Here is a 72,089-nt window from a genome sequence, read left to right on the forward strand (position 1 = left end):
TAGGAATTGAGAGAACACATGCCAAAGTATATAGTAACGACATAGTAGCTCAATATTTACCTTGGTAAAGCCATGGATGAACACTGAAGTTTCTTAGTCCCTATTGGAATGTATTGTTTTTGTTTCTTTTTCGGTTTCGGTTTTGAAGGCTCAAACATGCTTGCATGGGTCGGCCTTGGTCACCATGGCACTATATTCAGAATTCACCTGCGCAGCCAGGGCTGTATTAAGCAGTCACACTCGGAACAGCCCAGGCTGTATAGACCAGTTAACGGGTTAATTTTCACTGGTTAGCTGGGAAAACAAAGCCGACTCAGGCAGCCAATCATAACTCGGCACCCTCGTCGGTAAAAACTAAGGACAACAGTTCCCACTCTCTCCAAAACGAGATATTTGAAGTATGCCACACTGTGGTCCATCGGAATGCGTTGAACTTTTTAATTATACTTAACATTACCTTTCTTAATTTTTTATGCAGATTTCTTTATATTTTCCTGTAAATCTGTCGATATCCTTAGAATTTCCATAGAATTTAAAATTCCTTAAAACTTTTCCTGTAAGGATCAAATTTCCTTAAACTAACATTTCCTTGAATGTGGAAACACTGACTGAGCTGCATTAAAATTACAGAAGTTCCACGGGCAAACACAAATTTCCAAGGGGAGGCAACTGCCCCCTCTTGCCCCCCCCTCCGGACGCCACTGAATAACCATCGCATTTTTTTTTTTTTTAACTTTACTATTTGCATTTTTTTTACTTTACTATTTGCATTCCTTTGGATGTGAGGTATGTTCATACCAGCAGCTGTATGAGTGAAGGTAAAAGTATTAACGAACAGTCTATTATACACAACTCCGGCTCAAGAAAATTCATAATATTCCCAGGATCTCTACCGGAAGATCCTTTTTGTGTGTGTGTGTGTGTGTGTGTGTGTGTGTGTGTGTGTGTGTGTGTGTGTGTGTGTGCATTCTTGCTCCTTCCATTTTATTCAGTATACCTCTAGTATTGAAGGAGTTAAGTTTGAGTAAGTCCTTCTGTTCGACGAGCCTGTCCTCAGATGAATAAATCGTCAGAAAATGGCAAGACTAAATTGTAAAATACGTAATTTGAAAATCAGTTAACATTCTTCAGTCAAGAATGCATGACATTACACAGTGGTAAGGAGACGACTTCTTTTTGTTCAACTGTGAGATATATGCAATGAGTTTCTGGTACAGTAAACTACACTGCAGGCTGTTAGCTGAGTCAGTCACTTTGCAGGACCAAACTTTAATGAGATTTATGAAAGTCCACTAGACTTGGACCTCCCTTCACTTGGCTAAACAACTTCACTGTATTACAGCAACTGTGAGAATTTCGATTACATTAATACACGTATTCACCAACTACTGTTTGAAGACCGTATACCCTATAAGTAATTCCGCAAAGTAAACACATATTGCTAGGTGTTTTATTTTTATTATAGTTTATCTTCAAGTGCATAATGGTTTTAGATTGCAGACACTAAATTTGCTATTGCATCCAGGATGTCTGATCAAAGGCAAGCATTGCAGCATATCAGGGAGGGGTATGAACTCATTCAGATTGTCAGTTTTGAGTTCACCATATGATCTGTTCAGCTATGTTAATACAGTACCATGTATCTTGGATGAACATCGGTAAAGCACTTACAAAAAGGTCAGGAATGATCTTACATTCTATTGCTGGAGATTTCATTTTAGCTTTTTTTTTTTTTTTCACTTAATTCGACATATAAAAGGTCTCGAACTTTCCACAGTAAAGAAGTTTAGTGTCAGTGATATGCAAATCTCAAAAAGTATTGCAGGGCTGAAGGAACATACAAAAAGGCAAATTTATGCTTGAATGAGTAAGATATTATAATACAGAAAGTACCAGCATGTCTTGGGTGCTATGCAGACCTCTTCGTAAAACTGTATAAAAGAGCTTTATAACTTCTAAAGTAAAATGCAGTAGTAATGATAGACTTCATTAAAACATTCATCATACTACCAACCTACCATTAAACCTAACCAACCTAACCAAATCAGCCTAGCTAAATAATCTAGGTTATTGCTATACCTAACCTAACCAAATCAACCTAGCTAAATAATCTAGAGTATTACTGTACCTAACCTAACCAAATCAACCTAGCTAAATAATTTAGAGTATTGCTGTACCTAACCTAACCAAATCAACCTAGCTAAATAATCTCGAGTACTGCTGTACCTAACCTAACCAAATCAACCTAGCTAAATAATCTCGAGTACTGCTGTACCTAACCAAATCAACCTAGCTACTGTATATAATCTAGACCATTGTTGTACCTAACCTAACCAAATCTAACTTTGACCTAGTACAGACAGCCACAAAACCTACCCATATAAAATTCTGACCTGATCTTACTGTAGCTTTGTCTGCAAACAAAACCCAGTGGAACCTACACAGCCTGAAGTAATAGTAAATGAGCCACAAGCTGGCTGCTGAGCATATTATACAACAGTGTGACGGTGAAAATACTATAGTGGCAAAAAATAAAACCAGGTTGTGAAGTTGGAAAAATAATTAGTATTACAGTATTTGCTAGACTGACGAGTACTTAGGTTATTCTTTCAAATTTATATTGTTCTACTTCGCTAATTCTAGTGTACTTTCTGTGACACTAAACCAAAGTCACTTCTTATCATATTTCTTTTATTCTTATAATGTTACTTGATCTATACAATATTTCCGGAGGAAAAAAAAAGACAAAAATTACAAGTTAGCTTACAGGGTGTGCAACTTAATGTACATTGTTAAACTACTTCCTTCACTCCAACGACCTGAATATTTCCTTCTTTATTCCTTCGATATCACTGCTCATCTAATGATGCATTACATTTGCCGACTTAAGATTTGCAAGTCAGAAAAATATAACATCGCTGCATAAAGACGCTTTATTTCTCAGAGCAGTGGTAAATAAAACAGTACCATAAAATAACGAAAACAATAATAAGAAAAAATTTGCAGCTAAACCTGATACATTCGACATACCCAAGTTTTGTAGACCTTCTTTGGTGCTAGTTTTAACGTTACCTAATATTACACCATTATCATAGGGGTAGGTCGATGTATTTATAGTCGTTTTCGCACTTATATACTGATTTCTTTCCCCCAAGAAGAAAGAACCAAAGGCAATACTGGAGAAGCTGCAATGTCGGATGCATGTTTAGAACCAGCAGATCGTTGCCATGGTAACGTCATCACTTTGGCTTAATATTTTTATGATCTACGATTACGAGTGAGGGCGGTGCTCTCGCGAGTCTCTCGTCAAGTAATGGCATTTTCTCATATATGAGAAATTCAAAACGGAGGACTCCCCCTTTTGGACTTTATTAACTCGGAATTCTCGTTGTTCACATCCATTTAGAGGTAATTTTTTACTCGTACCAGCAAGAAATAGAAATCTAGTGGTATTATGGGGATTTCCCAAAGTTTTAGGAATATTATACATTTACACTTTTATGATCATGATTATCTGAGGATCAAAATTCTTACTTCACTGTTACAAAGCCTAAATTATGTGTGAAAATGCATTTAACCATAAAATATATCAAATCTTTAAGCAACAAGAAGAGGTGCCATGGCACAGCAAACCCGTCCCCGGCAGTCATTTTAATGCTGACGTATAAATACAACAGAATATCTAAAGATGTCACATACAAATATGGAGCAAGTCGAGTGAAAATTGATGATTTGATGCCCAATTGAAATTTTAGGCCCGACCCACCTGACACTGACCATATACTGCTAACTGTGGGGCGACCCCCCTGATGTAATGAGACATGTTATAGGACGCAGATTTGAAACGTGCACCTTTGGGTTTTGGTTTCATGCCAATATGACGAATTTGAAAGGAATCATGGCGAAGAAACTATTTTTTTGTCTTTACTTTTTTTCGGTGGGGGGCCTACAGACTATTCCTTGACCCAACTTGGCCCAAAATTTAATCAGGTGATCTGGTCATTCTCCATCTTCCCCGGAATTGTTGTCAAAATTGAACCAGTAGGTCTCCCGTATTGTTGTTAACACAGACAAACCGAGTGAAAACAATACCCTTTCCTAAGCCCCTCCAGGGCGGGGACGGGTAACAAGTTATGTAAAAAGCAATTTGGGCCATTGTGACCTCATCGGTTTATTTCCACCCTAAACTCTGTTTCCCTCAGGGGGGCAAAATCTGCTAACTCTGAAACATTCAAGCAACGTAAGGTTTGCTGTTAAACTGACTCAAACTTGGAACACTCCATGTGAATTTGATTACTCTTTTCTCCCAACACAAGGTATGATTTGAATGTTATGGTCGTATGCTTAGACAAAAATTGTGGAATAGGCACGCTGGGCATGTGGATTCCACAATTTGTCCGTAGGCTTAGTCACAGTTGCAGTATAGGGTGAGATTAACATGTCTGACGGCATAAGAATACTGGTTTTACGAGCATTGTGTATTCATTATTACATGTATATGCATCTGAGAACGACTGTTAAAATCTTTCTTACGCTTAACACTTTTCCTAGTATTTCTGGCATTTTATGCCCGCACAAATGCTGCATCCCAGGAGTCTGCATTCCACGATTTGTTTCGGCATACCTGTTAGCGCCGAGTGTGACTCAACGGCACCAACATTTTTGTCATAGCGTATAACCATTGCTTATGGTAACGGCATCTCAAAAATGTAATTTCCACAGTTTGTTTAAGAATATCAGTTAGCATTGAGTGAGATTCATGACCCCCACGTTCTTAAGAACACAACCATTAATGTCCAGTGCGACTCAGCCTCCAAATCCTTGTTTAAGCATAAGACCAAATCCTTTGTTTATCCAACTAACAGAGGGTCATCGAGGTAAAGGAGGCTCGGAAAGACCAGTGAGCAAAAAACAGCAAAGAAGTTGAGAAACCTTGTTAAGATTTTTTTTTTTTTGCTTTACCTTCTTGTTGTTGTTGTTAAAAAAAAAAAAAAACTACAACGTGCAAATGTCGAATTTACAATCCAGTTACCTGTTCCACTTCAAGGCGTATACATTACCTATAGCGGCTAAGACGGACACCCGGCAATTGATTCTCGTTACAAGTCCATGCATCGAACACGGGACCTCCTCGCTGCAGCCGCTCCACCAACGTAGCAACAAGTGTCTATTTACCAGCCCATACCGAATGTTGTATGTAGCGACGAACTCCACTCACGTCTTGACACTGGCATAATAGAAGATTGAGGCTCCCCTTTTCTGGTTTCCTCATTACGAACACATCATGTGAACAACGAAACTCAAAACATTATTCTTTTTCAACCCCAGTTCTAACTGCATTGGTCCGGCTGGCAATACGATTCAATCATAACTAGAAAGAAAAAGCCATAGATACTGATACTGCAACACAATTAGCTATATATACAAGTCGGAAAATATGGAAATCCGTTGGAACTTGGGTTATTTTTGTGAGGGGGGGAGGGGGGCAGCGGGAGACAACCTAACCCCTGTCACCCCAACGCTGTTAAGTCAAAATTTTGTTTGTCCAGGAATGGCTACGCTAGATTATGTGCGGCATATGCAAGGTCTTGGTTGACAAGGTTAGGTTAGGTTGTGTGCCCTGTTCCTATTAAAAATCCTCGTATGAAAATACGCGGTATTTTAAGGTGTAATATGATGGTTTCTTTAAATGACTCGCGTCTTTTGGAACATGGGACATCCTCAAGAACGTAATTCTATTCCTCTGGCCTATTATATGAAACAAATGAGAGATATGGTAACAGTGCATCCCCCTCACATCTGCGCGTCCCCACAGAGGCAGTCACACATATTAGTGTGAACAGTTGTGGTAATATGAAGTTGTAAATAATATTTACATACATAAAAGTATAACTGTAGAGACGTAAGGTAAGAAAAATTTTACGCACACATACACACCGCTCGCTGGCTCAGTGGTAGCGTTCTGGTTTGCCATCTGGTAGACGGGAGTTCGCGCCTCGCTCAGGTTGCGAAAAGTTTCACTGACGAAGTGGGTGGTTACTGTCCCCCTTGAGCAAGGGGACGGGTGTGTGCGTGTGTGAAGGTCACAGCCTTGCCCTTACATAGGACTATATGAGCTCTTAGCTCCCTTCCGGGAGGGTAAAAGCTGACGATCACGACCATCAAGTAATCCTGACCGACCCGGTGAATTACATATACAGTATATTAGTGTGTACTGTTCAAAGTGCACCATGAAGTGAGTAGTGTACAATCAAAGACAACTATCTACCTAAGTTTGACGAATATATTATAGGGGGAAATCGAATCATTTGAAACAGGCACTAGATAGGATTTTCATTGTATTTCGCCAGGTGTAAATTTTTTTCATACAGAACTGGAAAGATAGTTATGTCTCAGATTGTCCATAATGTCAAAATAATATATTCAAGTCAGCTGTTACGAGAACAGAAAACGCGACACTGCCAAGGCCTTCTGATACTGCAGAAGGCCTTGACACTGCCCGCCTGCTCTCAGCCGCCAGCTACTGAGAGTGAGTACTGAGTAGTTATTTTCTAAAGTAGCAAGGAGTGAAAAAATAAAAATAAAAAATCTGATTAGATACGTCGTGAATTTTCAAAATTCGCCTATGAATGTGCATGAAGTTAATGCCTACACAACTTAGTTTCGTGAAGCACAAACAACATTTCCATCAAAATCCATCCATCCATCCATTGCCAGACGCCATGTATCCCAGACAGGGTGGCCAAGGGCTTAGAGTTAATTGTTTTACAGGGAGGGGCACTAAACCTCTACCAACCCCACTTGACGTAGGGATGCCAACACTTACCTGAAAAATATAACTGTTTCCTGGCTCCCGAAGACTTACACTATCCCTAGCCGAGTCGGCGCTGATCAGTATCTATAACGTGTCACACACTCGCTAATGCACTTACCTTGTAACTCAGGGTTGCCAACAACGCACCAATCCGCGGCAAAAAAGCATCATGCGTTAAAATCTGCCCTTTGATCTCCTTTCTGACTGTTTAGATGCACCGGAATATCTGTTATAATTTAAGATCTATCGATTCCCTTAGGCAATTCATCAGTATATCTTCACAACAATAAACATTTTAGTCAGTGTCGAGTCCAAACCTGGAAATAAAAATGGCAGTAAAATTTGAAAGATCAGTTTTTACTTTCATAAAAAATAAAAATTGCATGCTTCATGTATGAATGAAAATTATAAAACTGAAATCAGAACACCTTTATTCAGTCACTATAAACAAACTTTGTTAATCGTCTCCAAGCCAGTTAATAACCATCGCGATTTTTCCTTTTATTCACTTTACAATTAGCGTTCCGTCGGATGTGAGGTGGGTTCATACCAGTAGTTGTATGAGTGAAGGTAAAAGTATTAACGAGCAGTCTATTATACACAATTCCGGCTCAAGAAAATTCATGAATATTCCCAGGATGTCTACCGGAATATCCTTGTGTGTGTGTGTGTGTGTGTGTGTGTGTGTGTGTGTGTGTGTGTGTGTGTGTTGCTGCTGCTACCATTTTATTCAGTATACCTCTAGTATTGAAGGAGTTAAGTTTGATCTAGGTCCTTCTGTTCGACGAGCCTGTTCTCAGATGAATAAATCGTCAGGAGATGGCAAGACTAAATTGTAAAATACGTACACTGAAAATCAGTTCACATTCTTCAGTCAAGAATGCATTACACAGTTGTAAGGGGACGACTTCTTTTTGTTCAACTGTGAGATATTTGCAATGGGTTTCTGGTACAGTAAATTACACTACAGGCTGTTAGCTGAGTCAGTCACTTTACAGCACCAACCTTTAATAAGATTTATGAAAGTCCGCAAGACTTGGACCTCCCTTCACTTGGCTAAATAACTTCACTATTACAGCAACTGTGAGAATATCGATTACATTAATGCACGTCTTCACCAACTCCTCTTTGAAGACATAATACCCTATAAGTAATTCCTCAAACTAAACACTTGCTTTTTTCTTTTTTTTAGTTTATCTTGAAGTGTAGAATGGTTTTAGATTGCAGACACTGACTTTGCTATTGCATCCAGGATATCTCATCAATGGCAAGTATTCCAGCATATCGGGGAGGGGTATGAACTCATTCAGATTGTCAGTTTTGAGTTCACCATATGATTTATTCGGCTATCCTGGATGAATGCATGAACATCCGGTAAAGCACTTACAAAAAGGTCAAGAATGCTGTTACATTCTATTGCTGGAGATTTCATTTTAGCTTTTTTTTTTCCCCCACTTATTTCGACAGATAAAGGGTCTCGAACTTTCCACAGTAAAGAAGTTTGGTGTCAGTGAAATGAAAATGTCAAAAAGAATTGCAGGGCTGAAGAAACATACAAAAAGGCAAATTTATGCATGAATGAGTAAGATATTGTAATACAGAAAGCACCGGAATGTCTTGGGTGGTATGCAGACCTCTTCGTAAAACTGTATAAAAGAGCTTTATAACTTCTAAAGTAAAATGCAATAGTAATGATAGACTTTATTAAAACATTCACCATACTAGCAGCCTACCACTAACCTAACCTGCCTAACCAAATCAACCTAGCTAAATAATTTAGAGTATTGCTGTACTTAACCTAAACAAATCTAATTTTGACCTAATACAGACAGCCACTAATCCTAACAATATAAAATTTTGACCCGACCTTACTATAGCTTTGTCTGCAAACAAAACCCAGTGGAACTTACACCGCCTGAAGTAACAGTAAATAAGCCTTAAGCTGGCTACTGAGCATACAGGGTATTATTCAGTAGTGTGACGGGGAAAATACTGTACTGACAAAAAATAAAACCAGATTCAGAAGTTGGAAAGATAATTGGTACTACAGTATCCGCTAGACTGATAAGAGTTATTGTTTAACTTAGGTTTTTCTTTCAAATTTATACTGTTCTGAATTCTAGTGTGCTTTCTGTGACACAGAACCAAAGCAGGGCTCTCACTTTTGCCTGTAGGGATTACCTTAAAACCACTCTGTTATTACCTTAAATCAATAATGATTATCTTAAATCATAACTACAATATATATATATATATATATATATATATATATATATATATATATATATATATATATATATATATATATATATATATATATATATATATACAGTGCGTGTTGGACTTAAAGACATTTTACAAGGCATCAATCAAAGTTTACTGTATATTTTACCATATCATCCTGAACTCCACTAACATACAAAATGAATGTTTATATACTCTTTCTGAGTATCAAAATTATGCTTCATTGAAAGTCACAGTTCAGCAGTATTTTTAATCTAAAACTAAATTCCAAAGAGAGATTTTTACAAGGTACTTGTATATGTGCATAAAAACTTCATGATTGTTTACCTGATGCCATGAAGGTATAATATAGTGGAGGGGGCATGAGGGTGTTTCTGTGAAGCCAGTGTGAGTTTGGTTTAGCAGGGGATTGGTACACTCAGAAAATTGGAGTGACATTTTATTGCATTCTGGTGCTCACCACGCACGCAAATTTGAAGAAATTATACTTGATATGCAAATTATATTTAATGAAGTTTGTTGTGAATGTAGTAAATCTCCGAAAAACCCACCAATTACCACACATTACCAAGAATGTTTTGGGTGTACCTCCCCCCACTCACACTGGCTTCACGCCCTCCCATAAAGACCCTCATGCCCCCTCCAGTACATTATACCTCCATGCCTGACAGAGAAAATAAAATATGCCTGCTATGACATGTGATTATAAAGCAGATTATTTTTATTTTTCCAATAAGATTTGCTTACACTCCTCATCAGTAGCATTAGATACTATTTTTTCCATATCTTTTTTAAGCTTCTCATCCAATTTTAGTTTATCACTAGATACTCCCTTTGCTTTAAACCCATACTTGGTGTGCAGAAGACTGTCCAGGCTCTCTTCTTTTAGTGAATTTTTTAGATCAGTTTTGATACGCCTTAAGTGACTGAAAGTCCTCTCCACTGATGCATTGGAGTGTGACAAGGACAGTGAACAACCCACTACCTTAGAGAGGTTTGGATATTACCTCTCTTCATTGACGTTTACTTGCTGAAAGTTTTTTTTTATTTTTTATTTTTTGCAAAAGTTCTATTGGATGTTTGACATCTTTAACATTACCTTCTAAAGCTAACTGCCGCCACTCTATATCTGCTATTTCTTTGTTACATAAACCATCCAGAAAGGGCATTTCTTTGAAAACTTTTGCAAGGCTGCCTGGCTGTCTGTTCAGGACATTCTGAGGATTTAGGGATTCTAGGAAATCTGTGACAGAATTCACAAGAGCTATACTAGCAAAATCAGTATTACCATCTGCCAGTTGACTCCAGTCTTTAGAAAATGCTATCAAAACAAACTCTTCGAAACATTCGTTTTAGGGATTATAGGCAGGCTTTCCATTCGTACCTTAATAGTCTCAGAATTACCTTGCACTTTTCTTCATATTACCTCAAAATTACCTTTAAAATTCTCGTACCTTGAAAACTACCACCCTCGATTACTTGATTTTCCCTGATAGTGAGAGCCCTGGACCAAAGTCACTTCTTATCATATTTCTTTTATTCTTATATTGTACCTTGATCTATACAATGTTTGAGGAGGAAAAAAGAAGACAAAAATTACAAGTTAGTTTACAGGGTGAGCAGCTTAATGTGCTTTGTTAAACTACTTCCTTCGCTCCAGCAACCTAAATATTTCATTCTTTATCTGACATCACTTCTCATCTGTTAAATGATACAGTACATTTGCTGACTTTGCAAGTCAGAAAAATAAAACGGCTACTTAACCCGACCCATCCCGACCACTTTTCCACCACTGACTTCCCCCAATCCCGACCATTTTTGGATTTTTTTTTTTTTTTTGGCTCAAACCTCCGCTTTTGTGAGAAACATCGAAAAATCATAGAGAAATCGCTCACCTGAGGTTTAAAGTACTCGATACAGGTAGCAGTACCTCCTCACCTTACTGTGTTTTCTATCAGGCTGGCTCCAAAGAAAACGAGTTCTATGGAAGTGTAACCATTCCACACCACTCATAAACGGTATTTATTTATTTATTTGGTACGAATTTATATGTAGTACCGTTATGAGAGAATATTGGTTTTCACACAGTAATGTAGGCAATATAAGCATTGTTTCACTCATGAAACACATCAACATACCTTACCTTTTTTGGTGACATTACCTGATCATCAATTCTGACTGTTTCATCCTCTAATGCTATGTAAAGTTTATCCTCCACATTGTCATCAATTGGGGAATCACTCTGGCCCTGAATTTCGTACCGTGGCATGACATGGCTTTTCTGGCCAGGTCACTGGTAACAGGTGAATTGCTGAGACAATGGCATGCAGGGGGGGGGAGGTCATGCTGGGTAAGGCATTGTCCCTGCCTGGCATCTTGTAGAGGAAGGTGTCCCGTGTATACGTATAAAAAATCAATTGCGAAAATTGAAAATTGTGCAAATTAGGGACCTTGCAATTGATTCGCGTTTATTTACATCAACGGGATTGGCTGTGACAAAACGTGTGGACGTTAATTCACATCGACGGGACGCCGTAGGTTAAAGACGCTTTATTTCTCAGAGCAGTAGTAATTTAACATTACCATAAAGTAACGAATACAATATTCAGAAAAAATTTGTAGCTTAACCTGATACATTCGAGATACCCAAGTGCTGTAGACCTTCTTTGGTGCTAGCCTTAACATTACCTAATATTACCCCATTAGAATAGAAGCAGGTTGACATATTGGTTTTTGCACTTGTATGCTGATTTCCTTCCTCCCAGAAGAAAGAAGTAAAAGACAATACTGGATAAGCTGCAATGTCGGATACATGTTTAGAACCAGCAGATCGTTGCCATGGTAACGTCATTGCTTTGGCTTTACAATTTTATGATTTATGATTATGAGCGAGGGCAGTGCCCTCTCGAGTCTGGCCTGATTCACACGACCCATTTTGGTTCCGACAGGCAGTCCGCCAGTTTGACGCTGTCAAAATGTTGTGTACTCACATGACGCATTCCCAGTCTATCCAGCACCTTCTTTCAGTGTGTACTCATTGTTGTGTGAGGATCATGGCTGGTCGGTCTCTAAGGAATTTGGCGGCAATTGCTCTACTATTAGAAGAAGAGGAGGAAGAAAAAGTTCATGGAAAGAGGAAAAGGTATGGGTACACCAGTCACTGAAAAACAGAAGGTTCGAGGGAGAATTCTGGACCCTGTATGAAGAACGGGCAGATGATGATGTAAAATTTTTCAGTAGTCCTGCTGGAACAGTACCTTGGGAGTGATATAGCATATCCTGTATTAAGGCAAGAAAAACTTTGAATTTTACTTTCAAAAATTATGAGTTATAATTTCATGTATAGTAAACTATTGACACACTCACCTGGTCTGTTTACTTCCTCGCCAATTGCTTTCCATAACTTACCTTTATGCAGATTATCACTGTACTTCTTGTTAGTCACATCATATAACTCTTCATAAGAATGCACAAGTCCGTTCAGCCTTTCATCCCTGATGCCAACTAATGAGCTGTATGTGTTATCTGCATGGACAAGGCATTAACAGTGAGTTGTGGAATGAATGGGTACACAAGTGTCTTCATTCACACGAGCCATCACAAACCCGTCAGGCTGGCGTCTAGTCACCAGCTAGCCAGCCAGGATTTCTCAAAAAGATATCCGTGACATGTAGTTCGGCTGACGGACGGCTGCCGCCATCAGCTTGACGGGTCACGTGAACAGTTACAATAGAATGCATATAAGAAATCTCGATGGCATCTAGCTGCTGGACTGCCTGTCGGAACCAAAACGGGTCATGTGAATCAGCCTTCTTTTGTCAGGTAAAGGCATTTTCTCACATATGAGCTGCCCAACCCAGCTCGCCCTTAAAGCCCTGTCACACATACGCGACTCAAGGGCCGGCCGCGGCTCAACTCAAGGTCATGTCCTAGTTGGCTCCCACGCCTCCCGGCTGGCCCTGAATGTGCTCTGCTCGTGACTGCATAACAACCGCATCAGGATAGCCTCACGACCGGTCGTGTCGTCCTCAAGAATGTGACAAGATCACGAGGCGACCACGAGGCGATGGAGCTACAAGTCTTCAAATTTGAATTTTATCGAATTTTTGTCAGCCACGACTGTGACACGACCACCCACGAACGCAAGACGACTGCGTGACGCGTTTGGGAAAGGCACCCTGACCCCCCCAGGATACCCCCATGACCCCCCCACGACCGACCCATGGGGTGGGGCATCGCACCTGAACCACCAGTGACACCCAGTGTGGGACAGGGCATCACACCTAGACCACCAATGACACCCAGTGTGGGGCAGGGCATCAGACCTGGACCACTAATGACACCCAGTGCATCACCATGGACCTCTCCTGTGTCTAGTCAGTTGATGAGGGACATGCAGTCATAATATTTTTTTTTGTCGGCAACAGCATCACAACACGCAACGACCACATCACGATGCATCCAATTGAGCAAAGACTGCTTCACGACCGACGTACGACACTCCCGACTGCAATGCAACTGTGACACGACTTTTGGCAAGTTGTGAGGCCCGACGAGTCGTCCAAGCGGCTCACTAGCGCCCTAAAGAGTCTGGGCTTTGTCGGCAAATCAAGGGGCGATCGATGAAAAAATGCTTTACGACCTTGAGTCGCACCGCGGTCGGCCCTTGAGTCGTTTGTGTGTGACAGAGGCTTAGCGCTTTTGAGAAGCCTATGTCTCAGCAACCACAGAGCCGATCACCACGTGGATTGCACCATATGATAGCCCAATTCTTTACGATTTCTTTTTGACAGGTTTCATCACACCCAGGCAGTGCATGTGGCACGTGACACGCGCCAAGTGCAGCATGTTGAAAATCTTTTAAACAAGGGCCACAGCCAAGACAGTTAGCCGTAAAGGTATGAAACTTGGTAGGTAGATAGCCATCAATATACTCTAGGCATCCTCTGCGTGTAAGGCGACATTTCATTGCTTTCGAATTTAAATGGTCTCACTGGTACCTCGCCGACAAGCAATGTACTGGTCGTAGACTCGCTACTCGAATTTCTGCCCTTCACGATTTCTCCTTCCATAAATATTATTCTATGTGGCATATTGGACATTGTAGCCGATCACATATGCTGAGGCCTGCTTATTATTCATCAGTCCTTGTATTATCTGAAATTTAACACTTTGTAATTTTAAGCCTTTAACATATCCCAAAAAGGCTCACTCATGCGCAGTACGAGGACAGTCCCGAATGTGGAAAAAAAAAAAAAAAAAGTTAACCAAAGCACACTATTACTTCAGTGCGAGAGCCGAGCTTGCTCCGTCTGCCTTTAGTTAATATTTGAAAGTAAAAACCATGCTGAGGAGGTTGAATGAGATAAATGAAACTCAGAGGCAGTCGAATCAATTCAAGAACTGCTTATTAACCTTTGCTATCCATGTCTTTTCCTGGTAACATCAGTAAATACAAAGTCGCCACCTTTCCTCATTTTTTTCTGTCTGTGATATAGCTTTTTATTTAATAATTATAATTTCTTAAGCTTTATCTTTCATCTATCAGTTGATGTTCAAGAGAAATTAATGGTATGCACAGTAATAAACGGGGAGCGCTTAAAAATAATGTTCCTCGCAACTTTTATTACAACTGCTATAACCTTACCATTACCCTTTGATATTTTTGTATTTATTATGAAACCGCATGACTTGGCCAAAGCATAACGGTATAATGCTATGAATTTGGTGGATATCTTTAAAAATGTCGCCACCTAAACGTTTAGAGAGAGAGAGAGAGACAGAGAGAGAGAGAGAGACAGAGAGACAGAGAGAGAGACAGAGATAAAGATACAAAATGTATTTATATCGTTACAATATCGACAGTCTTCATCATTTAACGTACAAGAATACAGTAATGTGTAACAGAAAAAAGTTAAACCAAGTCTCAGGTGCAATTTAGGGTCCGAGGGTCCTATCATGTATATTCTTTCCTTCACTGTATGGAAGATACAGTATAGTATAATAAATCGCGCATCATGTAACGTAATTATGAAGATTAGGTAAGATTCTATTTCGCCTCTTTGAGAAAGTGATGATGAGTGAGAGTGATGTCGAGTTTAACCCTTTCAGTCCGATGATATCTCGTTTTATTCTTGCTACGACCAGATGATTTTATTTACAGCACGTTCTTATTGAAGGGGGTTAATGAAGGTTTTATCATCATCCAGGTAAGTCTCCCCAGAGGTGAACAAAATCGTGGGGCTAAAGAATGAAATATTACGTCGTTGCAGTGAAGGAAGTAGTTTAACAAAGTACATTAAGCTGCACACCCTGAAGGCTAACTTGTAATTTTTGTCTTCTTTTTCCCCCTCAAACATTGTATACATCAAGGTACATTATAAGAATCAAAGAAATATTGCACTTCAACAACTTGATCACTTATGCAATATCTTCGCAATGAACCGTGCACATCCCCCTGCCCCGAGAGCTGATGAAAAGTGAGCTATGTATTATCCCAGGCCCAGCTTGGGGTCGGGGACAGTCGTCCATGAAGTATGGGAACATGTCGGCGGTATTTGGTAAATATTAAATTTCTGACAACCAACGTAATGACAAGCTTCAGTCAGGCCCTACTCAGAAATACGATCAATCAATCAATCAATCAATCAATCAATCATTTCCTGTGGCACCTCACGGGATGCATAGGGCCTCGATGAACTCTCTCCACCAATATTTGTGTCTTGCCATCTCCTTCAGGTCCCACCAACACTCCTCTCCTGCTTCTCTTTTCATTGTCCTCATCCAGGTTTCTCTCGGCCTACCTCTACCTCTTCTTCCTTTAGCAGTCCACTCTGGCACATCCTGTATTAAACTACCTTCTTTTCTGTATATGTGCCCCAGCCACTTCCAGCGAGACAGTCTCACATATTCATCAACTGGTTCCACTCTCGTAATATCCCTTACTCTTTCATTTGTAACTCTGTCTTGCCACTTTACCCCAAGAATCTTTCTCAGTATTTTATTCTCAAATCCTAATACGTTCTGATCTGTTGTAATTGTACTGTACCCTGACTCACGCCCATAAATTAAAATTGGTCTAACCGTGGACTTGTAAATTTTCACTTTCGTATGTACCGAAAACATTATTATTCCAAACAGATTTCAACATTCCAACAGCTCGCCAAGCCTGTCTAATCCTCTCCTCAATTTCATTGTTTAATGATCCATTAGATGATACAATCGTTCCCAGATATTTAAAGTTTTCTACATTCTTCACCACATTATTCCCAATTACACAATCGATTTGGTTCTCCACGTTCATATTAATAATTTCAGTCTTTCCGCGATTTATTACGATACTAATGTATATATGAAAACCAGCCCCACTGAGCTCATTAGTAATATAATTAATTGCCTGTGTGCAAGGATTGGCGGATAGAAGACTAATTTACGCAAATGCAAAATAACCGGTCAGAAGTATTCATTCATGTGTGTGAATTTTGAAATGAACGAATATTTTAGTGACCTGAATGATCTGTGCTCTTGTCCAGTCTCTTAAGTTTACCCAGACATTTAGAACAGTCACGATAGTTACGTTACTGCTTCGGGCCCAGGACCGAGGCAGACTCGCCAGCTAGGTTGTAGGTGACCATCTGAAAGTCCCCCACTGGAAGTAACACATGAGCCTGAGAGCGTTAATACTGCCATAATTGACCCTCATGACGGGAACGTCACATCTTACATTTGATAGATAACGCTAAACTACAACACTGAAATAAGAGTAAAAGCCTGAGAGCGTTTGTACCGTCACTATTAACCCTCGTGACCGGAACAGTTCTTGGTATTTTAAGGCAAGTCATAAGAGCCTGAGAGTGCTAATAATCACCATTAATACTCCTGATCAGAACAAGTATTTTGTTTCAGATAACCTGCTACGAATTTGCGTAGCTAAGTCACAGGTGACTGAGACTGTTTTACCTTTGACTTTTCATGATCAACAAATCTGGCAATTATTTCAGCTAACAATGAACGATCTTATTCAGTTAAGAGTGAGTTTGGGAACCCGAGTGTTTAACTGTTGTGGTCGGGAGAAATTTTACTCCAGCTAACGCCAGGGGAATTTATTCCCCTTTCTGTCACAGGAACCTGAGAATGTTTATATAATACTGATATCTTAAACCCTCTTATGACCATGACAGCTCTAGTATTATGCTCCAGCTACTGCCAGACCATCTGATTCATGTGAGTACAAGGGCCTGAGAACACTAATGAACTGAAGAAGCAGTCCCGGGGCTAGGGTAATTTGATTCTGCAGGAAGAGATTATATTTATTCTAGCTACTACTGGACGATTTTATTATATCTAGAAAAGCCCTTTCACGTCGAAGGGGTTATTTTAGGCTCTGTCCATCCCTGCAGTTCGAAAAGTTTCGCCTGAGGTGAATAAATTCGTTGGATGATAGTGGGAATACAACGAAATAGAGTAATACGCAATTGGTGGTGCCCAATGCTCGTCTTCTCGTTCATTGACGGGACTTGCAGCTTCTTAATCTTTCCCTCCTTTGACGTATTTTTCATTTTCTTGTTACTGCCAGACGGTTTTATTCAGCTTCAGATGCATGTTGCTCGCTTAAATTTATCATTGTAAACGATTTATACAGATGTAGGCTATTTGTTCCAAGATGACAAATATTTTCATATGTACTGAAGTTGTAGACATTTATCAGCTTTACAGTGACAAAAAACGCTGAAACTGAATAATGAGAATTTTTTCCCAAAATAAAGTTTCAAGAAAATACTGGTCAAAGATAGTGACCAAGTTCACAGGTACAGGTTTGGTGATACCCCTTTGCCGGCTTTGATAGTGGAAGGTGTTGCATGACCTACTTTTGTGATAAAACTATGAAGCACATGACAAAAGCGCATAAGAAGGAACTCTCGTCTGGGGTGGAATGCGAAATATGGAAGGCACGAAGGCACGACAAAGTGTTGGCAGAGGAGTGTCTGGGATCTTTTGCTCAAGACTGTACTTACTGGTTTCATTGACAATGACCTACCCCCCCCAAAAAAAAAAAAAAAAAAAAAAAAGGTAATATTGGGGTACCCTAATAATTGATTTTGAGCATTAAATATGTGATTTCTATAGCTCTTAATGCCGGTAACTGTTGCAAAAAGTTTACGTCTTCAATGGTCCAAGAACCTCTCTGCCACTGCATTAACGAAGTAATGTTTATTAACATTGTAGGCTGCTTACTAAAAAATGTATACTTCCTGATTCTCTACAACAGTCACTTCATTGCTGGTGATGTAAGGTAGAACATGGCTGGGCTGAGAGAATCGACTGAATGTTGGTTGCATATATACGTACTTATCAGTATGAAATTCATACAACACTGATGTTAAAATAGTTACAGCTACGCGATGTTTCAAACTTGGGGTAGATGTTGCCACTGTCATATATATATATATATATATATATATATATATATATATATATATATATATATATATATATATATATATATATATATATATATATATATATATATATATACTGAAGATAGATAGATATGTGTGTACGTATGTATGTATGTATGTATGAATGTATGTTTACAGTATTCTGGGCATCGTATGCCCCGATCCCCACCTTCAGAACTCGCACCATGTTTGGTCCCAATTGAATTAAACCTGACTGAGTTACCGGATCAACATATAAAATTGGCCTGTGACTCTGTCAGTCGAATTATTGTTCCATCGCATCCCTTCATCCTTGCTGCACTCTCAATCACCCACAAAGTATGGTTTCAATCTGATAAAAATTATAAGCTGATCTGATCTTGCCACTTGCCCTTGACCTTTTACTTATTTTTTTTCTCAATGACAATAGGTAAATTCCTGGGCTGACCCTCACCACTCTCACCGAATTTGGTGCTGATCGGACAAAAAAAAAAAAAAAAAGTTCTAGTTGTGTTGTTCACACTGACACACATGGACCATACTCATTCCATGCCTTGCGGTCTTGACCACTGCCTGATTGTTTTTAAATCTGAATCCCTTCGTTCTTGTCTGACCTTGCCATGCGACCTTTGACCTTTTCCTGTAATTTTGACCTTTGACTTCTCAGATTCAAATTTCTTTATTCTTACCTTACCCTTCATCCTCCCACAAAGTTTGGTCTACATTTGTTTGGAACTACACAAGTTGATTTTGCCATATGACTTTGATCTATTGTTCAAGAAAAAGAAGTCGGTCAGTCGCATCACTGACTCTCAACCCTACAACCAAGTTTGATGTAGATCCAAAATAATATTAAAACTCTTCACACAGAGACACATGTATCGAACTTTGACTTCACCTTGTGACCCTGACCTTTGACTCTTTGTTCTCCAAATCGAATCCAGTCGTCACTGTCTCACTCCACCATGTTTCATCTACGTCGGATACAGACTGTTTAAGCCAACCTTGCAAGTTCCCACTATCACCTAGCCCTATAGCCTGTATCTAATGGTCTAAAAAAAAAAAAAAAAAAAATCAACGGCTCCATTGACCACCAAGCCTTCCACTAAGTTTGGATGAAATGGATAAAACTGAGTTATATCATTTTTATTGTATTTTTACGATCACTTTCCAGAAAATTATTCAGCAAAGGAAGGATCTGAATTAGCACGAAATTTCACACCCCGAGTGAATAAAAGTATGATCCCCATGAGGTGACTGAAGACTGTTGGGTCATTTAATGCCACCAGGGGAAGCTGGCGGAACATCGATCCTTAATGTACTGGACTATGGTAGCCTAACCTGGGGCCCCGACACCTGGAAGGGGGTAACGTGGGATTGGCTGTTACCTTTATCTGATGTTTGACGGTCACTTATGAAGCACTTATAATTGTTAGATGTGATCAGCCTGCATTCCACATTGCAGAGCATAGTCAACAACGATAAAGATAAGTTAGGCATTCTCTCAGTAACATGGCGCTGACGAGGAGACCACACGTGCTAGCTCTGTGCATCGTGAATGGAGTAGCTGCGGCAACCACCCGGGAGCTAGTTCTCCTCATATTTCCCTGCACCTCGCCATGGGAAGAACCCTGGCTTGACCCATCGACCCAGGTAAGGCGCTGTCTACCACAAATGGACACTGATCACTGCATGGTGTGTGTACTGTACTGTACCTCTACGAAGGCCTCACAGAAGCAGTTGCCTACCTGTGGTCGACAGGTCTGCACGGCTAGACAGGCCTGGGTTAAGTAACAACCAATAACATGCTTGAGATATTTTTGTCAAATAATCGGGGGTGCCTCACGACTCCGTGCTGCCAGTTTTAACCTTTGAGCCTCGGGTGGATGATCTTGTTTATATGTGGTTTACCTATTATTTTATTCAGATCAGGAAGGACGTGTAGTACTTGAGGGGCTAGTGTAGGCTACATCCAACACCTCCACTTCAACACAAGACTATGCTAAGATGAACATAACCGTCTGGAGAAAGAAATAAAAAATAAATAAATAAAAAATCAGGTTGAAAGTGTATCACAGGTTCACCAAAAGTATCTGGAAATACCAAGTTTAAAAAGAAGTCACTGAACTGAAAGGCTTAGTAATACGGCCCCAACAATTGCCAAAGTAAGACGCGCTAAAATGCCGATTGATAAACATAAACAACAGTCGACAGAAAAATTGATAAATGCTACAGCGCTATAGTCCCGGCGCACGACTCTGAGGTTGTCATTATCATACCCTGGCAACCTACCATTCAAAAGTGCGTCCGATTTCGTATCATATACACGAATCATATTATTATGCACGAATATATTATACACGAATATTATTATACACGAACATATTATACACGAATCACATGCTTCTCATATTATACACGAAATCACTAAATCAGACGCACTTTTGAATGGTAGGTTGCCAGGACACGATAATAACAACCTCAGAGTCGCGCGCCTTGACTACAGAAGCTGCTGTCATCTTTGCAGTATCAGTAAGCTTTCGGTGATTCCAGACTCAATACCACTGGCCATTATCCCCTCTCCTCCTCCTCCCCCTTCTTGTTTCTGAACCCTTTTGACCTACTCCTTCCCCTTCCCCCACCCTCTTCCACCTCTCTCTCTCTCTCTCTGGTCAAGAAGATACAGAAAGTCAAACAATATCACGTCTTCCTAACCTTCCTCCCCACTTCCCATTCCTGTTCCTACTTTCCCTCCTCCCTCTCCCCTTCCTCCCCATTCCTCTCCCTCTCCCCCACCCTCTGTCCCTGACCCACACTGACCTTCCCCACTCCCACCCTGACCCTTGACCTCGGGAGTGCCAAGTCAGGGAAGGAGGGTGGAAGGGAAGGCTGCTCTCACTCACCCCTTAAGAATTTGTATTTGTCCTTCATTGTACTTCATTATGTATTTATTCATTATGTATTTTAGGGGAAATCTTTTAGTGGAGAGGTCAGGGATTTCTGTATTTCTCCCCTGAACTAATGATTATCGCCTGGAGACTGTATTAGTAGTAGTAGTTGTTGTAGTAATAGTGGTGGTGGTAGTAGTAGTAGTTGTAGTAGTAGAGTAGTAGTAGTAATAGTAATAGTAGTAGTAGTAGTAGTTGTTGTAGTAGTAGTAGTAGCAGTAGTAGTTGTTGTTGTTGTAGTAATGGTAGTAGTAATAGTTGTAGTAGGAGTAGTAGTAGTTGTTGTTGTTGTTGTTGCTGTTGTAGCAGCAACAGCGACAACAGTATTGGTAATAGTGGTGGTTGCAGCAGTAGCAATAGTAGTAGTAGTAATAGTAGTAGTAGTAGTAGTAGTAATGGTAGTGGTGGCAGTAGTAGTAGTAGTAGTGGTAGTGGTAGTAGAAGTTGTAGTAGTAGTAGTAGTAATAGTAGTAGCAATAGTAGTGGTGGTGGTGGCGGTAGTAGCAGTAGTAGTAGTTGCTGTAGTAGTGGTAGTAGTAGCAGTCCTTGGACTGAATAACGTACAGCTGGGATGGGGAAGGAGTATGAAACCTCAGTTTCTCAGTCATCACTGCAACGGCAATATGTGGTTTTGTACAAGCAGTTGTAGTGGTAGTTGTAGTAGTTTTGTTGTTGTAATAGTAGTAGTAGTAGTAGTAGCAGCAGCAGCAGCTGCTGCTGCTGCTGCTGCTCCAAGGGTAGTGGTGATTGTAGTAGTAGTATTGGTGGTAATAGTAGCAGCAGTAGTAGAAGTAGTGGTAGTAGTGGTGGTAGTAGTAGTAGCAGCAGCAGCAGCAACAGCAGTGGTAGTAGTGATAGTAGTAGTAATGGTAGTAGTAGTAGTAGTAGTAGTAGTAGTAGTAGTAGTAGTTGTTGTTGTTGTTGTTGCTGTTGTTGTTGTAGAAGTAGTAGTAGTAGTAGTGCAGCAGCAACAGCAGCAATAACAGTAATGGTAGTAGTAGCGTTTGTAGTAGTAGTTGTTGCTGCCGTTGTTGTTGTTGTTGTTGTTGTTGTTGTTGTTCCAGGTTCATCTGAAATTAAAACCCGGTGGACTGCAGGCTGGAGTTGCCCCTCTCCTGCAGCTCACCATCCTCTTTTCGAAGGATAGGGAGGGGTTTGGGGGAAGTTTGTACAACCAGTCGGTGAAGCTGGCTGGTTATATCGGTGCCACCACGTGAAGGCGTCCCTGAGGCGGCAAGAAACAGCAAACACGTCCTCAGACTGCCAGGGCTGCATCCTAGAGCCAGGCATGTGAATACCATTAGAGCTGACACTGAAAGCACTACACTGGCAACATCGGACGGGTTAGACGTGGGGAGTGAGTGGGTGGTATTCTAATTGACTGAGACTCTGTAACTCCATACTTTTGGCGATTAATTCTGAACATTGTACTGAATACCCTCTTTTAGGTTACTGTTCCAAACTAAGTCGATATGAATATTATATAAACGGCACACTAGAAGATACAGAGGTGCAGTAGGGAAAATAATTCCTTAAAAAACAGGTGATACGAAGCTTCCTTGACCACCTAGAGTACGGTCCTGCCACCAACGCTTAGGAACCTGTTGCCTCTCCTGACCATGAAGGAACCCTGCTTTTCGTTCTAAGGATACTCTCGAGAATGTATATGTGAGAAGTGTTGTGTTTCATAGCAGTGAGAGTTGGCCTGCATGGGAATAGGGCATATGCAGGCTGGAACGTACTATCGCGAACAAAAGTTCGTTCCCCCAACCAGCTACAGTGTGAATCCGAAACAAAGCATATGAAAGAAGTGCCATTTTCACTCAACAGGTGGCGCACAGTACTGTTTATGAGGGGGGCAGGGAGGTAGGGACAGGGAGGTGCGGCGAAAGGAAGTTTGTATCTGGGTGCAGATTACGTAGCTTAATCACCGGATGTTGATATGGTTACGATTGTGATAGATGGATTACAGTAACAATAAATAATGTTCGGTAACAATATTTGTATGCGTGGTGGATGTTGTAGCAGCAACAGTGGTTAATATTATGATTACTAGCATTATACTGAAATCACACGTTTTAAATGTTTAAGCAGGGGCATATGATACTTTCTGCTAATATACAGTATGACATTATTTTCAGTGTCGACAAACGGCAAGCATTCAGATAACCTATTATACCAAACAATATTTAATTTTGCTCAGTATAAAATATTATATTGTATTCCATCCATTACCAACAGTAAATATCTCGCAGATAAGTAAACACATCGCAAAAGTATTATGTGTATATCATCAACAAATGTTGCCTCCTCCACCAAGTATTTTATTGCAGGAAATAGTGGCTGAAATTCACCTACATTTACTCCTGGCAGGCACTGACGGACTATTATGAGCAAAAATAGCTCTACATATTTTTTTCTCAGTAAACTAGCACATATTACGTTGACTATAGCTATTGTTAACCCGTACCTTAGTTGAGCCAAACCTGTCATCGTAACCTAAGCCTTATCCTGACTCGACTGGTGCGAGTGGAATAGATAGTCCATACATGGTGCAGACACTATCAGCTTCCTAAGACTCGTTAAATAGGTCTAGTAACCATGCAGTTACATACGTTGTTCACGCCGTTATCATAACTATGCAAAAATAAAAACGATGTCTACAACTTATGCAATAATACAAATACCTTGCTAGAAGTATACTGTGGGTATTTAATTGTCTATGATACGCGCAACTGGTTATTACATTTCAGGACCACCCATAAAAAGGTGGTTAACTATCTAGGAGTGATGGTCTTCACGTCTCTCATCGGTGTCCTTTGTGTCTTGTAGAAATGTTTGCTTCTGTATTTAAGGTCGGGGAGGTTGAGAGAGGCCTATGTTACTATTGTAAATTTGTATGGGGATGGAGATTATGTAGCTTAATCACCAGACTTTGAGCTAACAAAACGATTGCCATAGTGATGGTGAAATACCAAGTTCTCAGAAAAAAAGGAAAAGATGCAGGACATGATACGTTTTTATACATGTTGGCGGGATGTCTAAAACATATAGGTCATTCTTAGGAAGAATTGTTCACTACCGTCCAGACGATGAACTGGTTGCACGGGCCTCACACGGTGCCTGGGAGAGGCCCATACAGCAATACGCTTTGCAATACGAAATATATGAGCAATCGACTTGCACAAATATACATGCAAACATGTTTTGCAAGGCATAGCCACACAGAGTAGGTAGAAAAACCAAGGAGGTTAATGAGTGACAGGGAGACCAGCGCTCTCGGACGGTCCACCACCTGTCAAAGGGTGGTCTTGACATTTGATAACCAGTCACGTGCGTCACAAACAGATTAAGACCCATAACAGACTTTGACTAAGCAATTTGTGTTATTGCATAATTTGTGGACCTCAGGTTTTTATTTTACTTTACATAGTAATCTTACGGAGTGAATAACTTTTGTAATTGCATTATTATCACATTGGTTGTGTCTGCCCGATGTATGGTCTGGCTAACCCACCAGCACTAAAGCTGAGCTTACACTGGCAGGTTTCCCTCAACCAAGGAATGGGCTGGCTAGACCGTCGGTATTCATATTTTCATTGTTTTACAATATACCCCACTGAAGGTGCTTCTTTACTGAGGGGGTATAACAACAATAGTAATTTCCAGTCATGTAACCCGTCAGTGGGGTAATTTAAAAAAAAAAAAGTGTACTCGTTACTTTTATACTGACTTGTGGTTGACGGAAACCTGCCAGTGTGACCACATGTTCACTTAAGGCACCATTTCCCGCAGTACACACTCACTACGGGTGAGGAAGGGCTGCGTGTCACATTTGTTCGCAGTACTCACATAATAGTGTAAAGTTAATCCCATTACAAGAAGCGATGCCAAGGCACAACAAACCCGTCTCCGGCAGTCATTTTAGTGTTGACGTATAAGCACAACAGGGTATCTAGTCAAAGATGTCACATATTAAATTTCGAGTAAATCGGGTGAAAATTGACGATTTTATGCTCATTTGAAATTTTAGGCCCGGCCCACCTGACATTGACCCCCCTACCGCTAACTAGGGGATGATCCCCCTGATGTAACGAGGCATGTTATAGGATGCAAATTTAAAAGATGCTCATTTAGGTTTTGCTTTCATGTCGATATGACGAATTGAAAGGAATTATGGCAAAAAAAGATTTTCACCCGTCCCCGTTTTTATACATTTTGGCCCTACAGCCTGGGCTTTGGCCCAATTTGGTCCAAAATTTTATCAGATGAGAAGGTCTTAGCCCATCATCCTTGTAATTTGAGTCAAAATCGCACCAGTACTTATCGCGTAAAGTTGTTAACGGACAGACAGACAAACAAACAAACAGACTAACCGAGTGAACGCAATACCCGTTCCCATGTATTATTGCATTTGTAGACATCGTTTTTATTTTTGCATAGTTATAATAACGGCGTGAACAACGTATGTAACTGCATGGTTACTAGACCTATTTAACGAGTCTTAGGAAGCTGATAGTGTCTGCACCATGTATGGACTGTCCATTCCACTCGCACCAGTCGAGTCAGGATAATGCTTAGGTTACGATGACAGATTTGCCTCAGCTAAGGTCCGGGTTAACAATAGCTATAGTCAACGTAATATGTGCTAGTTTACCGAGAAAAAAAATGTAGAACTATTTTTGCTCATAATAGTCCGTCAGTGCCTGCCAGGAGTAAATGTAGGTGAATTTCAGCCACTATTTCCTGCAATAAAATACTTGGTGGAGGAGGCAACATTTGTTGATGATATACACATAATACTTTTGCGATGTGTTTACTTATCTGCGAGATATTTACTGTTGGTAATGGGTGGAATACAATATAATATTTTATACTGGACAGAATTAAATATTGTTTGGTATAACAGGTTATCTGAATGCTTGCCGTTTATCGACACTGAAAATAATGTCATACTGTATATTAGCAGAAAGTATCATATGCCCTTGCTTCAACACTTAAAACATTTAAAACGTGTGATTTCAGTATAATGCTAGTAATCATAATATTAACCACTGTTGCTGCTACAACATCCACCACGCATACAAATATTGTTACCGAACATTATTTATTGTTACTGTAATCCATCTATCACAATCGTAACCATATCAACATCCGGTGATTAAGCTACGTAATCTGCACCCAGATACAAACTTCCTTTCGTCGCACCTCCCTGTCCCTACCTCCCTGCCCCCCTCATAAACATGCGCCACATGTTAGGTGAAAATGGCACTTCTTTCATATGCTTTCTTTTTTTTCTTTTTCTTTTTTTTTTTTATCTTCAGGTGTTTCGGATTCACATTGTAGCTGGTTGGGGGAACGAACTTTTGTTCGCGATAGTACATTTCAGTGATGGAATGGATGGCTAGTTTCTCTCGGTGACAAAAATGAGAATAGTGTGCCGCTAGAGAGATTATAGATTGTCATGTGAGACAGTACTGCACACCGACAGGTTGAGATGCTTTGGACTTGTCGAGAGGAGGGAAGTGGGTGGCTGGCTGAGAACGATCGCAAGTGTGGAGTGAAGAGTGTCTCAAAAATGTTGGGTGAGATTTTACGTATACCACAAAGAAGCGTTTTATCGCCTACTTTATACATTGTCTACACAAGAAATATCTTCCACCCCCCAACCCCGACTGCCTCGACATTATGTTTGCCCAGGACGTCACCCAAATTGCCACCTATCATGTGGGGGTCGAAGGTAATGATGACCGAGAAAACCTCTCGCCAGATCGTGCGAATTAAAAAAAAAAAAAAAATCGAGCGATGGAAAGTCCACACCTACCCCATAAAATTCAAAGTCATTCCCCATTCCCCCCAAAGAACAGGGGATATTATTGTGAATGCAGAATTATTAATACCTACCGGCAGGAAAGGTCACTACTCTGTTGCTCCCAAACCAGCAGTGATATAGTGAAGCACATTAGGAATAATCAGTAAAGGGAAAACTATCAACTGATATCGCTTCCCATAAGAATTAAGAACCATCTGATTAACGCACATCTCTTACTTGTGCTAGTTTATCAACCGGTCTCCTTCCACGCCATATCTAACACTTATATGATAACCTTGTAACGAGTACTGAACGAAGCACTCCGGCCTGTATAGTTACGAGTATGATTACCCTTTCCACTATAGCCGTGAGTAAATGCACACCAAGAGCAGAGTTCAGCCCTTAATTATTGGTGGAAGGTGGTGGTGAGCACCACCTGCTTACCACCTTCCACTTGTTACCCAGTGTAGAGTCATCCTGAGGTGACTCTACACTGGGTAACAAGTTCAGTGGTTTCCTGTAACCAAGAAACTCATTCAAAACGCTGGGAGGTATAGATATAATAAAAAAAGAGGGTGATGTGGAGCCTACAATGATGCCCCTGTAACTGGGTGCTGAGACACAAATGCGGAGTCCATCCAGGGACCAAACCTCCACACTCGTCCCTGTGCCTCGCTCTGGGAAGATGCTGTCTACTGCAGTGCAAAGGAACGTTGGTTCACTGCACGGGATGGCCCTGCAGGGACCATTGCTTGTTTGCAGTCGATGGGTATGCTCGATCAGATAGACCGAGATTACTTTACTATTATTACTGCAACTACTACTTCTACGACTACTGCTACATATCAGAACCTAAAGTAACATCGCAAAAAATGAAGGCAATTGGTGAGGAGCCATGATGCAATGTTTGAACAACTTGCTCAGTTTAAATACGTAGGGGGGAAAGCATCAATGGTTCCCCAGCTGTAGAAGACAAACTGGTGACACACTAGTGCTACCTCCTCAGCCACGAGGCAATGCCACACACGCAGTCCCTCTTGTCCCCCGCCCCCACTCCCCGCCTCTCCAGCAGAAGGAAGGCTCGGGAGTCACTCACTCGCTAGCAATGCGTTGTAGCAAGTAGTCTCCCCCAGGGCAGCCGTCCCCGTCGCTTACATCTTGAGCGCCTACTAGCCAAGAGTCCTTAAGGACAAGGAACAGGAGACTGTTAAAATACTGGGGTGAGGGGCGTCAAACATGGTAATTGCGGATGTGTGACGACGCAGGTTCGAAGTATACACAGTACAGGTATATACCCAGGGTAACGCAAGCATTCCTCGGCAAGCTACGCAAACCATTCACCAATCAGCCATCCCAAGTGCGACACGTCATACCCCTCTCCATTCCCGCATAACTTCCCCTTCCCGTTTCCACTTACACGCTCGCCTCCCCACCCGACGCAGACACCGCCACTCAATCTGCTTGCCTTGATCTACGTGTGTGTTGTAGTAAAGGCTTTAATGAAGACTATATACTAACCTTCCAGTTTTAAAAATCTCTCATGTTGAATAAACTACTATGAAAGTAGCCTGACTAAAGTGAAAAATACGTCACCAAACTGAAGTGGTTAATGTGATGTTTGCCTGTGCGGTAGTCACTCAGTTTGCATGCCTTCATCTTGAAGTAGAAAACAAGAACAGTGTTCGCTGTATGAGCCAGGCTCTTCAAAAGGCACTAAACTACACAGAAATATTTATTTCATATAGTTGTTTCGCCCATCATCCACTCACTCGATGTAGTGCTGTTCTTAGTTGACTCTGTACACTGCGTGGCCACCTTAATGGTTCTTGTAACCGAAGAAGCAATTTACAACGATGGATCGTAACCATATAACCAAATTATGGGGTGATATTAATGGATGGAGAGGCACAAATGCAGCATCAGTTCAAGAGCCAAACGTCCACACCCTTTCCCGCGCCTCTCTATGGCGAGGCATTGTCTGCTGCAAGGGAACATTAGTTCACTGCATGGGACGATCCCGCAGGGACGACTGCTTGCCTGTTGTTGATGGGTCTGCTCAGTCAGACAGATTTTGACTGCTCTACTACTACTACTAGTTATATGTCATTAAATACGTATGGTTGAGAGAGAGAGAGAGAGAGAGAGAGAGAGAGAGAGAGAGAGAGAGGGAGAGAGTGATGCGGTGCCTGCTGTGGAATGCCAGAAGTCTACAAGCTGAAAGTGTTTTCGTATTTGTTTGTGTTCATTTACTTGTCATTTTAGCCGTATTTTTTGTTACCTGTTTACACTGTACCTATATACTTCACATACGAGTATCTGGAAACTCTATACACGATGGTCACGTAAAGATCTAGCATTACAGTATAATTTTGTAAACTGCATCGGCGGTGCGACACGGCGCCAGTGGCAGCAAGTTAAACCAAGTGACACAATTCATATAATTTGAGAGACTCAGTGATGGACCCGTTCCTTGGCCGGCCCCTAGGCAGGGTCCAGCAATTATAGCCTGGTCTTGAAGATAGCCTAATCGTAAGGAAAAATACGTCATTGAATTCAGGGTGTCAAATTACAGCTGTCTGGTGGCTTGCTTAGTGACCCCTACTGATGCCATGGTCATAAACAGGTTTGATCCCCCAGTGGTGACTGGAGGCTTGTCGGTCAAGTAATGCCAGTGAGGGAAGCAGACTGGTAATATGCCCTTAAAAATACTGGGCTACGGAAACCTCACCTTAGCTTCAGTCTACACTCTGAAGAAGGTAAATGGGACAGCTGTATAGCCTATTTATTTTATTTTTTATCCTCTGTCAGGCATTGGTAACTTTCTTTAGCCGGCGGGCCGAACTGACCACTTGTGAGTTTTGAGCTTCAAGGGAGTTAAAAATGTCAACACTGGTAATTTTCACAGTATCGGCATAAATTACGTTTGAAATACAGTAGATAAATATTGCATAAAAATAGCTTTGACATATCATGCACCTGCTCAACAATGCCATTCTTCGAGTTAGCAGTTTTTCTGTTTTAAACGTGACATGTGCAATATGATAATCATCAACGTCGGTATTTTCAACTTCTCTTTACCCCCAAACACGCAAGTTTTCACATTTTAGTAATGATCCAGGGGCCACTCTTGATTCTAAAGATATTTTTAATACCTACTAGATTCATGCTAATATAAATTAATTGTCATATTAGTAACTATTTCAATCACACAATAAAATTAATTACCAATTATAGTTTTTTGTGTTTCCGACTCTAGGTATGATAGACTTAGGTTGAGTAAGATAAGGCAGATTAATCTGGGTTGAGTTGGGTTAAGATTGGTTAGGTTAGGTTAGAGGATTAGGTTAAGTTAGGTTAGGTTACCGTAGGCCAGGTAGAGTCAGGTTACGGTGGCTTAGAGCACTGATTGTAAAAGTAGGGTTCACGGACCCCCAGGCGTCCGTGGCAATTAAGCAGGGGTCTGCAAACACTTTTTTATTCATTCTAGCAGCTACTTCAAAAAGTAAAGTTTGTGGTCTCTTATTGTTTGCATCTTGTTATTTCATATAATAAAATATATTTTTCAAGAGTGTAACACAATATAATTATATTTATCACAATGGGCACGTACTACAGCAACGCGCGAAAGAATCACCATGTTATGCTGCCTTTCACGACGTTGAATGCGGGTCCTGAATTGAAGCACCGACGTGTTCCCGCAACTCACAAAGTTTCTGGACACAAGCACACTATCCATTGAGTTGATGAGAAATCCGATCCGTTGTCACCTCACCGCAGTGAATGAACATTTCAGTTCATACTTCACTGATGTTGACACCGATGCCTGGCACTGGGTTCGGGATCCATTTGTTGCCGGTTCGTCACCACTTGGTTTCAGTGTAAAGGCAGAGGAAGAGCTGTTAGCTGTCATGCGATGGGACGCGGAGGATCCGGTTTCGTAAAGGTACGCTTGTAGACTTTTGGCCTGTTCAAGATGAGTATCCTGAACTCATTGCTACTGTTACCTCTGCAAGGCATCTTTCTCGGCTCCGACAGTCATGAAGACCAAGTACAGCGCTCGGATGCATGTGGAGAATGACTTGCGAGAGTGCCGCTCGTCTATCCCTCCAGTGATAGAGATTTTGTGCACTGAGGGGCAGGTCCACCTCTCGCATTAATAATGATAAAACTACAGCTGATACTGATATTGGTGTGTGTGTGTGTGTGTGTGTATGTGTGTGTGTGTGTGAGACAGAGAGAGAGAGAGAGTTTGATGAGCAAGGGTAAGCTAGGCTACGGTAGGACAGAACAGGCTAGGGTAGGGTAGGGCAGGGTAGGGTAGTGTTGTGGGGGCGTAGAGTTGGGGCGGGGAAGAGGAACTGACGAAATATTATGGTAAAGGTCACAGTCTGAGACGGAACTTGAGGGAATATTCGTATCTGAGGTTGATGCGCGACAATCGACAAATAACCTCTCTTGGTCGGAATAGCATTAGTGTATTCATACAGCTATCGTCAAGTGAGTTAATTCAGTTTCAAATGAGTCACATGAGTCTGCCTGAGGGTGTTAAGCAAGGCCGTGTACGAGTATGTGTATGTATCTACTTGGTTTTGTAATTGTCATCACTGTCTCTCATCACCATCAGCGGTCATCATCATCACCGTTTGCCATCACCACTTGTTAACCTCACCACTGTGTAAACTGAAATGAAACTTAACAAATTAATCACAGTCCTGGCCGAGATTCGATCTTGGGCCATCGCGCTTGATACACGTGCACGTTGAGAGGATCCCCCACATTGCCTCTAGGCAACGCGGGGTTTTATACACCCCATTACACCCCTCTTTTCTTCCCTTGGTGATTAATTTGGTAAGTTTCGAACACACAAGGTAGCGTAAGCATCGGAGGCCACCATGGGGAGGCCGCGGACCACACCGAAACAGCCCGTCCCCGGGATGAGGGCAGGGAAGCTGTCAGTTAACCAAAGACCAACATCAAATTGCCAACCAATCCCCGCCCCATATCGCACACCACTGCCAATCAATGTAACAACTGAAATGAAACTTAACAAATTAATCACAGTCCTGGCCGAGATTCGATCCCGGGCTCTCGCGATTGATACGCGCGCACGTTACCACTGAGCCAAAGAGTGGACCCTCACTTTGCCCCTAGGCAACGCGGGCTTTTATACACCCCATTACAACTGTCCCCATCATCGTCACCATATCATCACCACCACTGTCACTACCATCGCCACCATCAGCATCACCATCATAAACACTATTAATAGCATTGCTATCAGTGCCAGCATTATCACCACCACCACCATTTACCCCGCTGAAAGGACGTTAGAAAAAAATTTATGTACTGTACTTTTCTTTGCATTACAAGTAACGTATATTATTTTATGTGAGGAAGAAGGAACCAGAGGCTAGAAGCCTGCAAATTGTCACCTCCAAGAAAAAATAAAAACATGATAACAGACTACCAAATTCAAAACCTGTCCATTTCGAAATGCCTGGACACGCTGCGTTTAAAAGACTGGAGGATATAGCTAGTAGGAAATATAGACAGAGAAAGACAGTTCCAGAGATGACCTGTTGCATACATGAAGGACTGGGAGTAACGGTTAACTCATGCATTAGAGAGCTGACCAGAAAAGGAATGAGAATTTGCTGCTAGACGGGTGTTATGCGCTCGCCGTAATGGTGAAGGGATGCAAGCAGACAGTTCAGAGGAGCAGTGACAACTGAACCAGCGATAGCAACGAGAAAAAAAAAAATGCAACAATGCGGCGAAGAGATAGAGGTTGAAGGGAGCCAGTAAGAGTAAATAAGACGAAAAGCCTTTGACTGGCACTGCATCTTGTTGAGAAGAGCTGTATGTGGACAGCCTCCCTCACATGAGAGTTGTAGTCCACAAAAGGGCGAGTAAAACCTGTGCATAATGTCAGCAGCTATGTAGGGGTAAAGAAGACACGAAGTCGGCTTACTACACCTAATCTTTCGGGAGCAGATTTTACAGGAGAGGTAATACGATCTTCCAAGATATATACCGAGAGAATGAAACCCTAAGTGTGTTCACAGATAATACAGGACTGAGTTGGCTATTGTTATAAATGTGAGGATATTCCTGGGGAAGATTTTGACAGATCGAAATGTAAGTACTGAATGTTTTATGCATTAAAAACAAGATTGATGTTATATTCTTCAGAAATCGTTAAATTCATTAACCAAGTGGTATATGAATATGATCCCTTAGACGTTCTCGTACTAGCACTAGCATTATTCTTTATTATTATGACTCGTATTATTATTATTATTATTATTATTATTATTATAGTACAAGCCCAACACTTCTGGGAGCGTTTTACTTAAGGCCAAGGACGAGTGGGGACATGAGAGCAAAGGTATACACTGTACACATGGGAAAAGTTATCGAAGTGATTTCAGCAACGACCACAGCAAGGTGACACGACACTGAATAGGAAGTGACAATGATATACATGAATGTCACCCTAGAAATTTCAGTTTTCTATAAAGCCACAGTAGGCTATGTTTCATAGAAAACCAGTTACTACAAACTGTGACCTAAGATAAGACACACTCAACAAAAGAGGAAATTCTCTCGCTTCAGTCAATGCTTGACTTAACAAATCATTTTTTTTTTTTTTTCTGTGATTCGTTCGATTATCCGTTCATTTCCGTCCGACAGTAATAGGCATTAATCTAAGTTGACCGTACTTAACCTAACCTAAACCTAGAGCAATTGGGTCCTAAAAAAAAAATGCTATAATCATAAGCCTAACATTCCTGGAAAACAAGAGCTTGATTGTGAGAGCGCCTACTTGCCACACAGGCCATGAAAAAACTCAGTTGCCAGCGCCAGGCAGAGTAAACTACGTGACTCGTCCTGGTCGCCTACTGATGGGGGTGAGTCCAACGAATTAACAAATCGGTAGTCATTTACCGAACTGGCGCTTTTAATTTTAAAATACAATAAGTTCTATCACTGTGTAGGTTCGTACACACCTAATTATTTGAAATACGGTAAAAATATTGCGTTCAATTTAACGATTCACACACACACACACACACACACACACACACACACACACACACACACACACAAATCAGGATTCGGAGCGAAAACAAGTTAAAGTTAACGGAGGAGTTTTGCCTTTTTGATCGCCAGCTTGCATTGACAGACTTTGAAACATTTATTGTTGTAAAAGTATACCGAGTACGTATACAACAAAAGAAGGTGGTGGGTCTTGCCACACACCTTCTTCAGCATTTATAGTTATATACAGTCAGTGGTTATAATTCGTGGGTGTAGCCACACGCCCTTTGGCGTGATAAGGTACATCACATACAGGAAAGGGAAGTAGCACCAAAGCTGTGTAGAAACAGCATAGCAGCACTTGCCACAGCCTAAGATGATGGCATCGCACCGCCTTATCAGCGGGTTGTATGGGGTCTGCGAGTGATGGTCAAAACAAGCGATTCGTAAAGCCAAAAGAGGTCTGTTGGAGTGATTGACTGTTGATACAATAGCTCTCCAGTTGTCTCATTTCCTCGTGCTAATTTTGTTGTAAATTACGTCGTTAAACTGCTGGAACCTTGTGATGGTGTCGTGGATGTGCGGGAGAGGAGAGTTTGTTTGAGTGAGCCGCATTGTTTTATGAAGCAAGCAGTCGCTTGGCGTAGAGTTTGGATTGTAATGTCTTCTGTTGCCTCGTCGAATATAGTGTTTATCTGCGTTAAGTTTGGTGTTAAATTTCGTATGTGCCTGTCAGTATTAGTGCTGGATGTGGTGTTTGGTGTGCTGAGGGCTGTCCCTTTTTTCAGACTACTTTCGTGTACTTCATGTAAGTGATGACGTGTGATTGCTTTGGTCTGTTTTCTTGTGATTATGATGATAAGGAAGTAATCTGAAGGGAGTTTGGGTTCCGTCAGCCAAGTGCTGGCAAACCGATGGTGATGTCAGGGGAGGACGAAGGAGTGACGTGCTTGGTTGTGGGATGTTGGAGTATTGCTAGGTGTTGTTGGGCATATTAGTGTTAAAATCCCCAGCACTGATAGAATCAGGTGTCTATATTAGGGAGAGGAGCTGAGGGTTGTATTGAAATGGTACGGGGTGGGAGGTCTCAGGGGGCATGTAAATATTAAAAATGGTTGATTTCCTGTTTGTGGCCAGAGCTAACACTGAACAATTGTATTTCTAATGTGGTGTCATTTTTGGAAAGCGGTTGTGTAGTAGGTTTTGCGTCTTTGAAATGGATGGATGTGTGAAAGTATTCGTAAGTCATGAACCCTCCTTCATGACCTCCAGTTCTGCCTGTTTGGATATGTGAGTGTTATCTGCTGTGTGGAGTGTTGTTTATGAGTGTGAGCTTTGTTTCTTCCAGGAGTGCATTGTGTATGTTGTGTCTGTGATGAAAGTCTTCCATTTCTGGACATTTAATTTTAATACAAGTATGTTCATGTTGTGTGTTCGAGACGATGTGCCTAACGAGTGGATCTGTCTTGTAGATTATGCTTTTGCGCTCCGGGACTGAGTTGTTGTGAGAATGGTTGTATTAGCAGGGATGTTGTTGGAGGGGATAGGGGAGATTATGTTTGATGTGACTGGAGGAATGCTTGTTGAGGTGTTACACCCGTCACATAACCATGTGGTGTAATGTTGTCTGATGTTTGTAAGTGCAATGTATGTGGTGTGGATCCATTCTCTGCAAGAATTTTATTGAACAGATCCTCGAGTTTGTTTAGTGCCTGTGATGTGTAGAGGGAAATCGGGCAGATGTATAGTAACTGGAGCTTTTGTGACGAACCAGGAGTTACTTGGTTCAGAAATTCCTAAATAATAACTGCACATGCGCAGCTGATAACGTCATGGAAATCCATCTATTTCTGCTGTTCGCAAATACTCTTGATTAGATTAGATTAAGAACGTGGGGTGAGGGGAAAATCATATTCATCTAACCTAATGTAGCTTTTCCAAACATCCTACACAGGGCAAAGAGGGCGGTGCGTCCATGTGACCTCATTAGATGCACATGCACAATTGTCATTTAGGAACTGGTCTGGGGGGAGCTACTGGTCTACCACACCAGGATCGCTCTAAGTATCTCAGGCAAGTGTGAGGAGGAGGGAACCGACTGTTGGCAAGTCACTTACATTTGTGTAAAAAACGACAGAGTTCCATAGTCCAATCAGTCCTTCTTACAGGACTATAGGAAGGCAGCGGAGGTTTTGTTTCCAGGCCGAAGTCGTAGCTGCTTCTCCTCATCTTGGGTGAACAGCACCAACACAGGTAGGCTTCCCTCCAGTGCCAGATTTGTGAGTAATTATAACAAGTCATTAAAAACCTAATAAACATTGCTGGGAAGTTACAGTGACAGCTAACAAAACATGTGAAATTGTAGGCAGCTCACTCAATTTTAAATCGTAGAATAGTTTCTTCATCTTATAAAATTCCTAGTGTTTCTACAATTAAATTATTGTGTTCAGTTTTGGTCACCATAATACAAAAAAGATATGAAGAATCAGAGAGCACAGTGGAAAGTAAAAAAGATAATACCCAGATAAAAGGACAAACCATTTAAGGCGTGTTAGAGAGAAATTAAAGATACTACTGTACATAGCATTTCAAAACGTAGACTATGAGGCTTGGATTCGAGTATCTAGATTTATTACAGGATATTACAATACAGTAGTTGATATATATTTCACATAAGGCAGGTTGAATTACAGTACATAAAATTATTGGCAATTGATTTCAGTCCAATGAATCGTAATAATATTTCTGTCATGGGGGGATGTGAAATTATGAATTAAGAATTGCTGATGTTACTTAAAAATAGAGACAAGGAATTGACTTGTGAAAATCAAGCAGTAAGTTTTACTTTATGCCGACTTACTTCGCCGATTCTCTAAAGATGAAAATTTATAAACTTTCTCAATAATACACAGCAGAGACTAATTACTCACGAGTGTTGTTTGTAGTACTGTTAGCCTCTCAAGAAAGTGACTCCACCCCTGACAATCAATAACTAATACTAATAATAATAAACAGGTTCTTGCCGGTGCTTATCTCCTGGCTGGCACAACGGATTTAACCTGAGATGTCCCGTCGACGTAAGGGTACATTGCAACATTATGTAACTGTCAGTCCCATTGACGTACTGGTACATCGAGCAATTGCAAGGTTCATAATTTGCACAACTTTCAATTTTTGCACGTGATTTTTGGTACGTATACACGGGACACTATCCTCTATTCCTCTACAAGATGCCAAGCAGGGAGAATGCCTTACATCGCATAACCTTCTCCCCCCCCCCACACGCCATTGTCTCGGCAATTCATCTGTTACCAGTGACCTGGCCAGTGAAGACATTCAGGGCCAGAATGATTCCCCAATCAATGACAATGTAGAGGCCAAAGTTTACACAGCATTAGAGGAAGAAACAGTCAGAAATGATGATCAGGTAATGTCGCCAAAAAAGGTCAGGTATGTTGATGAGTTAGTGAGTGAAACAATGCTTATATGCCTATATAACTGTTTGAAAACCAATATAATCTCATCTATCTATCTATTGCCAGACGCCTCAGTCCCGTTTGGGGTGGCCACAAACAAATCGCCTCCAAGTCGCCCTGTCCCCCGCCATTTCACTCCCCTGCTCCCAACTCACACCCCCCTCTCTCATATACCTCTCCACCCCATCCCTCCATCTCATCCTCGGCCTCCCCCTCCCTCTTTCCCCCTCCACCTCACTCACATACACTCTCTTCGTCAGTCTTTCACCCTCCATTCTCTCCACATGGCCAAACCACCTCAGTGTGTTCCTCATAACGCTTCCTATCACATCCACATCAACACCACAACGCTCCTTTATATCCTCATTCGTCAGCCTGTCTCTCCATGTGACTCCACAGGCTCCTCTTAAATAACTCATTTCCACTGCTCTCACTCTTGACTTGTGTCCTTCCAATAATCTCATACTACATATAAATTCGTACCAAATAAATAAATAAATACCGTTTATGAGTGGGGTGGAATAGTTACCCTCCCATAGAACTCGTTTTCTTCGGAGCCAGCCTGATAGAAAACCCAGTAAGGTAAGGAGGTACTGCTACCTGTATCGAGTATTTTAAACCTCAGGTGAGCAATTTCTCTATGAATTTTCGATGTTTCTCACCAAAAGCGGAGGTTTTAGCCAAAAAATTTTTTTTCCAAAATAGCTCAGGATTGGGGTATTGGAGGTGCGAAAGCTGTTGGGACGTGATGGGTTAAATGATACAAAAGAACTGGCCTAAGTACCAGTTATGAATATTGTATTGCTTGTGCAAACTAGGAGCGGCAACTAAAATAAGCTTAATGTGGAGAAATAAAACAAAGGTCTAATTATATTAAGCTCAGAGAAAAGAACTGTAAACTTATTGATTACAATGAAATAAATTTATGTTATATGAATCTCAAAAATGAATTCAAAATAACAGGGAGAATACACTCACTCGCTCGTTCAAAAGCTAAACACACTTAAGCCTAGAAAAATGAACAGAAATACTGGTCAGTGGAGGGGAGCCAAACAAGTAGTCTGGGTGCTTGTGATGAACATCAAAACGCTGCTATTCGCTAAGCCCGCTTCACCAATTCACCGTCTAGGTGGAGATTCAGGAACTCGCTGTACAATGGAGGCGCTGCTCTATTGTAGGCACAAACTGTCCTACCCTCGAGGTGACTCAAAGCTGACTAAAGTCAAACTATGAAAAGGGGCGAGAGATGGCCGTCTTCGCCGGAAGTAGGGCGTGGCCTAACTTCAATGGTCAATGGAAAGAAGGTGAACAATACAGGCTCACAACAAATCACTCAGTGAAAGCATTAATGTCGTGGATAAGAATGATCACTTGTGAAACAGTGACAAATGTTCTGAAAACCATCCCGATCGAAGTGAATACAAGGACGGTTGAACTGAGTGATGCCCAGTGGTAATTCCACTAGAGTTTGTGGTTTTCTCATCAGAGTACAATGTCACGAAATTATATAAATACGTTTGCGTGAATTTGTGACATTGTGTGCCATCAAAATCAAATTTTTCTTCAGAAAAATTTTGTGATATACATACATATAAATCATAACTCAGTCACATAAGATTCACACTGTGGTGTGTGTACTATCCTGCTGCAGGAGAAAATCAGTCGCCCAAGAGCATAAAAACCTCGTATCTACATTAATAGAAGCAAGCTTGAGGAAAAAACTCTGTGACGACGGTGAAAAATCTTGTACTCAGGTCAAACTGAGCGAAAAGTTCGCTACATTTACATTAACAACTAATTGTTATGTGGCGTGATGTATGTAATACACGGTGTAGGTGTGAGAGTTGTGGTGTAACTGTGCCTACGTGTAAAATTATATAATACAAATCAATAGTAAACAGAGGCGACAAGGCAGAAGAGAAGGGGCAGCAGCATGTGGCAGAGACGATTAGCTGATCTGCATGACAAAATTGTTACACCAGCCAGCTGCACCTGCGAAAGCAATCAAGGTGGAGCATCAAAAGTGTCAGTGCGACAAACAGTTTTTATTAAATTGCAATTTCTCTCTCTGCCTAGCAGTCAGTATATGTACTACAAAGAGTACGCCATTATCTTCTTAATGGATACATTATTAACCAGGAAACGTGGTCCCAGGACAGAATCTCAAAGGACCTTTATAGTTTACTGGTTAAGCCCTAAACCAACATTATTATTAACCAGGAAACATGGTCCCAGGACAGAATCTCAAAGGACCCTTATAGTTTACTAGTTAAACCCAACTCTACACTTACGATTAACATTGGCAAGCTGAGAATCCCTACGCAATCTCGGGCAGGTCATATTTTAACACCCAACGTGTGTGTGAACACTCATGTGGATAATGTGCATTCTCTGGGAATCCTCAGAGAGGCCCACAGCTCGAGATACTCCACAAGGTAATTCAAACAGCCCCGGATTATCCTTGTGGGGTTCTCAAACTTCCCCTTTAACCTATGGTATACATGTATGTACAGGCCCTGGACATAATGTGCCTTGTGGGGCCAACGGGCGAGACATCAGGTCTGCACCCACATCACCACTGCCCTTTCTTTCAACTGACTCAAAGATTATGGGTGTGGATTCAAACGGCACAGGAAGGACATGTCCCTGATTGGTGGTACGTTGACACACATTACAGGAACGCACAAAGCTATCTATTTCTTGTCCCATTCCTGGCCAGAAAAAGTCAGCATGGATACGGCCCTGGGATTTCCTTTCACCCATGTGACCTCCTGACGCTGAACAATGACCCCATTCTAACACTGCTTGGCGATATTTGGCGGGAATGACAAACTGCAGTTGAACCTCGCCCTGGGGTGTTAGTGACTCACGATACAGCCGTCCTTGTTTACGAAGAAACTTGGCTTGACCTCCCTGTGAATACTTAATCACTCTACCCTTTTGTTTCTTCCGCACGGCAGCAAGTGTCGGGTTAGACTGTTGTTCTTGGACAACTTCTTGGCTACAAATCAGATCTTGGGGCGATGCAATGGTCACAGGGGTGACACAGTTTGGAGCCTCAGCCATGGTTCATGTTACTGCAGCCGAAGTTTGAGTAGCGTCATCTATGGTGCAACTATACTCGGCACCTGGAATATTGCCTATAATAAGGTCAAAGAAGGGTTCTGGCATAGCAACTGCAAGTGTCATACCAGTGTAAAATGAAGATGCCACCTGGATACATGCCTAAGGGAACAATCTCAATGATCCATCAATAAGCTGAGCTTGGATCTGTCGACCTGTGTACTCCTCAGGCCAAACTAGACTGCCTGACAGAGCAACCTGAGGAACCAATGTCTCTCAGAACCTTCACAGGAATGCCTCCCACAAACCCTGGCTGAACAAGGAAGGTACTGTTGCCTGTGGGATGACCTGTGGAAGAAGCAGCCAGCCACTGATAAGGCTGCTGAATGAATGATGCAGCAAACATGGTGCCCTGAGACTTAGATACCTGAGGGGTCATACTCACTGTCTGGGGAAATGAGCATTGACCACCTGTGGTGGAGTGTTCACTGTCGCTGGGGGACTAGTGAATTGTGGGGAAGTACCCGTACTGCTAGGGATGACACCACCGTGCTGCTATTGAGGAATGAAGTCTGCGTTTGCCTCCTGCCTCTGATACACTGGGGCTGGTGCTGAAAAGGATTGTCCTGATGGTCGATTGCGTGGCTGATACTGCTGCTGGTTAGGGTACTTGTTATACCCTTTCCACTCAGGTTTCTGGGTATTTTGCCCCTGGTCCTTCTTCTGCGGTTTGTTTGGACCTTGGCCATTATTCTGAGAATGGCCTTGTTGCTGGGGTTCAGTCTGAGATGGTTTCCCAGATTTGTCAGCTTTCCTGTTCCAGGTGTGTTGCTATCGAGTTTGATACCTGTATGCAGTGAAGAATGCATCAGCCTTCTCCACAAATTTGGCTGGCATCCCTTACCTGGCAGATCTTAAGCTGAGCCATAAGCTCAGCAGGCCACGACTTTTCTAGCTGCATGCGCAGCATAAGGTCAATTATCCCCTCTCACGTGGGAGGAGTTTCATCCTTCTCCATCCACTCATTTAAGTAAGCAGTAAGCAGATCAAGAAACTGAACAGCAGTCTCCTTTTCTTGTAAATACGCCCTCATAAACTGACTCCTGGCGTCGTCAACTGTGAGACTGTGCACTTTGATGAGTGCGGTCTTCATCATCTCATACGTGAGATTGTCTCCACGAATTCTGTGGAAAATATCAAGGGTAGGACCTTCAAACAAGCTAAGAAACTGGAGCCACTCAGCTGCCTCATCCAGCTGGTACAGCTGAGCCATGTCTTCGAACCGAGCCATGAATGGCTCGATTCGCTCGCCTTCCTTGTATGGGGGAAGCTTGATGTGTGGGGTCGCCAGAACATGTGTAGGGAGAGCACTCGTGGAGCTTGGGTTAGCTGCACCAGATGTGTCTGAAGCCAAGGAGTCTTGCTTGAGTTTCAGCATCTCGAGTTCATGTTTCTCATGTGCCTCGTGCTCGGCACGTTCGTGTTCTCGTTGTTCTCGTTCGTATTCGCGTTCTCTTTCGCGTTGTTCTCACTCGTGTTCACATTGTTTTTGCTCATGTTCACGTTGTTCTCGCTCGTGTTCATGTTCTCTCTCACGTTCCTCACGCTGAATTCGACGCTCCTCACGAGCATCATTCTCATGTTGCTGCTTTTAACTAAACCGTGAGAGCACGTACTCCTTTATTTGTTCGGAGTCAGTAAGCCCCATATCTTTGGCTTCCTGTACATATATATTAGTAGCCATAATGCTAACTTAACTAAGGCTGAGTAGACTAAAGACTGAGTACTGACTGCTATTTTGCAGAGAAATGCCAATAATCAAAAGTAAAGAATATAGGCACAGGTTGGTGGTGACCAGTTTTATCTGGTTAAACTGGTAAAGAAAGAAAATTGAAAAAATGCAACTGACTGGGAAAACTATTACGTAAAATTAATAGAAATGAATCAATAACCACCAGTAAGATAGTGCCCATAGACTTTATTGATAAATACCTAGGTGTGAGTGAATGAGTATTATCTCGTTAATAACTTCAGAGCTAGGAGTTAATATCCTGGAATGAGGTCGCCAGATGTCACGAGGGGATGTGAAATTATGAATTAAAAATGCTCGATATTACTTAAAAATAGAGACAAGGAACTGACCTGTGAAAATCAAGAAGTAAGTTTTACTTTATGCCGGCTTACTTCGCCGATTCTCTAAAGACGAGATTTTATAAACTTTCTCAACAGTACACAGCAGAGACTAATTACTCACGAGTGCTGTTTGTAGTACTGTTAGCCTCTCGAGAAAAAGACTCCACCCTTGACAATCAATAACTAATGCTAATAATAATAAACAGGTTCTTGCCAGTGCTTAATTCCTGGCTGGCACAACGAATTTAAATGATACAAAGGAACTGGCCTAAGTAGCAGTTATGAATTTTGTAAAGAGTTTGTGCAAACTAGGAGTGGCAACTAAAATAAGCTTAATGTGGAGAAATAAAACACGGGTCTAATTATATTAAGCTCAGAGAAAAGAACTGTAAATTTATTGATTACAGTGAAATAAATTTACGTTATATGAAACTCAAAAATGAATTCAAAATAACAAGGAGAATACACTCACCTGCTCATTCAAAAGCTAAACACACTTAAGCCTAGAGAAACGAACAGAAATACTGGTAAGTGGAGAGGAGCTGAACGAGTAGTCTGGGCGCCTGTGATGAACATCAAAACACTGCTATTCGCTAAGCCCACTTCGCCAATTCACCGTCTTGGTTGAGATTCAGGAACTCTCTGTAAAACGGAGGCGCTGCTCTACACTGGGCACAAACGGTCCTACCCTTGAGGCGACTCAAAGCTGACTAAATTCAAACTGTGAAAAGGGGTGAGAGATAGCCGTGTTCGCCGGAAGCAGGGCGTGGCGTAACTTCAACGGTCAACGGAAAGAAGGTGAACAATACAGGCTCACAACAAATCACTCAGTGAAAGCGCTAATGTCATGGATAATAATGTTTACTTGTGAAACAGTGACAAATGTTCTGAAAACCATCCCGATCGAAGTGAATACGAGGACGGTTGAACTGAGTGATGCCCAGTGGGAATTCCACTAGAGTTCGTGGTTTTCTCATCAGAGTACAATGTCACGAAATTATATTAATACGGTCGCGCGAATTCGTGACAATTTTCTTCAACTGGGTTTAAGTATAAGGAACGTATTGCCTAGAAATGTGGTAGAATTCAGTGTAGTATTAATGTTCATAAGCTGCTTACATGAGTGTCTAGATATGATCATCAACCTAAACATATTCATAGTTAAATAAGAACAAAATATGGATAACTGTTTTCCTTTCACTCTGATCACGCAAAACATCTCTACAGGACAATGTTGTATTGAAGTTTTTTTTTTTTTTTCCTTACAGATGAACAGTGTAGAATGTAGTTTTTTCTTTCAATCTTTCCCATGAAATTTCCGTGAGAGTTTTTCCTATGCTACATAGTGATTCTTCTCGGATTTTCCTACTGGCCTCGGTTGGAGGGTTCGGTGGTGGGGTGGAGAGCCTACTTGTTTTCCTTCTAATAAATTCAAAGAAGTAGATATCAAATTTATAGAGTTTTGTTGCAAACGTTCTCGAGAGGAAGAATAAGTTTGTTGCCATGTGCTTTTCTTTGAACTCCTATGTGCACCTACTTGCCAACCCTACCTCTGCGTCTCCCACCATTCCCCAAGCATCTTCCTCCCCCAGTAATACTGTGGTGTGCCGAGGGTTTGGAAGTTGATATACAAACTCAGTGAGGATGAACACCTGATGAGTAATACTAATACTTCCTTCTTGTGTTAGACTGAATTCATTTACTCATCTCGCATTATACTTTCTCAATGTTTCGGAAATTTCCCCCAGCGAATAATTTCCATACTATTACCCCCTGTATGTATATCTGGAAAATTGATAGCAACATTTTAAGACGTTATGCATTATTTTCCATCATTTGGTAACCCATACTGTCATTGGTTGTTTGGGAAATATCGCACATGTATCCCAGTTTCAGTTTCATACGCTTCCACTCTACCAGTCTCCTCCACGCCACTTTTTTTTTTTTTTTTTTTTTTTTTTTCCCACAGGTCTCCCTCTTCCACAGTACACCACTCAGGTCATCTCACTGTCTGCAGCCTTTATTTTCTTCCTTCTTTTTAACACTGATTGATTTACCAGGTATAAGCAGACCAGACATGGAGGCAGGTAGTGGATGAACAATTATTTTTGCCCATTCCAGCCACCGTCTGTAACAGCGTTAACTCGGAAACACGGCTATGTGTATTTGGGGTTGTGGAGGAAGGGAAATTACAGATGCATGGTGAGTTAGGGTATGAACGGGAGAAACAGATTTGTGGATGGCATTTTTTTAATACTCGTGTCATCCTCTGTTTGCACGCCTTGAAACTGTTTTATGCTTGTACTCATTCGCTGGGAGGCAGTGGCCTGAAGTCCCAGTGGACCCAAGTTCGAATGACAGCTGGGGGTAAGGAACAGTTTAAGGATATGAATTTTGCTGAAGCAGACTTTACTCATCTAATAGAAGACTCGCCGACATGTAAAAACATACCCACTAATACCAGTGCACCAGTCCTGTACACTTATGAGGCAACCCTAGCATGCACTTAAAATGAACAGTAGGTGTTACCGCCGAGGTGGTGCAATGTCTATCTGTCTATCTATAGCCCGACGCCCTATTCCCGCAAAGGGTGGCCGCAGACAAAACGCCTTCAAGTCGCTCTGTCACCCACCATTTGACTACCCTCCCCCCAACTCACCCCCCCCCTCCCTCATATACCTCTCAACTCCATCTCTCCACCTCATCCTCGGTCTACCTCTCCCTCTCCCTCCCTCCACCTCACCTACATACACCCTCTTAGTCAGTCTTTCATTCTCCATTCTCTTCACATGTCCAAACCACCTCAGTGTATTTCTCCTAATCTTCTCAACCACATCCACATCCACCCCACAGCGTTCCTTCACTTCATCATTCGTCAACCTGTCCCTCCACGTCACTCCACATGCTTCTTTCAAGTAACTCATTTCCACTGCTTTCACTCTTGACTTGTTCCCCTCTTGCAAGGTCCATGCCTCGCTTCCATACGTCAGGGTAGGGATCACAATACTATCATGCAGTGACTTCTTAACTTCCATACTCATCTCCCTATTTCTCATCACTGCTTTCAGTGTACCAACAACCTTCCTTCCCTGCTGTACCCTTTCACGCACTTCATCCCCCAAAGTTCCATCCTTACTCATCACACTACCCAAGTACTTGAATGCACTCACATTCTCCATATCCTCACCATTCAACTTCACTGCACACTCTGTGACTTCATTCCTCTCAAACACCATAACTTTACTTTTGTTTACATAACTTTCAGATTCCTCCTCCTACACACTGTCCCAAATTCATTCACCAAACCCTGCAACTCCCATTCATCTTCACTCAACAGTACTGTATCATCAGCAAACAGCAACACCGGAAGCTTCCAAATCTCACTCTCATTCATTAGAGCCACCCCCACATCCACTGCCCTACCCTGCACCTCCTTTACAACCCCATCCATGTATATGTTAAACAGCCATGGAGACATTACACAACCCTGTTTCAGTCCCACATTGAGATCAAAGAACTCACTCAGCTCACCATCCACTCGCACCGTAACCCTAGCTCCCTCGTACATACTCTTCACAGCACTCAGCAATTTCCCCTCCACTCCATATATTCTTAATACCTTCCACATACCTTGCCTATCTATTCTGTCATAAGCTTTCTCCAAGTCCATGAAGGCAGCGTACACTTTCCTTCCCTTCTCTAGATACTTCTCCACTAAACATCTTAGAACAAATATCTGATCTACACACCCTTTCCCCTTCCTAAATCCCCCTTCTTCTTCTCCAACTAGCTCCTCTGTCATATGCCTAACCCTATCAATGAGTATTCTACCATATATTTTACCAGTCACACTAAGTAGGCAAATACCCCTATGGTTACCACATACTTCTCTCTCTTCTTTTCCTTTGTATAAAGGAACAATTATACCTGATTTCCAGTCCTCTGGAACCGTTCCCTCATCCCAAGCCAATCTACACAACTTCCATATCCACTCCACAACAATCTCACCCCCATACTTAAGCATTTCACCACACACTCCATCGATTCCTGGGGCCTTTCCCAACTTAATATTCTTCATCGCTTCCACTACTTCCGCCCTACTGGAGGTGTATATTGTGTAGGATGACTCCCGGGGCCCCCAGAGAACAGACTTTAAAGTCTATGCCCTGAGACAGACACATAAAAAAAAAAAAAAAGTATGGCACCCATATAACCGGGCTCCTCCGGTACCTGATTATACAACCAACCGTCAACTCCGTCCTGTCCCTCAAAAGGAGGAAGGTGAACACCAGTAAGGGGCAAATTCTGCATGCACTCCACTGGGTGTACATTCAGATGAGCCTGGGACCACAACAATGACAGCTCTGGAATAATTTACTAGTTCCAATGCATCTTTAGAGTTTGGGCATTGTTAACCTTGGTTTGTAATTTATAAAACAGAAAATGTACACTACGTCGTTATCTTCATTCATAACCTGTAAAACTGGGCTTGCTTACTCCCTCAGTCTCAGGGACTCTGGCATCTGCCAGTTGGTGTTATGTATCGTGAGACAGTTATATAAGTACTGCCTTGTTTACCACTTTAGTGTTTAAAAAAACTTATGAAAACAATACTAAACACTATTAGTTTAGTGCAGGATTCATCCCCAGCACAATGAAATCGTCAGGCGTTAGTCGATATAAAATCTCTAATTGATGACTTGGCCAATAAAGAGTTAAGCTGAAGAAAGCCGATCGTCATCCTCAATGCTTGGATGTTTTTGTGATGCAAAGAAAACAGCCCACAGGAACTAGCCCGTTCGTTGACTGCGCGCCAGCTTCTTGCTGGCATAAACGTCTGTTGGCATAATTATTAGCACGTATAACCGTCAACTCGTCTGTTCAGATGAAAAAAGGTAATGGTGGAGGCAAATGCAATGAGGCGCTTAGCCACGGTGTTAATCTCCGTTAGTTAGGTCTTTGAGCCTGTGGCGGGTTTTGCAAGCAATATCCTGGGATACAAGGCCACTGTGTCATCCAGGTTACCACAGTTATCTCCCATAGGTGTTAACCCAGATACTCAGTTTACCTATCAACCCATGAAGGGTGGATGGACACCCGAGTCAAGCGACGCCAGCTGCTCGCACCACGATTCAAGCCCTGGCGCTATTGGAGGCAGCTTAGCAATCAGCAACGCTGACCACTTACCCACGGCGGCAAAATTACATACAAATTACTCCATTGGTCAGCTTACGCCATTGCCTGTAGTGTTACATTTATTTTTTCATTTTTAGTTATGTTCAGAATGTAATCATAATTCACTTGTGTCATTAAAGGTCCAAGAAGGTCAGCTATTACCCATTATATCAATATGAGCCTTTTAGCACCAGTTAAGCCCATTTAAGCCATTCAATATTCACTCATAGCCTTCACAATCACTTTGGTTCTGGAGAGAGACGCCTTCACGCACTGACACCGATATAACCCACAAATGTCCCTCAGCTCCCCATCTCCCGAAAGAGGGGAGGTGTACCGCAGAGGAGAAACTTCAGCCTACGGTTGATTAGGTTCATACTCAGATGAGCCTCGGACCACCACCACAGAACAGCAACGTGGAACCAGACTCAGTCCTATCAGTTCAGAATCATTCCGAGCCACACAGGACCTATAAAATCCTATCTGAACTAGTTAAATCCATTCAGGTTCATCAATAGCACCTTAGGTCCAGTCAGAACCATCTAATAATTCACTTCAGCATTGCCAGGACATATGACGGAATAAGATCAATGAGGGTCGGTTCGGTCTCTTGAGATAAACTCAGGGTTATTCAGGTCATTTTGGCTCATTTAGGTCTTCGACACCCATTTATGTTCCATGGGATCATTTTGGGTCTGTTCTGGGCCATTTATTTTACCTCTAATTAAGGTCTTCACAGCCAACGTGGTGCACTCCAGCATAATCAGATTCACTTACACCTGTTTATGGCAGCTTAGATACATTTTAGTTATTCTAGCTAAGATTAAATTATTTTCGTAATGAACGTGATTTTCTATTCACTCGGCCATCTGTGACATACTCAAATAAATAAAACTGCCTGACATTAGTTGTTAAAAGAATACTTAAGCTGTTCCTGACAGAGGGGGTGGTAGCATTTTAACACTTGTATACAACCATGATATATTTTCAGATGAATGTAATCGTCCGACGTTAGATGGAAAAGAATAATAACATTGTCCTGAACATGAGAAGGTTAAAGACAATACAGTTTTTATGCCAATACTTTTATTAGAACTGTGGAAACTCTAGATCAAGAATGCAAACTCAACAAAGAAAATGCAGAGCAAACGAATAATTATATTTAATGAATACCATGCCTACATAAAATCAATGAAATACACTTAGGCAAAAAGGAATATTCACACACAATTCAAACATTTTTTTTACATATCCTTTGAGTGCTATTCCTTCACGTATATCGTGGTTACCACCAACTGACTAATACTAGGATTCTAAGACATACCATGCCCAGTACCCCAGGCCCTCAGTAAAGTATGAACAGCAGAAAAATACTATGTAGTTATTACAACCTAAAGATTTCATTTAATCACCACTCTAATGTTCTTCTTGCGGCCTCAAGCTCATCTGGACGTGAACCCAGAGATTGTAGGAATCCAGCCACTTCTGTCTGTAGCTTCCAGAGGTATTTTGTTTAGGCTATGTGAAAGGATTTTTGTGTTGTTATAATGAAGTAACTTTGAGTGTTATTGTGTGGAAGCAGCACTGCAGTGTTGCCATGGTGGATTCTTGTTGAGCTGAATTTTGTGTAATACTGTAACAGGAGAGGGTGATGGTAGCATCTCAGTCTGGAGAGGTGCACTAGTGTCTCGTGGGTTAACTTCTGGTGGTGGTTTGTGATGGATACTATTTGGCTGTATTTTTCTTTTTTTATGCAAGGAAGAAGGAACCAAAGGCTAGAAGCCCGCAAGATTGTTCCCTCAAAAAAAAAAAATCTATCTATCTATCTATTGCCAGACGCCTCAATCCCGTTTGGGGTGGCCACAAACAAATCGCCTCCAAGTCGCCCTGTCCCCCGCCATTTCACTGCCCTGCTCCCAACTCACACCCCCCTCTCTCATATACCTCTCCACCCCATCCCTCCATCTCATCCTCGGCCTCCCCCTCCCTCTTCCCCCCTCCACCTCACTCACATACACTCTCTTCGTCAGTCTTTCGCCCTCCATCCTCTCCACATGGCCAAACCACCTCAGTGTGTTCCTCATAACGCTTCCTATCACATCCACATCCACACCACAACGCTCCTTTATATCCTCATTCGTCAGCCTGTCTCTCCACGTGACTCCACAGGCTCCTCTTAAATAACTCATTTCCACTGCTCTCACTCTTGACTTGTGTCCTTCCAACAATGTCCAAGCTTCACTTCCGTACGTTAGAGTTGGTATCACAATACTGTCATGTAGTAACTTTTTCACTTCCATGCTCACTTCCTGTTTTCTTATCACTGCTTTCAAGGAACCAGCAACCTTTCTTCCCTGCTGTACCCTTTCAAGCACTTCACCCTCCAAACCTCCATCCTTACTCATCACACTACCCAAATACTTAAACGTACTCACATTTTCCAATTCCTCACCATCTAACCTTGCTGTACATTCACTAACTTCACCTCTCTCAAAGACCATCACTTTACTCTTCCCTACATTCACCTTTAGGTTCCGTTTCTTACACACTCTCTCAAACTCATCCACCAAGCCTTGCAGCTCCCCTTCGTCTTCACTCAACAACACAGTATCATCTGCAAACAACAGTACAGGGAGTTTCCAAACTCTATCCTCTCTCACCATGGCCACTCCAACATCCACTACCCTACCTTGTACCTCTTTTATTACCCCATCCATGTACAGATTGAACAACCATGGAGACATGACACATCCTTGTTTCAAACCAACTTTCAAAGAGAAAAATTCACTTAGTTCACCATCCACACGCACTGCAGCCTTCGCACCATCGTACATACTCTTCACAGCATTCAACAACTTCCCATCTACTCCATATATTCTTAACACTTTCCACAATCCTTGTCTATCCACCCTGTCATATGCTTTCTCCAAATCCATGAAAGCCGCATACAACTTCTTTCCCTTCTCTAGAAACTTTTCCACTAAAGATCTAAGAATGAATATCTGATCTACACAACCTCTTCCCTTCCTAAAGCCTCCCTGTTCTTCTCCAACTAATTTCTCTGTTCTTTCTCTAACTCTGTCTATAAGTATCCTACCATACACTTTTCCTATTATACTAAGAAGACAAATGCCCCTATGATTACCACACACTTCTTTTTCCCCTTTTCCTTTGTACAAGGGAATAATTATACCTGACTTCCAATCCTCCGGGACTCTACCTTCCTCCCAGGCCAATCTGCACATCTTCCACATCCATTCTACTACTATCTCTCCCCCATGCTTCAGCATTTCACCACACACTCCATCAATTCCTGGGGCTTTCCCCGATTTAACTTTCTTCATTGCTTCCACAACTTCTATCCTACTGATTTCTTCCTGTCTTCTCACCTCCCTCCTTCTCCCAGCCATTCCCCAGCCACTTATACTTGCATTACTTCCATCCTCTACGTTCAACAATTCCTTAAAGTGTTCTCTCCATCTGCTCACTTTTTCTCCCTTCTCCACTAGTAATCTACCATTTTTATCTTTCACTCCCCTGCTAATAATAAGAACAAGACAACAGAGAGCCAAATTCAAGATAAGTTCAATTCGAGATACCTGGACACATTTAGTTTAAAAGGGGTAGAAGTCATAGGCAATAGGAAATACAGACAGAGGAAGACAGTTCCAGAATTGACCTGTTGCATACATGAAGGACTGAGAGTACCGGTTAACTCTTGCATTAGAGACCTGGACAGAAAAAGAATGAGAGTTTGCTGCTAGCCGGGTGCTACGTGACCGTCGTGCTCGTGGAGGGATGCAAGCAGACAGTTCAGAGAAGCAGTGACCATTGAAGTAGCGACAGAAAAGAGATACAGATACAACAGTGCGGCGAAGAGACAGAGGTTGAAGGCAGCCACTAAGAGGAGGAGAATTAATGAGACGAAAAGCCTTTGACTCCACCTTGGTGAAAAGAGTTGTATGCAGGAAGCCTCCCCACAAATGAGAGTTGTACTCTAGACAGGGGCAAATAAAACCCCTGTATAATGACAACAACCGTGGAGGGATACAGAAGGCACAGACTCGACTTAGCACACCTAATCTCTTGGAGGCAGATTTTACAAGAGAGGTAATATGAACTTTCCCAAGAGAATGAAACCTCGAGTATGTTCAAAGATGATGCAGGACTGAACTGAATGTTGTCAAAAATTAGAGGATACTCCTGCAGAAAACTTTGACGGGTTGAATGCTGTAAGAAATTAGCTTTTGATGCATTTAAAACAAGATTACTTCCATCCCAAACAGATATAATAGCAAAGTAGCTGTGACATTGCTTCATCCTTTGTTTGTTGAAGTAACTGCTGAGATGGACGCTGGGAGATGCAAATGGAAGGTGAAAGGTGGAGTCATCAGTGTATGAGTGGATTTGGTTAGAAGTACAGCTTAGAAGGTCACTGATGAATAAAAGGAAGAGAGTTGGTGATACGACAGAGTCCTGAGGAAGACCACTAGCGATAGCTCTAGGAGAAGAACGATGGCTGTCTACAACAGTACCTATTGAATACCCAGAAAGAAAGCTAGAGATGAAGGCACAGATAGAACAAAAGAAACCGTAAGGGGGCAATTTGAAAATTTAAGATTTATGCCAAACTCGATCTAAAGCCTTAGAGATATCAAGTGCAATGGCAAAACTTTCGTCAGAGTCCCGAAAGGAGGATGGCCAGGAGTGTGAAAGGAAGGTGAAAAGACCGCCAGCGGAGCGTCCCTGGCAATCGGAAAGAAGATTGTGATTGGAAAGGTTCTTATTTTTTTTTAAAGAATAGATTCAAAAACTTTAGAAAAAAAGGATGTTAAAACAATTAGTCTATAGTCAGAGGGCTGGGAATTATCACCCTTCTTTGGGACAGGCTGAATGAGAGCAAACTTCCAGCAAGAAAGAAATGTATGAGTTGACAGACAGAGATGAGAGTTTACTGGGGCAAAGTGTAAGTACAGAGGCACACTTTTTGAGGACAACAGGAGGGACCCCATCAGGCCCATATGCCTTGTTAATACTGAGACCAGAGATGGCAGAGAACACATCAACTGAAGAAATTTTAACGTCAGCCATGAGGAAGTCAGAGAGTGGGAGTGATGTTGGAACAGCACTGCAATCATCTAAGGTGGAACTGGAGGAGAACGTCTGAGTGAAGAGATCTGCTTTATTAGAGGAAGAAACAGCTGCAGAGCAATCAGAATGGAAAAGAGGAGGGAAGGATGATGAAGTAAAGTTGATATAAAGGTTTTTGGGATGGTGGAAGAAGGAACAGGAAGAATTTGAGTTGGAGAGTTCAGAGCATTTAGTATGAATGAAATAAACTTTAACAGAGTGAAGAACATATTTAGCATGATTCCGAGCTGAAACATAAAAGGGAAGAGATCCATGGGTGGGTTGGCTCCGGTACCTTTTGTAGCCTTCTGCTTGTGGACAGCGTTAGAACAAGGGCGATTAAACCGTTTTTTTTTTTTTTTTTTGTCACAGGATAAGACAGAGGAATGCATGCTTCCATGCCCAAAAGAATAACCTTATACACAAGCCACACTTAGCTGACTCTTGGCCATGGAAGCAATAATCATTCCAGGGAAAATCAAAGAAGTACTGTCTGAGGGCCTCCCAGTCAGCAGGTCCAAAGTGCTACAGCCGCTACTTCTTGGGAAAGTCCACAGGCTTTACTGTAGCGATAGGACAGATTAACGTGATAAGGTTATGAGCAGAGGAGCTCAAAAGAAAGAAAAGATTAACAGTGTAAGTAGAAGGATTAGTTGTAAGGAAGAGGTCAAGTATGTTGGAACTCTCTCCAGGTCAATCAGGGATATGAGTTCGGTGCTGTACAAGCTGCTCTCTGTCATTAAGGATGGAAAACATGCAGGCTTATTCACCAGGTAGATCAGTGAAAGGAGAGAAGAACCAAAGGTGGTGGTGAACACTGAAATCACCTAGAATGGAGATTTTAGAGAATGGAGAAATTAGAGTATATGTTTCATCTTAGAAGTAAGATAAGCCAAAGGATTTGTCATGGATAGTAGTATAAGAGGATAACTACATAGTACAGATATAATTAATCCGAGAATGACAGGATAGCCGAAGCCAGACAGTAGACAATTCATAAGATTCAAGTTAAGGAACACAATAGCAAGATATGTTGTTGTGTACATATACGCAACAGTCACTTTTGACTCTGAAGTGAGCATAGAAAAAATAGGAGGATACAGAGATGGGTTCGCTGTCAGTTGCCTCAGACAGCTGTCTCAATGAGGAAGAGAAGGTGAGGTTTAGAGGAGGATAGGTGGTGTTCAACAGAATAAATGTTAGATGAAAGGCCGCGAATGTTGCAAAAATGAAAATGGACTGAATCGGACAATGTCTCCGCGCATCTTGCTTTGCCATCACCAGGAGAAAGGTGGATGGTGGGGGTTTTTATGGTCCCCCTCACCCCCTGGGGATTCCAAGGCCGGGTATTCAAATGCCATTTTTCTTAATTTTGAATAGGAAGTTTGGTGTGTAATGTGAGTGTAGTTTGGTGCTGACAGTTAGAGGAACTTGTATAGGAGAATATACTGGCCTACCCTCTGTGTTACAGGAAATGAAAACGTTCAGCAAAGGGGGATGGTCAGAAGCTAGTCCCGAGGGCTGATGAATCGGGAGCTCCAGCTCTCCCTGTCATCAGCTTCCCACCCACTTTGGGAATAATGCCCTGTCCGATTGGTGCTACAGTCTGCTCCCGGTGGTTGACAGGTTGTAGTTTGTTTGTGTTTATGTAGTTGTTGGTGTAGGTGGAAAAGGGATGTTGCCGAGAAACTCTGCAATATTTTTTAGTTGGGGAGGTAATATAAGGTTACAAGGCTGAACTGGGTCGAGCTGACATAAGCCAAGCAACCAGGGCAACCTGTTCGATCTGATTTCGGCTAGGATGAAAAATTACATTATGACATTGACTCAGTACCAAGTAGTGAACTGCACAATAATAATCGTATTTGTACGAACGATAATTTGCAGTGCCCCGTGCAACACAGTACAGTATAGTGCGCAAAATTACAATACGATCATTTGTCTCTGTAAAGTTTTAAAAAGTCTTTCAGTGGAAAAAGATAACACCTGGACCGAGTAATTTGGATCTTCATCACCGCTGGTTTTTCTATGAGGAAAAAATTATTATACTGAGGGGAGAGAATATCTGCTCAGAGAGCAGGATTTGTAAAAATGACTTATAAACAAAAGACAAGACTGTGAAGACTAATAATCAGCATATCAAGATGTTTCATAACAAATGCAAAGGAAAACGTAAAATAAGTCATATATATATATATATATATATATATATATATATATATATATATATATATATATATATATATATATATATATATAACATACAAGTGAATATAAACGTGTCACATGCAGATACAACTGGTAAGAAAGACGTGCTGTGAAGCCTACCAAACCAACGAGAATACCGGTCATTGACATATCTGGCAATCTATTCTTTTTTAATTATGTCAGTTGAAGGTAGTTATATCTAGGACCAGCTTTATATTATCTCTATAATCCAATGACGTATTTTATTTTCCTATTGTAATTTCCAAGAGCTTATCTTCGCTTTAGGATGGAGTTATAAAATTAGGAGAGTAGACATTGCCTCCCTCAAGCCTTTCATTGCTGGAGATCCATCCTAGGTACTGTATAATATAACTGACTGGCAGGAGCAAGAATATAATTAAGAGTACTGTATGTCCTCTTACTGAAGAGGACTGAGAAGGCGTCTGCACTCTTTTCTATATAACTCTCTGCTAGTTGGTGACGGAATGAAGATCATTTTTTTAATGGCTTTGGAAATTTCGTTGCACTTCATTCTTATAGATTTCTTTTGCACAATACACCTCAGTATCCATTACTTTATTACATATGCAAATCCCTCAATCCTTAAACGATAAAAACAGCAGACGTGAAAATGCTAATGTGTAATATGAAGGATAAAATCAACAAGGAAAAGGTGATACGAAGGTTTCTAAGGCACTTAGAATACTAGCCTTCGTGCTGCCTTGTGCGCCATAGTTTCAGTTCACCCTCTGCCCCTTCCCTGATTGTGGGGAATTCATAGCCAAAATTTCACACCAAATGAAGACGTAGTGTTCGTAGCGTGAAGCTGATCGAAACAGCATCACAGTGAACTGTTCCCTGCGTAGTCAAACAAAGCCTCGAACTACCAAACTGGCATCGGACATCATGTCTTCGGTCGTTGTGAAATCCTGACTATAATTTCCGCCCAGCCAGGGGTGGAATTAGAGAGTGAGCAGAAACTTTGGTTGGCGAGTGTACAAGACGACTCCAGGGATGCTGCTGACTAGTACTCTAATGAAGTTTCCGAGTCTGATGAGGTTTCCGAGTCTGATGAAGGAAGAAGGTTCCAGAGGTTGTTGGGCTGAATCTCCTGCTTTGCCTCCATTATTTTCGTGGCTAGATGTCTGCATGTGTTGGCATCCTGAGGAATAATACATATTAAGTTAATGCCATGATCTGCACAACTGAGGACAAACGTTCACCTACTGTACTACTGCTACTTCACCCTTAGGGTTTATCCATTACATTCCTCCCTCATGCGCCATATCAACAGAGAATCATCTACGGGCAGAGAAACATGTTAAACCTCCCTCAGCTCAAGAGTACGGTGCTAATCAGAAAAGTGCGAAAAAGGAGTATTTTATTAGAGGAACATTAGTGCCTGACTCTACAGTCAGAAACTTTAATCTCTAGGTCACCGAGGTTTAGCGGGACATAAGGCGGAAGGTTCTTTCCTGACGATAAGTCACAGGGTTAAACTGGTGGCAACACTTAGCGTGAGCTGTCTGGGTAGGCCATTCTTCACTGCGTCACAGAAAGAATAATTTAATGTCTTAAACAATGGTGGACTTTAATATTGTGCTTTTTGATGTCGGTTATGCATCCCCAGCAAACTGGAAAAAAATGAAAGTGATAGCGTAATTTAGATGGCTCTGAACTAACTTCGAGCCATATAATGAGGCAGATGTGAGAGGCAGAAGAAAAGGCAAAGGAAGTGGTAGGAAAGAAAGCTTAGGTGCAGGGAGGAATCAGAATACCTGTAAGGCCGATTCTGCGCAGTATCTGGCTGATTTCCTACCAGGGCGACTACAAGAGGTTGTTGAAGCTGAGGGTGACTGCACTAAATATAAGGCCAGGTTGTCTTTCAGTACCTATACGTAATGCTACATGTAAGTGAATTCTTAATTTACATATATATATATATATATATATATATATATATATATCAGGGTGCACCAAAGTACAGATTTCCTGATTGTTTGCTGAGAGATAAAAGTGTTCCATCGTATGCTGTTTAAATAACTGTAAAATTTTTTGGCAATCAGTGGTGCTGTATGGGGGCAACAAAGCCTATGAAAATTCAGTTAGCCTTGTTATGAACTACGAGCTTAGAATTTTATCACTCTACATGGCGTTACATGCTTACAAAGGCACATCCAGGTGGAACTCATCCATGTCAGGTAGCAAATGGTGTATGTGAACGCCATCCTACGAATGTTGGCAAAACAGAAAAATAGTAGAGGCTAATCATAAAAATTATTATATTTAGGGTCATAAGAGAACTTTGCTGCACTCGCCTCTGCTACTTCACTGCATCAGTGTTGGTCTTCGTCGCGCACCGCTCAGGCATGCAGGCAAAGTTGTGCTGTAGCAACGCCTTGGAATTGGTAGCGACAACCGCTTAGCTGTTTGATATTGCTAGGCTCTGTGAACTGCCTAAGGCAGTGGGTTCTGTTGTAGTGTTTTCTAATGTTGCTGATAAAAACTGCCTCGTGTGGTTAATACCGAAATAAATATGTATTACATAGTAGCTTGCCTCATTTGGGTATGCTGCTTTTAAAAATGTTCGTTCCTCAATCAACTAAATCTTTGTACTTGTAATTCAGAATTTTGTTTTTACATTTATGGAATAGTTGACCGAAATGACCACATCCAGTTCTGGTTCCAATAAGGCTTCTGGTTCTTGCATAAGAACACAGTGCCAGATTTTCGGTATGGGCGCCAGTATAACTGATGATACGATTACTGGAGCTAAGCTACCAAGTGGTCGACAGATTCTGAGGTGCATGATTTATAACTGCAATAGACATACTGTTGCTGGTAGCACCGGAACTCTGTCGCGCACCGGAACTCTGTCGCAGTTTCAAGCAGCTCAGGTCGTGCTAGAGCAGGTGCAGCTGTTCTGCAATAAGGCCAACATATCCAATGGTGAGTGACCAGCGAGCATCCGACAAGATGATCGCACTCGTTGAGGAAAGCAAGAAACTACAGCGTATTCCGCGGACTAGGCGTTCCACTGAGGTTTCCATCAAAGCAGAGAATGCCTTTATGAAAAAACTAGATGCCACGTTTCCACTTTGAACTCCAAATGCTGAAGAGTTGCTTCAGACTGAGAATATCGCTTTCTTGGCCAGCAAGAAAAGCAACAGGTTGGCTTCTTTTGGTGTGCTTGAAACCAAGCTGATGGTACTGGTGAAGCGACGGCAGAAGCATGAAGACAGGGCAGCCAGCTGTCTTGCATGTTCCAACCAGGCTCAACAGGAAACGACTGTGACAAGTGATACAGCAGTGTCAGATGGTGACAACAGTCCGGACAATGACGAGCAAGGAGCCATTCGAATGACCAAAAGTTTACCACATAACCACCAGCACAAGAAAAGTGGAACCAATGTTTTTGTACTGCACAACATTCTTAGTCGACCAAGCATAGCAGCACTTGCTACTCGATTAAGGATGACACTGATGCAGCAGGCTGCCTTCACGCACACGCTGATCACAGAGTTGGGTGACGATCCAACAGCATTGTCTCTGTCCTACGCAATGGCCAATCGCTCGCACCATCATGTGCTGAAGTCATTGAGTGACCAGCTGGGTGAGAAGAGGAAACCACCTCCCATTTGCACTCTTGACTGTGACAGCAAGCTGACACCAACGCTCAGTAACACATCACATGTAGAAGAACGTCTTCACAGTGGTGGCTGGGGGTTCCTCCCAACTCAAACTCCTCGGTGTGCCAGCATACCAGAAAGGTACAGACGAAGCATGTGGAGTGACTGTTGCCTGACTAACATGTAATCTACTGCATGAATGGCGCTCCACGGACCAGATCATCAATATAGCTTTTGACAGTAAGAGGGGTTGGCTTCTGACACTACAGCATCAAACACCGGTCATCTGACAGCAGCTTGAATTTCCATCCAGATGTCACTGGGGAGGCCACTGCTCTGGTCCAGGTGCCAGTATCACATTGGTGATGTGATGTTGAGTAGTGTTTTCAACGCCCTCAACGTAGAGATGTCGCACTCGCCAGAGATAAGTCTGTTCGAGCGTCTATGGAGTAACTGGTACTGGCTGACCAGAGGAGACAGCACACCATTGACTTGCTACAGTCCCTGCAACATCGAGTCACATTTCTTGGGAAAGTAGCACACTAACCTGATTGAATATGCTGCAGAAGTGTCTGATTACAAGCGAGGTGTCTATTGTGAATTTGTTCAATTGTGTCTCATCTACCTGAGTGCACCAAGCACTGATCAAATGGCCCTTCCAGCCATCAAGCCAGCCGCCAAGCCAGACATCGAGCTAGCCGCCGAGACAGTCACCTAGCTGACCACCGAGTTGGTCACCAAGTCGGTTGCTGAGCAAACTCCAGTGATACTTATTTCTAGGAGCCCTTCACATGGCTCGATGGATGGCCAAGCTGCTTTATATGCTAAAGCTAGCTCTGATGGAGCAGCACATCGCGTTTCTTCTACCAGGCTCCAACACCATGAGCCAACAGGTGCCAAAGATTCATGCGTTTGTGGTTTTCGTTGTCCACATCTATGCAAAGTGGTGGTTGACCTGTGACAACGCTGTGGATGCCACCTGGAATGATCTTGCACTCTTCCATCAACTGGAACAGTACAAATCAGTTGATTCTACTATCACAGTATCTGCCATCAGGGTCCTGCTGCGGAACTTGTGGTGTTTGATGGATGAAATGCTGTCACTGGCATTTTTCAGTGAAAAAGTCCATGCTGCCGAATGATGTGCACTGGCTGACCGCATACTGCAGCACAAGCTAGCTGACATACCGATGCAAGCTCCTCGCTTGCCGTTTGGCACTGGCTATGGTAAGCCAAAATTTCCAGATCTGTCACCGACCACCAGCTTGTCTGAACTGGCAAACGCAGACTGCTGGTTCAGGATCCAGCAGTTTAAAATCGGCCCTGGATTTCTGGCGCTGAACGTTGAAGACTGGGTTTCCAACAGTGCATTCCAGCGGGAGCAGCAAATGTGCGTGCCATCAATGTAGTCAACGACTGTGCCGAGAGAGCCGCACCTACAGAACGTGCTTCAAGCAGTGGAGTATAGCCGCCGTGTGCAGCCAGACCTGCGCCGCCCCAAGCGCAAACGTGTCTGCTGATAGTGCACGACTCTGACATTGCCTGTGTCAAACACTCATGCAGCAGTTGTTTTCGATGATCGAATGCCGTTTTTAGATATGGTTTGATGTGTTTTCGTCCAATAAACGTTTTGCACATTGCACGATCCTAGAGAAATTATCAGAGATTTTCCAAGAAAAGTGACACATCATGACTATTTCACTCGTCTTCTTGCGCCCCTAGCCGTCGAGGGGATACGATGAAACTTGACACAAAGTGTATTCATGGGTACTGGAACATAATCCGACCCCAGGTCAGTTGATATTAGCTCTTTCTATATATATATATATATATATATATATATATATATATATATATATATATATATATATATATATATATATATATATATATATATATATATATATATATATATATATATATATATATACTGTATATATAAAGGAGCGTTGTGGTGTGGATGTGGATGTGATAGGAAGCGTTAGGAGGAACACACTGAGGTGGTTTGGCCATGTGGAGAGGATGGAGGGTGAAAGACTGCCGATGAGAGTGTATGTGAGTGAGGTGCAGGGGGGAAGAGGGAGGGGGAGGCCGAGGATGAGATGGAGGGATGGGGTGGAGAGGTATATGAGATAGGGGGGTGTGAGGTGGGAGCGGGGCAGTGAAATGGCGGGGGACAGGGCGATGTGGAGGCGATTTGTTTGTGGCCACCCCGAACGGGATATATATATATATATATATATATATATATATATATATATATATATATATATATATATATATATATATATATATATATATATATATATATATATATATATATATATATATATATATATATATATATATATATATATATATATATATATATATATATATATATATATATATATATATATATATATATATATATATATATATATATATATATATATATATATATATATATATATATATATATATATATATATATATATATATATATATATATATACATATATATATATATATATATATATATATATATATATATATATATATATATATATATATATATATATATATATATATATATATATATATATATATATATATATATATATATATATATATATATATATATATATATATATATATATATATATGTATCGGTACACGGCGAGCACTAAATATCGTGCCACCGCTAGCACCAATAAAATGTATCGTCGCACTGCTGGCCACCAATTTAATGTAGCCGTTGTGGAGTAGCAGTTGACTACATATTAAGTGTTCTGCTGTATAGTATAACTAGACCACCATGTTGGATCGACGACACTGTCTGCAGTACACGTCAGCCACTCGCCGTCACTGCCCAACACTTCCCACCAAAGGTCCTCTGCCACGAGAAGGTGGAAGCTGGTCTGTTATTAAGTGGTAGCATAAGGTGACAGAAATGAGCAGATTAAATCTCTCTTTATTGGGTACAGAATAATATAACTGCGACCCGAGAGATATGTAGGAGCGACACCACCTCCCTTTAAAACTGTAAAACGGCCTCTGACACTGTACACTCACCGAGCCGACAAGGGCGCGGTGCTGAGGTCAGCTAAAAAGTGAGGTGCCGAGCATATACATATCCTCTGGGCTTATCCAAAAAGTAGAGATAAATGACAACTCTACTAGCACATTATCCACCTCTATAAAATGGTATTAAGTACATTCACATATACCAACATAATAAATGGTTCCCCAGGACTTTACACTTACGCACTATTCAGATATCTTTTCACTTCTCCTAACCTTCATTTTATAATTGAAACAGGGTGGCCCTTGTGGTCTGCCATCCACCTTCTTCCTATACCACAGCTAACAGCGAAATGATATTTGGTTGTTCATCATTCACACTTCATTACACACTGTTAATTATGACTAAACAGCTTTAAAAATTATTATGTAAAATGTGTGATACTACAACTTCATATGGAAAAAGATGTTGACACCAGAACATCGCTCGGCCACACCATTGACGTCCTTGTCGACATTGTTGTCCTAACTACCGTGTAGCCTAACCAGAGTGTAGGGTAGCTAACTATTCAGGAACATCCACTTGCAATCCTCGAGTACGGACACGTGGTATCAGTGGGTTCCTTAATTGGCGCCTTAATAGTAGCCTAAACCACAAACACAGGACAAGACCACAATAAGTAGAAGACCAACGCCAGGACCAAAATAGGAAGGAGAAAGGTATGAAGGAAGATAGGACAGTACATAAGGCTCTAAATCAGTCCTGTTCAGGTGGGAGAGGAAGGTAAGCTCCTTTAATACATGAGACAGCCTGTTCACATTCAAGGAAGTAACAATGAATGAAGGTAAAAAGGGTCGTAACTGGGATGAGAAGTTCACTGTCAAAGCTAGATGATGCTTACTAGGCAGAACTGCTATCTCTTTACTGTGTAACTCACAAAAATCAGGTGCAATATAGTACCCCTTTACTGTAAGGAATTGATTCTGTGAGGCACAAATCACAGTTACATCCTCTGTCTCAGGAAAGTAAAAGTACTGTTTCGCATGAATATGAGCATGGAAAACTGACTTCAACTGAATGGGTTGGAAGGTGCAACGTTGCAGAGCAGAGGAAGTATTTGTGTCCAACAAGGCCCTCTTACACTCCTCTACCTTTAATGGTACGAAGACAAAATGGAAAGCAGGACATACATGGAGATCAAGAAATGAGGCCTTACACTTCTCAAATTCATCCACAGTCGTTTCTGCTACACATTTCTTGTCATCTGAGACAACTAGCACCTCTGGACCCTCTTCAATAACAACAAGTGTATTGTTAGCAGTAGCAAAAGGGAAGGAAATGAACCGCCATGCCTGGTATGTTACAGCATTCCTCATAGGTACCAATATCAGGATGCCTTCATGGGTCAACTGGGCCTCTAACAATGGGTAATAATATTCCAGTTGACTCAGATCAAAAAGTGGCATAAGTCCATGCTTCCACATAGCTATATCAAGTGCATTTGTTAATATATTAGTAGGCAGCAATAAAGCATTAACCCTGTTCAAACTTGCATTGATTAAGCCGTCCACCATATTGGCTGCATGCTTCTCCAAAGCAGTGGTTGACTCGTCGAGAGCATGTAAGTACTCAGCGAATAACACCAAGTTAGCTAGGGTTGGTAGGTTAATTTAGATGTTGTTCACAAGCTCTACTAGATGGTTGGTAGTCCTAATTATCTCGTTAGCTTTGTTAGTGAACTCATCTAACTGTTTATACACATGCATGATTAATCTATTATTGGCTTTAGCGGCCAGTGTCAAGTCATGCATCTGTCTACCCAATTGCACTACATCCTTATCTAATGCCGTACCAAAGAGTTGTTGAGACAGGACTCCTAGAAAATCCACAAGTCCTCTCTTAGTACGTGCATGGACATGCTTGGAAAGATCAGAGTGTACGTTAGGTAAAGCAACATGCAAGTTAGTGAGCCTGTCGGTGAGCCTGTCTATATGCCTAGTCTGAAGCTCAACAAAGCTTCAGTGTCAGAGTTCGTCAATCGTGGGTTTCGATTAAACATCTTTCCCACTTCCAATAGTTGCTGTCTGAGATTCGACAAGCCCTTGGAGACCTCCTTGACAATATCTGGCGTTTGGAGATAGCCTTCCATTGGATAGTAGACGCATACTGCATCTTCCACTACCACGACTTCTCCAAGTGGGCTCTTCAGTGCTCCTGGCATTAACACAGTCGTGTCCATGTCCGATGTCGTTCCATAGGTCCACCCCAAGCAACGCACGAGGAGTATGAGCCACAGCCACATTTTTTTTTTTTTGCAAGAGTAGATACTCCCTTAATCACTCTTGTTGTGGGATCGTAGCTTGCTGCGATACTCTTGGTTAGGGACAGGTACGGATGACGACATAGACTGCGACGAAGACAGAGGGCACAACACATCAGACGATAGGCCTTGCTCTTGACTTACTAGTTTGATCCTATCAGTATGTACTGCCTCCTGAGTTCCATTAGCTTCATCCTTTATTCTATAAGTATTTCAACGTACTCGTTCCACAACGGTATATGGCCCGCGGAACTTAGGTCTGAGCTTGGAAATTCTCTCAGGGTTGTGGATCATGACCTTCTGGCCTGCCTGTAACGTCTTTTCTTGACTACCTTTGTGTTGTTTCGCCATCATCTCCGCTCTTGAGGCTTTTAATCTTTTCCGTACTTCACTGTGTATACATTGGAATTTCAACAACTGTACCTTTGCGTAGTCTTCTTCGTTGTATACTGGAGTAGGAGGTCCAGCCAACAAATCGTAGGGTAACACTTTCTCTTCTCCATAAAGGATATAATGAGGAGACTTCCCAGTTGATAAATTTTCTGAGGAGTTGATGGTTGCCGCTATATGTGGTAACCAGTCTTCCCAGTTATCCTTCTGATTTGAGGTTATTACTGGTCTCAAGACTTCCAGTATCTTCCTGTTTGTTCTCTCCACCAGGCCATTGCTCTTAGGACTGTAAGGCGTTACAAAAACTTGCTTTACTCCATACATACGACAGATTTCTTGTAACACCTGGTTACGAAATTACTGCCATTATCGCTGAGCAATACCTTAGGTGTAGAGTATGGACAAATCACTGAAGTCACAAAGCGTGCGCCACCTCCTCTGAAGTTTTCGTCTGTAAAGGTGCTAAAACAGTGAATCGTGAGAAATGGTCCACTGCCACCAGTACATAACTTGAACCTTGACGACTTCTCGGCAACGCTAAGAGATCAATGGAGATTGTATCCAGGGTTTTTCCGGTAGAGGATACTCTAAGATGGGAGTCAGAAGTCCCGTCGTTCCTCGTATTTCCGTGCATTTGACACATTGACTGACGTGGGCTTCTATGTCCTTCCTCATGGTCGGCCCATAGTATTTCTTTCTCGCCTCACGTATGCATCTATCGCGACCGGGATGACCCGCTTGAGGTACGTCATGAAGTAACTGTAGCACGGCTTGCTGTAAGGTAGCAGGAACAACCAACTGATATGCAGTGTCCTTCCCTGAGGGTTGCTTATACAAAAGACCCTGTTGAAGATGGAAGTGAGTCATTGGTACTAGGAGTTCAGGTAGACAAGTCTCGTCGCCAGACTCCAAGGCATAGATGACTTGAGACCACATCGCATCATTATGTTGTTCCGCTTTTACTGTGTCTGAGGAATACTCAGCAAGAGCAACATCCTCGGCTATGGTAGCAGCAATGTTTCTACTCAACGCGTCGGCTACAACATTTTGACGGTCTGATAAATATCTGACCTCTGGATCAAACTCCATTACCTTGCCAAACTCAACGCGCAACCTTACCGTGCAAGTTTTTTCCTTTAAACAAGTCACGTATGGGTGCATGGTCAGTTAAAACAATTATCCGGTAGCCAAAGATAATATCCCGGAAATGTCCTAACGCCCACACAACTGCTAATGTCTCCAAATGTGTCGTCGAATAGTTCTTCTCTGGGGGTCTTAAAGCCCTACTAGCATACGCTATGGTATGTGTCTTACCTTGCTCATCCTTCTGCTGTAACACCGCTCCCAGACCCAGACCTGAGGCGTCCGTGCACAGATAGAAAGGTTGAGTATAATTAGGAAACGCTAATACGGGTGCTTCTGACATGGCTTGTTTGAGCTCATTGAAGCTTTTCTCTTCCGAGGGTCCCCATTTCCATGCAGCGTCCTTCTTAAGTAGCGTCGTTAAAGGTGATGCTATGATGGCATACCTGTGGACAAAACTCCTATAAAAGCCAGTGAGGCCTAGGAACGATCTTATCTGATCCTTGTTCTGTGGTGTAGGAAAATTTAACATTGGCCTTACCCTGTCCGGCACAGTCTTGATGCCATTACCATCAACTAGGTGTCCTAAAAATCTAATACTGGATTTCAGAAATTCACACTTAGATAGCTTAATTTTCAGACCTGCGGATCTCAAGGTTTCCATCACTCGTTTTAACATCTAGATACGCTAAGACGTCTTGCCCTAACATCTCGCCAAACAATTGGTTTATCATCCGCTGAAATGTTAGGAGCATTACTCAGTCCAAAAGGCATCCGGAGAAATTCAAAGTGCCCACGGTGAGTGCTAAAAGCAGTAATGGGACGCGACTCTTCGGTCAGCTCCACCTGCCAATACCCTGACGCTAGATCCAGACAAGTAAACACAGTATTTCCCTTACCTAATGATTGAAGTAAGTCTCGCAGATGCGGAATCGGGTAACGATCCGGTACTGTTACCTTGTTCACTTGCCGAAAATCCACAACAGGTCTCACACCACCGTCCTTCTTAGGCACTAGAAAGAGTGGTGCATTCCAAGGCGAGGAGGAAGGCTGGATAACGTCATCACGCAGCATCCTTTCAACTTCCTCATCCACTGCTTCCCTTTGGCTGTGCGGTAGACGGTATGCGGGCACATAAATTGGATTTGTACCAGGGCACAAACCAAAATGATGCTTCACCCTATCCGTCCTACCCAGCGCTTCTCCTGGAAGTGCTACTACGTCGGAAAATTCTCTAAGGAGGGCTAGGAGTCGTGTTTTATGGTCTACATTATCCGTGACCTTCACGTATTGCTCCAGCTGTTTTTCCTTAGCCAGACGTATGGGTTCCGACTGAGTCGTTGCTTGAGATGTAACTACAGGAGAGATCACCGGCACATAGTCGACTTCCTTTATGGGGGCACCATAGCACATCAAGTCGCCTATATAACAACCATCTCTGAGCTTAACTGCGCCACCACTCATATTTGCGATGAAGAGGGGCGTCTTCTGGTCTTGGCCAACGCTAGTCAGAGTCGATTCCAGCGACAATGCCTTATGTTTTACAGTCTCAGTTAAGCATGCTACATCAGTTCCCACCGACACGTCAGGTACTCAGACAGGAATTTTACAGACAGTTCGACTGGGTAAGTGGTGATTACCACTCACTATAGCCCTGACTTTCTTCCAGTCCATACCCTCCGCTTCGTGTGCATCCGGGGACTCCCTTGACGCTTCACTTGTCGGGGTCACAACTGGTTGGACGGCTCCTGATTGGATGCCAGTTCCAGTTCGTGTTGCTGAGGGATTAAGGCCTACAAACTCTTTCCCATTAAAGGAAATGGAATGTCTTTGAGGGTGTATTACTATATCATACTCCTCCATGGTTTCAAAGCCTAAGCCCATCAGCTGGCAGAGGAAAATCCTCAACCACATAAAACGTAGCACGTAACACATGAGATCGTTTATCTGCCCTCAGTGTCAACGGCACCTGGCTTACAATCTTAATTCTACTCCCTGTCACACCTGTCAACATTTCATCAGGTGGTGATAATGTCCAGTTTGTTAGAGACATTTCACTTTTAAGTCTTTCCAGCGCTTTACTAGAAATAATGTTTGTACATGCCCCTGTATCTACGATCAGGGACACTTGGCCTTTCCCTATGATCCAAGGAATACATAATAAGTCCACCTTAGTAATAGCTGCCACACACGCATCGGTGGATTGTACTATTTTAATTACTTTTGCACGCAGCCCTGAGCTTCCCCCGAACTAGCTGGGTTCCCTAGTTTCTTCCTCTTTTCAATGACAAAGGGGCAACAGTCCGTTTCATGAGGACAATGCCCATGTATGACACACCATCTTTTCACCTCAGGCTTAACAGCCTTGGTCCTTTGCTGTGGAGAACTAGTAGCTGTGTCTCTCCAGCCTGAAGTTTGCAAGGCTTTGCTAGCTTCTGCATAGCATATGCTTGCCTTCGCCAAAGCCTGACTTTCAGTACAGTTAGGATGCTGCTGTACTATATCAGTAGCCAGATTAGGTATAGGTATCTGCCACAAAGGAGGAGGGTTAGTCTGACCTTGCACGCCCATATTGTTAGTCATGCCCCAGGTATTTGGACAAGGGCCCTGGGTTTGCATGCCAATATTAGTATTCGTGCCCCATTGATTAGGATTCTGGGTTTGCATGTCAGTATTAGTATTCATGCCCCATTGATTAGGATTCTGGGTTTGCATGTCAATATTAGTATTCATGCCCCATTGATTAGGATTCTGGGTTTGCACGCCAATATTAGTATTCATGCCCCATTGATTAGGATTCTGGGTTTGCATGTCAATATTATTCATGCCCCATTGATTAGGATTCTGGGTTCGCATGCCAATATCATCTGTGTTTATACCCCATGCATTTGAATAAGGAACAGAAAATAAATTCTGTCCAAAACCTTGTGGTGTACTGAAAACATCTGAAGTATACACAGGTATGTGAGTGGTTGTAGTACTATCACTAATGACTGGATTTTGCATATCCTGAGTGACCAAAGGTACTGTTGTAGTCTCAACTTCCACAGTCTCCTCACTAGGATTACCCTCTAGCAAGACTAGTGGCCATTTTGGATCTAACTGATTGCTCTGGGACTGTTGAATAAGTATGACCAGAACGCAAATGCAAAACGTTCAAATCCTCATCTTGTCCTTCAGAAATATCCTCATCACCTTGATCCTCAATATGTCCTTCACTCATTTAATATGTCTGAGCACTTTTATTTAATGTATCAACCTACTCATAAAATGCTGAGTCAAGTGGGGTTAATCTCTATTTCCCTAATTCTACGTCCCCACTTTACTGTATCCATCTAACCTTGTCAGTAATATTCCACTCCCAGTTACAGGAAGATAAACTGACATAAAAAAGGATAGCTACGGTAAGTGACAGAGAACGGGACACATATAAAATACACAGAAAGTATATTTATTTCAAGGGAATTCTGAGAAACCTTTATTTCCACTCATCAACTAACTAACGTGTGTTGATTCAAGTGTGTGTGTGTGTGTGGATTAATGCATGGACACTACCTAGATGAAAGTCCAGGATGATGTTCCACATTCCACGTTCCACACTCCACCAGACTCCTCCAACCATACACGGCAGCCCGCTCGCTGTGGGAGTTAGCAAGTGAGTGGTTCGCCCTGTATCACGCCAGGCGCGCCGCTTTCGGTCTCCCTCGGCTCGCCTCGGCCATAGTTGCTAGAAGTCGCTAGTTGACCCACTCCTCACCGCACTGGCTTGAACTCTCCTTATCTCGCCTCTCGTACACGAGAGCGAGATTCTTGCCAGTTTGCGTTTGAAGATGGAGATATCTCGCACACCACAGGGCGAGATAACTGCCAGTTTGTGCATAAGATAGAAATCTCGCACTGGCAGAATAATGGGAGGAATTAATATTTACCACTCCAGTTTATCTGCTCCACTTAACTCACTGGTAATTAGTCCCCTTACAACAGTAGAGTAAGATTTTCTGTTTCACCTTCAGGAACGAGCGATTGCAAGGGTTACTGGTTCACAGCATAAATCCCTTTAGCACGTATCGTATCCCACCGCTGCCACCAATTTAATGTATCGGTACACGGCTAGCACTAAATATCGTGCCACCGCTAGCACCAATAAAATGTATCGTCGCACTGCTGGCCACCAATTTAATGTAGCCGTTGTGGAGTAGCAGTTGACTACATATTAAGTGTTCTGCTGTATAGTATAACTAGACCACCATGTTGGATCGACGACACTGTCTGTAGTACACGTCAGCCACTCGCCGTCACTGCCCAACACTTCCCACCAAAGGTCCTCTGCCACGAGAAGGTGGAAGCTGGTCTGTTATTAAGTGGTAGCGTAAGGTGACAGAAATGAGCAGATTAAATCTCTCTTTATTGGATACAGAATAATATAACTGCGACCCGAGAGATATGTAGGAGCGACACCACCTCCCTTTAAAACTGTAAAACGGCCTCTGACGCTGTACACTCACCGAGCCGACAAGGGCGCGGTGCTGAGGTCAGCTAAAAAGTGAGGTGCCGAGCATATACATATCCTCTGGGCTTATCCAAAAAGTAGAGATAAATGACAACTCTACTAGCACATTATCCACCTCTATAAAATGGTATTAAGTACATTCACATATACCAACATAATAAATGGTTCCCCAGGACTTTACACTTACGCACTATTCAGATATCTTTTCACTTCTCCTAACCTTCATTTTATAATTGAAACAGGGTGGCCCTTGTGGTCTGCCATCCACCTTCTTCCTATACCACAGCTAACAGCGAAATGATATTTGGTTGTTCATCATTCACACTTCATTACACACTGTTAATTATGACTAAACAGCTTTAAAAATTATTATGTAAAATGTGTGATACTACAACTTCATATGGAAAAAGATGTTGACATATATATATATATATATATATATATATATATATATATATATATATATATATATATATATATATATATATATATATATATATATATATATATATATATATATATATATATATATATATATATATATATATATATATATATATATATATATATATATATATATATATATATATATATATATATATATATATATATATATATATATATATATATATATATATATATATATATATATATATATATATATATATATATATATATATATATATATATATATATATATATATATATATATATATATATATATATATATAATATATATATATACTGTATATATATATATATATATATATATATATATATATATATATATATATATATATATATATATATATATATATATATATATATATTATATATATATATATATATATATATATATATATATATATATATATATATATATATACAGTATATATATATATATATATATATATATATATATATATATGTAGAACTACATATTATATAGATAGATAGATAAATAGATAGATAGAAGCAGGGAGTCAGATGATGAGAGGTGTTGTGTCTGCAAGAATCGAGCAGTGCTAAACATGCTTACACACTCTGACGCGAGGAATGCTTGATAAGGCACACGACAGCGTCTAGTGGCCATATACACACATACACACATTCTCACACACAGGCTACGGGAACTTTCCATCCACGAGGAACACACGTGACACACCCCTCCTACACCAGAATTTAGGAAAGAGAGCTCAGACGGAGATTAGCCACAGAAGAGGCAAGAGAGAAGTAGACAGGCCTCAGAGGAGACAGGTGACGGGAGAAGGGCTTGGCAATTTGAGAGAGAGAGACAGATAGCGAGACAGGGAGGTAGCTACCCGGGACTTATACTCGTCCGTGTCAGAGACTTGTTAATATTTCCAAGACAAATAAAAATAGTCCCACACTATTCTTTACCTCTCCTGTCACTACATGACATATATATATATATATATATATATATATATATATATATATATATATATGTATATATATATATATATATATATATATATATATTTATATATATATACTATATATATATATATATATATATATATATATATATATATATATATATATATATATACTAACAGGCTGTGGCACAAAAGAAGAAAGCATACAATGAATGGGTGAGAAATAGGGGCGTGGAAGAAGTTGAGAGGCGGAAGAGAGAGTTATATGTGGA

The sequence above is a fragment of the Coenobita brevimanus genome, chromosome 45, assembly GCF_032717465.1.
Source record: "Coenobita brevimanus isolate Jiangsu-jjx chromosome 45, ASM3271746v2, whole genome shotgun sequence".
NCBI classification, from domain to species: domain Eukaryota; kingdom Metazoa; phylum Arthropoda; class Malacostraca; order Decapoda; family Coenobitidae; genus Coenobita; species Coenobita brevimanus.